This window comes from Saccoglossus kowalevskii, chromosome 7, assembly GCF_978046115.1.
Source record: "Saccoglossus kowalevskii chromosome 7, keSacKowa6.1, whole genome shotgun sequence".
NCBI classification, from domain to species: Eukaryota; Metazoa; Hemichordata; class Enteropneusta; family Harrimaniidae; genus Saccoglossus; species Saccoglossus kowalevskii.
In genome coordinates, this window is record NC_140647.1 from 5,953,984 (window position 1) to 6,026,072 (window position 72,089).

A 72,089-nucleotide genomic window follows, 5' to 3' on the forward strand; every position below is an offset into this window, starting at 1 on the left:
TACAACCATTCATTTCAAGCTAGCTCATGACCGAATCTCTCCATTGTTACATGTTATGTGTTCTTCGTTACCAAACGTTGTCTACTACGAATGCACGATGTCATTCGACGTAATAAATAGGGGTGAAACGTTTATAACAATGTCTAGAAAGTGTTTCATAACAATTATTGAATAAGACGAGTCATTCACTCCGAGGCATTACTTTGCACACTGATCTAAATATTTTTATGTACAAAAACTGACAAAAAAATGTAATTTCCATGTAGCTTTTTTTCATAAAAACATATTGTTGTTATAATATTCATCAAAAATTCGTAAAACCTCAGTACCTTATAACAACATAGGATTCTTAAGTTTCCACTATATGTAACTGAACGAAATATTGAGATACGATGAGATCTTTTTATCATAGAAACCAATGGCAAAACCCACTATTTGCGTTGGTTGTTTGAACCGTGATTTGAGCGAAAATGTGTTCGGTGACCATATATTTTTATCTACGTTTTGTGAATAACAAGCATAAAATGAAAACACCATCTGTTTCAATTGTAGCCAACTACCTTGAGATACATTGATCCGAAACTGGAACAAATGTACAATATCTAGCATATGCAAATTTATAATCCTGTTTAGTGTTATGAAACCTTTATGAAAGTATGAAAATCCCCTAACGGGTTGTTTCATTGTGTCACCCGGAAGTGAGTACAACAGCGCCCCCACAATGCTAATTTCAGTGTACGTATTCAGCCATAGAACTTATATTCAGTTATTGACAGTATTGTTTAAATAACACCATTTTTTTTGTGTTTTTTTTTTGTAAAAGGTGAATTTATGTCACTATTTGTAAATTTGATCACTCGGGGATTTCATAGATACTGCACGAAATACATCACGCTAAATTAAAGTGAAGTATAATGTATACATTTATCGCCTAAAATACGTTTTTTTGTTAAAACACGGGTGTATACCGTATCCGTTTACATTTACTTTTAAATTGACTTGGCCTTGATCGGAGTGTTTATCGTCGACTTTTTGACCTAAATTTGTTCGTTGGCGTTCATGTGTCGCAACTCCAGCAAAAACCCGCCGTGAAATTAAATTAAACCAATATCAATCTTGTTTTGAAAGACTTAGTACATCGTTAATGCAGCCCCAGACCACGTGACAAGTACATCGCATTACCATTTAAATACATACAGCATGTTCGGCGATACATTCTACACACGACGAGACAAGAAGAGATACAATGTGCTCCGCGATACTGAACTCGCCAAGCAACGTAAACACGGGGTATCAGCATGACCCATCCGTTTTACAGACAAGGCGACACCTCTCGTAGAAGTTGTTACAGTAACCGAACCGCGGGAGCACCTGCGAGATCGGAGATAGTCAGTGTCCTATTACACGGTCGGTTACAACAAAGTTTCGTTGCTTAATTATGAGCAAAGATTTTGCCCCTGATAGACGGTAAAATTGATTAACAAGCGGGTGGAATAACGGAGTTCACGCGGGGCGAACAAGCGTTGAATCCACAGGGCCGGTAATTGGCAATACTATGATGAGCGTGCAAGGTTCAACGTCTAACCCGTCGCACTGTGAGAAACGGAATCAACTCGCATCCAGAATTCGAAGAAAGTTTCTGTTATAGGAAATGAGTAAAACTATGTAATATTCACTTTTCTATGAACGATTCGTCGGTATTTACCGAGGCTTTGAAAGCGTTGATCTCAAAGTAGTCACCATTTAATATCCCCCAAATAAACTTTTTTCAGAATAGTTAAAGTTAGTTTTTGGAGAATGCGGTTCGGTGGAGGGACCACTGCAATGCAGAGATATTGTGAATATACACTGCAAACCCGACAACACTTTTACTGCTATCGAGGCATATTGAGGGAAATATTGTGTGTTACTGTACAAAATGGCAAGATTCGTTTCATAGTTCAATTGCACTTCACATATCGTACATACTTTCTCTTAGTTCATCCTGAATTTCTTCGTAAGTTTTTAATTTTACTTTCAAGTTGGACAATCAGTAAATCAGCGAGAATTCACTTTTAGTAGGTCACTGCGATAACGGGAAACACGATTGCTAATTGATCCTCCTCCCCGTTTCGTGAATTTTGTAGTTGTGCCCATTAAATAAATCAACTATGCTTCGTCGTCGTAATTACTTCCATCCAGTCACAATTTGGTGGTTTGTTTCAAATGATACAGTAACTGCAAATAAGTAATTAACATTATTCACCAAGCATTGTCAGAGTACTGATTTAAGAATATTAAAACAAACCAGACTTTGGTTATACATTTCCCATACATTAACGGATATACGAATCTACACTTTATGCTACGAAATTAGTACTAACGATTGTATTTCCCATTTCAAAAAAGACGACATTTTATGGGAGGGATGTCTCGCCGAAAAATCCACATTTAGAATGGTAAACATTGCTTGGGTCATTTCGTCATATTCAACCATCCCAAATCCGTGATGCATGAATTCAAAATATTTAACGATATCATCAAGTAGCAATGATCGATTTACGAGCCCTTGATACTAAACTTATTCCCGTGACAAATTGCCATGGTTATTCTGGTGTTTACAGTACTGCTACACTGTGAATTTAGATAGACTAGTAGTTATTTCAAGAACCACGCGTGCTCCCAAATGATGAGCAGAGGGGCAGAGATGTTCGTTCCTTTACATGCGTGCGTTATCTAGTGAAACCGGTTTTACTCGGGTCAGGTTCCTTGTTAGGAAAGGTTGACATTCTTCAAGACACGGAAAAACATCGCCTCATTTAACATAATAAGTTCTTAATAAAATATGTGTCAGATTGAAATTTAATTTTAGGCGCTGTGATTAAGTCATGCTTGGATGAGCAGAAGTTCTCGGTGCAGCGCCCAGCGAATCGAGTTAAACAAGTCATTGTCAATGACATAGTCCCCGTTTGTATTAAATATGGCTTCGTAGAACTGCATTTGTTTGAACAAGATGACCGCCAGACAGCAACTTGAACGTTGAATTTGATGGTGACAAAAATGCATGCGCGTTATGATGTCTGATGTATGTGTGAAGTTTTAACTTGGTCGGTCCAGGCATATATGTTGAAACAAAATGGCCGTGCATCAAGGTTAAACGTATGTAAAAATCCTGTACCGGAATGGTGAAAATGCATTTTGGCCTTAAAATGACTGCCAATTGGGATTATGGAACTAAAGCATCTGCATATGTCCAACATAATATCTGATATATGTGAAAAGTTTGAACAGGCATGTCAGATATATGGATCCACAACTGCATTCTTTGAAACAAAATAGCCTCCAGCCGGCCATTGGAACCCGATTCAAAAAATAAAATGATATAGACCAAGGTCTAATTGTGTTCACCTATGTACGAAGTTTGAATACAATCTGTCCCGGTTTCGAAATGATGAAAATGTGTGAATTTAATGCATTTTTTGGCTTAAAATGACCGCTGATCGGCCATCTAGAATCAGACCGTAGAAAAAAAGTATGCCAGATATAATGTCTGATGTATCTGCAAAGTTTGAATTTGATCAGTTCAGGCAAGATCTGGTTTCGGAATAATGAATATAATGAAATGTGTGATTTTGATGCATTTTTGGCATTAAAATGGCTGCCATTTGGCCATCTTGAATCGGACCTGATATAATGTTTGATGTATGTATGAAGCTTGAAATTGAGTTATGGCTGGGTACGGACGCACGCACGAACACAGGCACGGACGCGCGGAGGTCAATCCATAAGTCCCCGTTTTCGGACTTCTTCCGAAAGTGGACTAATAAAGCCCATATCTGGGAAAGATCGGGTGAAGGACTGAGAGGGATGTTTTGGTAGCGATTGAAATCCCCCAATTTCAGAATTCTTTCATGGACATATGTATCTTAATAGGTAATTTATCTACGCCTAATTAAAAAAAAAAAACACTGATTTGTTATTTAGTCATGTGCCCAATAATAAGTCGCCTGTCCGGAATCCCTCATATTAGAAGCAGTAATATGGTAGCTATAATGACAATTACATGTGCGTGAGCGAGTGATTTTGTCATCATATTTCAAATACGAAGTCACTTTTAGAAGAATACGGCATTACACCAAACTTTGTAATTCGTGTGCGTGGGACAGTCAATACAAATTGCATTTTAAATGAAGAAGCGCAGCACCGATGTATGCGGTCAACTGACACGTACCCGTTTGTTTTTTTAACGTCAATGGGACCATTCTGAATACTGGCCTCTCTGTCCATCCTTATGAGTTATTGAGTCAGCTATATTTGTATATAGGGTTACGAAAATATCACAGTTTTCCATTAACTCGACCGTGAGAAAAATTGGAAATCTCTTTTAGTCTAATTCGGCAAATTAGACCGTAAATTTGAAAAGTGACGAATCGCTGATTCGGAGAGTTGGACCCTTGGGCTAACTAGAAGAAACTGACATGGAGCGGTGTCATGCGAAGTCGTGTTCAGTTACAGTCTGACGTGTTCATTTCATCTTCACTTTCTAAGTTCAGTTCGTCTATTTATCGCGTACTGTTTCATTGCTTGTTCATAGTTCACGCCTCCCGTGTACTGGAGAGGATGGCGGTTGAGGTGATCAAGTAACTGGTTAGACCACTGACCGAAAGGAAGGGGTATAATTAAATTGACATTGCATAACATCGACATAAGCGACAACAAATTGCGTATGCTGACTGCACAGGAATGTGAACGTAAGAGGCGGCTATTTATTACGCGAACACAATATAAGGTATTCGAGCAATAAAAATACATTAAAATTATATTAAAAACAATTAAAAATGTTTGTATTCGTTGACTTTATCGACTAGTTCAATCTAAACTGGTGGTTAATGACCATTAGCTTGACACTATGAACCATCTTTGTTTTGGGAGTTTTCTCATTATAAAACCTTCATCTACACGAAGTAGCCGGGCATACTGTTGTTTTGTGGAAAAAATATATGTTCCATTTATCCACTGCAAACATATAATGCAGTAGGAAATGATTTGTCAACAGCCAGATCCGCTAAAATAATGTTATATTGCCAGATGTGAAACACGCTTCAGAACTTACACGTCATAAATTTACGGGAATATCTTTTTCGAATAATTCCATCATTTTACACAATCTAAAACTGTTTCTCCAGGATATTATCTTTAACATCATAAATAATATATAGTCATGTCCTTCATAAAATATCCTATGCGACAATTCCCAGAGAGACGACAAGACAGTATATGATATACTCCATGTGCGCCGATATTTACATATAACGAAATACACTGAACGCTATGGTCGTTCATTTTCATAACATCAACGGTACTGACATTGGCGGAGCCTAAATTAACGTCGTGTGTTTACTAAAGAGCCATTAAACACACAGGCATAATATAAACAGTGATCGGTGTCATCTTGCAGAGTTACTCTCATCACCTAGAACTTAAACATACAAATATAGAATGAGATTAACAAAATTTAGAGATTTTGTCCAATCACATTCTTCCAATTAAAAAAGGCTTGTATAATGCATCAATGGAGAATCATTTTTTGTAACCCGTGTAACTGTAATAAGATTGGGATGACATTTATTACATTTTCGCAGTGATCAGCAAGGCATACCTAAGTCTAGGGAAAATGTATTCAATATTTTCTTTATTTTTTGCCTTTGCCCTTCAAGGTTTTACAATTTCGGCAAATATTGATCATTTAGCACAGTTTGTTAGAATTGTTTTTGTTTGTTTGCTTGGATTTTATTATCTTTTATTGGACTGTACGCAACCTGTATCGTTTACTTTCCAAATAAAATATCCTATCTTACCTTATCCATTTCTAAAACTTGTCACATGGAGTTTTAACAAATATCCATTTCATTTTTTGTCACGACTGAAATAGCCTGGATTTACAAAAATTCCTTCTTAGTAGCAAAATAACTTTAATTTGGAAGACCTTTCACTTTCATAAAATGTCAAGAAGTTTTACCTATATATCTGCGTGTGTATGTATGTGCTCGTCATGACCCCACCTTTTTCTGTTAGTGTTTTTTTAGTATATAGCAAACACTACAGTTCATTGATGGGTTGTGGATAATTGCGCATAGCAAACGTGATCTCTTTCGTTAAACATTCACCCAGCCACCTCCCCGTAAACGAAAATTAAGTGACAAATTATGTTGGAAACACATTGCGAAACCGTTGAAACCCCCTTCCGCCCAACCCAAGAACGAGATTACGTTTGCGCGCATGTGCCAGACAATGCCAGTAACAAAAAGCGATAGTGCACAGACGTATCTAGTACCGCATCGAACACTATCAAGCGCTTAACTACGTTTGGCGTATATAGGGACTATATCACCTTGCGGAGTAGTGACACATTATACGTTATTCCGGGAACGTGAAAATGCGAGCCGCGCTAGTGGTGATGTTAGCTGTATGCGCAAATCAGGGGCGGATGCAGGATGTTCAGTAAAAGTGAGCGCACCTTTACATTGCCACATTGCATTGTGGGATATATGTGCACGCCCCTGTACCTCTTCTAAATCCGCACTAGATCAACGATTGGTCCATGCATCCCTGACCGAAAAGTAATATATCATAATGTATTCAAAGGCAGCTGCAATATACATCAATCATAACGTACATGCGTGGACAGTTAACTCTTTGTAAACTTGAATGTCACTAGTAGTACATGCCTTATTAATGAATTATACTAACATGATTGTGTTGTCACTTTCATCGTAGATTTTACTTGATTTACTCTGCATTGGTCATACTAGATGTGTTACGACGTTTATCGCGATAGTAAAATGACGAACACACATTAATCACGTGTTTGTTTCATTGCAATTTCTCATGTACAGTTTTAATCTTCGGACTGGCTGCACATTCATAAAGCTGTTGGGTAGTAATCCATCCTTTGGAATATTACACATTCTCATTACCCAGCAACAGCCGCGGCAACGAGTGTAATTTATCACTATTCAATTCTACCCACAATCCAGCATGATTAATTTGACTTCAATTCCGAAACGTCATATGCGCCCTAAAACATATAAATATTGTATACTCAGATAAGAATTCAATGAGTAAAACGTATGCACTTTAATTTTAGAGTTAGAAATGTACAATTAAAAACTCTTAGGGGAGCATATCCTACAGGGTAAATGATGGAAAAGAAACAAAAGTTACCCCAATCATTCCCCATGGTAATCACAATAATAGTTAGGCGTTAGTTTAGTTTAATAGAAAAACAAATCTACACTCATTTGTTAGTAGAATAATACACAAAACATACCTCAACCTCATCCAGAAAAAAAGAAAAACATCCAGCTAAATACTAAAAGAGAAAACAAAAACATAATTTGATTCGCTTGGTGTGCCATTTAACCATTCAGAGTTCAATAGTTAACCCCCTTTGCATACTTCTTCAATGTCCCTCCCATGCATTTTGTACGCTCGTTTGTATTTAATAAATCCTCTATTTCATCTCCGATCAACAATCTCTCGCACTTTATTGTACAGCGATGCACCCAAATGTAATCATTTGTTTGTGACTAGGAACACTAATTATTGTACAACATTAATTTACTGACTTGATTCAAGATAATCATTGCCGAATTTTGGATACAATTTTTTTTTTTCATTTTTGATGTACGTTACATAACATAACAACTTACAATATGGTGAGTATCCAGTATAACAAGACAGCAAACTTATTAATTACAAGAAGTAATACATAATATTAGTTGTTCCTCTCACTTTCAGAAAAATGATTAAAAAAAGGCATCTCCGTTTAAGCCTAATCTCACAACAAATTTGCTTCCCGGATTAAAATTACAATGGATAACAGAAGATAGATTAACATTGTAAACAACATAAAAAAATCCTTGATGCAATCCCTGGGTTTGGCAGATTCCCCTTTACCAATACTAACAACAACAACAACAACAACAACAACAACCACCACAACAACAACAACAACAATAACAACAACATCAATAGCCACAACAATGACTGTTAGTTTATTATGTCTGCGAGTGGTAAATATGACGACGTCCATGTTTCACCTTCCATGTGTTATTTTCATTTTACTATCTCTTCTATATGTATATACAACCGTATATTATGTCCCACTAAATATATGTTACATCTACAATGACTATGAATCAATCCGATTACAATACTTCTTGAAAACGTGGGTAAAATAACTAGGTAACATACATGAAACTATCAAGCTCGGGGCGACAAAAACTCTCATCGAAACATTAACACGAAAACCAGAATAATCCTTTGAAATACGTAGCACAGAGATATGATAATAAAGACAGGCAACATAAAAATAAATTACGTACATAAAGAAAAACACATAAAACAACAATATCTAAAAATTCCAACCACAGAGTAGCTATGACAAAACTCAGAATAGGTTCTTCAAATCGGAGATATAATAACATTAATGCTGAAAATAGAATCTGCCCAGTCTGTGATCACCAGACTAACCAACACATAGAAAGAATTTTCTATTTATTTTATTTTATTTTATATGATTTTTACTTTTTTTCTTTATCATTTTCTCCACCAATATCCCAAACTGGAGTGCGGTTTCACTCACAGATACTAATATTAATTAATATTGTCTGAACCGGCTATCATTTTATGGCAAAATAAGCCTAAATATATTATATTTCACCAGTTTACATTAATTAATACAAAAAATCGATTTTATATACAATTTACCAGTTTCTTTACTGATAACAATTCCAAGTGTTTACGGATCATATTACAATCTGCAAGAATTTGCTGTGGTGAATTAACAAGATACGAACTGCCTAACGGTAAACACTACGGCTTTATCTCGATCAAGCATGTTCCTCAACATAATAGGGACACGCAAAGCAGGGCTACATGAGGGGAAGCACTGAATGGCAAATGTTCACCGAACTAAGGGGTATAGTGTGTGTACTATATCATGACCTACGTGACGAATCACGGTATACCGATGAAGCCATCACCGGCCTATAGTTGGCAAAACATCACGGATGCTATACCGCAAATAAACAGTCAGGCTGTCAGATTTATTATTGGGGAAAGCACGTCATCAATAATATTAACGAGTGTCCCTGACAGCAGCAGCCCACGTAGATTTGACTGTTTTAGGAAATATCCACACAACCGAATTGATCGAAGTTTAATATAGGGTTCGGGCCATTTGATGAAGGGGGTGGTACGATAATGGCAAATTACGAGGAAAATATCAAAGGTAGATTAAACTCCACAAATTCAAGTATGTGGTCATCTTAGTTTACAGTCAAGTTTACTTCGCTATTCCTGGTCGTATTTTATTCTCTGTGTTTGACCCCGGGTCGATACAACCGATAGCGTACCTTGCCCCCGTAATACGGTTACGGGAGTTGAAAGATTACCAGCGTCATCGCGTTTACGCATGGGAAGGGTGGCTGTGGTTCGAAGCGGGATTTAATTGGGTTATTTGTTGGTTCCTTAGATGTATGCCTGTTTCATACACTGGCATATACAAAGAACACCCCTATGTTTTTAACATTGCCCATAATATGAGCTACATAGCTTGATCGAGTTTTAGAAACTGTTGAAAGCTTTAACCATCGACTATGTTATTTGCTATATTAATCATGTGAATTTGTCTTTTTTGTTTCAAGGGAATGTGTAGCACATAAGCTGTGAAGCAACGAACTCAAACAGCCGGGGGAATTGACGATGTTTACCATCACAGGAGGGAACTCGACACCAGAAGTTCAAGCGGTATGCCTTTCCACAGATGGTATTATTTGCATAATTTGTCGGCAGACAGAGTGGCACCATGCAAATAACACCAGCGAACACATTCCTATGCAAGCTCCATTACACTCACCACGAACACATTAAAAACTCTCTTCTGTACAGCAACAGAGGTTTATTACAGAATTTCACGACCTTTACTCTGATGAATAAATGGGTTATTAGTGATATTGTCAGTATGACTAAGATTTAACTTTAAATAGAAAAACATATTCTTTTATTTTTGTCAAGTTAAAATTAAGACGTCGGAAACATAAAGAATGTACCCAAAACGGTGTATACGGTACATTTGGACTCATAATGACCGTAGCCGGTTGAGTATTATGTATATTTATGGAGTTTGCTATACTTACCTTCATTTACAAACCTTACAAACTTCTTTTTTGCCCAGATACCTAGAGCATTTGTTTCCCAAAATGCCGTCCGATATACAGAAATTAGAATTAATCAGTAATTGGAAGCTTTAAAAACATTATATTACATTTCCTATAAATTTACATTAAATACTTTTCTCAAGACGGAACAATTGGTGGGCGTACAAACTGATGATATTGGAGCATAAGCGGAATTGTTTGGACTATTCAGGCGTTAGGGCAATGGTTCTGAATTGAGCACTTGACACACACATACAAACACACAACCTCTCTCTCGCTCTCTCCATGGCACGCGAGATACTTTGACGTTACTATGACAACTAAGCAACACTCAAGTTCGTTGAATTATTAATGATTATAATCAGTGGTTACCTTTTATTCATAACGCAATGTTGCGTGGTGTCTACCAAGTTCATGTGAGACACGTTCTTCTCGAAGTAAACTTACAGAACTAAAAAAAGTTTAATTCTGGACCGCTCCTCTTAAATAAAAAGAGTCAGCGAACTCTTCGTTAACCGGGCGGTTTTTTACTAAAATAATAAAAAATAGCGGATCAAAGGACAAGTCGACTATAATTTACGACTAAACGGGACATTATATATCCATAACTTATCGTTGGTATGTTGGCAATTCTAAATGGTTTGCGAGTATTGCATAAATACCACACCACTCAGTTGGGGAATGAAATAAGAGCAAAGCGATGAGAAATGGACTAGCAACGTTAACCCCGTGTTCGGTTTCACTGCTTTCAACCAGTTGTTTGTGTTCGTCAGTTTTACTTCCAATGTCTTTTCCCGGGGCATGTAATTAATCAATGTCGATGTCGTCGCTATTTTGGCTTTATGGAAGTGACACTTTCTTTCTTCTTTCAGGAATATTCGACTTTCGTCTCAGGGAATATGACCTCCATCCAAAGAAAATGATTCGATTCGAATACCCTACGTATAGCGCGGTGCATCATGGGACGAATGAGCAAGACTGATTAAGAACTTTCAAGAAAATCAAGACAGATATACATATGAAAATTGAATTTAAACATTCTAATAGACCAATTTTCATTCCCTCCAATGGCGATTACAAAAACGCAATAAACCATAATTGTTTAGTCTTTATAATCACGTGACTTCATAAAGTTTATGAAGATGCATTTTGACGATAATTGAAGGTCGTTTAGCTATTGAATTAAGCCTGGGAATACGTCATTACGTCACTATTGGAGGAAATCGCCCCAACTATTTACTATTCACTTCGAACTAGTAGCATTAACTCTTCATTTCACTTTGCAGAGTTCACTTTTAGACGCTGTGATGATATTGTATGGTCATGTCATTCATTGTCACATAAAGCATGAATATGACAGTAGCGTGGAGAGAGTCACACATAACAGAAAACATATACTATATTATTTTGACCCTATATTGGGGTGATTAACTGCGACTACGTACATACCAACGTGTGCCCGTTCTTTTCCATATTCCCGGAGAAGCGGATATCGATATCGTAGGAATACAAACCGGATACAACGTTCTAGATTTTCCCATTTCCCTGCCACTCCCGTTTTTACCGATCTAATGATAACATCGACTTGGAAAGAAAAACAAGACATCACCATTGGCACGTGGCCAAGGAACAGCACGTCATCGAAGGCAATTGTTTCCGTAATGACACAACCATGGTATATGTCCAGTGTTGCCATGGGGAACGAAGAGTCCAGTGTGTTGTACTTTAATATGATCCACTACATTATTATTTGTATCGATACACCCTTCAAATCGCCATGTACCGCGGCGTTCGATGTGAATGATACAGGAAGGGCATCCAAACACTCAAGATACAATCAGAGTATATTGTTACTACGACCATAAATTTGGTAAACTGCTCAACCTAAATGTTTTCCTTTGTCCAGTGTTTTTTTTTTCAGAACTATAGACACTTTTTCCGTGACTGAAACTACGTAAACGTGAAAATGCTGCAAGTTAGTTTATTGAAAAAAATATGTCACATTAAAGTGTCATGCGTGGTGAATTATTAAGTGAAAGTGAAAACACGAATAGATTTTTTTTTAAATTGAAACGCACATTCATCGTGGCACAGCTATCTTGACTTACTAATCAAACGTAACAGCGGAGCTATCGCTGTGCTTGAGATTTATGTCAACTATCACATAAGTTGAAATAGATACATAATATCATGTTATTGAAGTTATGGAAAATATGCACATGCCTGACGAAACGAGCTGAGTTAAAATGATGTATATTGCCTGACACTTGCAATCATCTTTCACTGCGTGAGAATCAAACCTCAAAATATGTTATAGACGTTCGCTGTTAGAACGCCAGTGGCAATGAACGTGTTTTAAGGCGAGCGTATGTGATGAGAGCGTCCGTGTTCGCTAAGGAAATCGAGTTGTGTTTCCCGTTTACACTCCCGCCGGCGGTAGATCAAAGTTGCGGCGCACATAAGAAGGTTATGCTATAAAAACCAAGTATTTTACAGCTGTATTCTCCGGGGACCTTTGCACGTATTTAGTTGCTGTGTTTTCTTCCCAATATTTTATCCCTGACAAGCCAGTGTGTACGGAAACCGTACCAAAAAGCATCAACGTGGTGGACATCATTAATTTTATTTATTTGATTTCTAAGTTGCTCGTGTTATGATATACTTTTGGCGAATAGTTAAGCATAGGATGAAAACAGGTAGTTGTGAGGGATCGGGCGTATTGGCCGAATAGTTGCAATAGAGTGTTTCCACACAAGCCAAACGTTTAATATCCAAATTGATACATAGACTGGGCGTGAATGGATATAACAAGAATCCTGTCCCACGCAGTTAGAAATTAACCACCACCATTCGAATGCCCTTTCATTTAGATGGTATTAGGTCGAATTACAACTTGGTGAAATCGACACGGTTGTTATGTGAAAATTGTTGAGTTGGTCTATATTGCTTATAAATATCGGCAACTGGTCACTATCCCCTATGTTTGCGATACACGTCTCGACTGTGAGTACATGGTATGTTTAATCTCGGTAAAACAACAATCGGGTTATTTGCGAATATTGATATATTAATGAACGTCGATATTCCCCCTTATTTCGATATTGGTTCTAACTTGTTCAGAGATCCAGACAGAATATTATGTTTCTGGTTATCGTGCGCATCAATTAAAAATGTGCGCGTCGCACCCTTTTTTGTAGTAGGTTTTTTGTTAGAACTTTAAACAAGCAGCCTATCGGCTGAGATAGCTCCGCTGTTAGCAATGCACATTTCAATTAAAGAACTGAAGACATCATTAGAAAATGAACAATATGTATAGTATCAAAGCAATCGGACTTACAGTTTTTAACAAGAAGTCGAAAATATCACTTTCTACCAAAAATGACCAAAATATTCACCAAAATTAGAGAATTGAAGATATCATCACGAAATGAACAAATCTAAGAAAGGTCTACATGTAGTATCTATATATGTAATATCAAAGCAATTGAACTTTTGGTTTTTAACAAGAAGTCGAAAATATCACTTTTTACCAAAAATTACAAAAATATTCACCAAAATTAGAGAATTGAAGATACCATCACAAAATGAACAAATCTGAGAGAGGTCCACATGTAGTACCTATATATGTAATATCAAAGCAATTGGACTTGTAGTTTTTAACAAGAAGTCGAAAATATCGCTTTTTACCAAAAATGATAAAAATATTCACCAAAATTAGAGAATTAAAGATATCATTACAAAATGAACAAATCTGAGAGAGGTCCACGTGTAGTACCTATATATGTAATATCAAAGTAATTGCACTTGCGGTTTTTAACAAGAAGTCGAAAATATCACTTTTTACCAAAAATGACAAAAATATTCACCAAAATTAGAGAATTGAAGATATCAACATGAAATGAACAAACCTAAGAGAGGTCTACCCAAGGTACATATACACCAAGTATCAAAGCATTCAGGCTTGTAGTTTTCAAGAAGAAGTCGAAAAAGTAAAACATTGACACGGACGATGGACGACGACGGACGACGACGACGACGGACGACGACGGACAATCACTCATATGATAAGCTCCGCTCGACAAAGTCGACAGCGGAGCTAAAAAAGGGAAAAAAGAATTACATTTTCATGAAATATCAAAATAAATTAATTTAATAAATTCTGAAAATAACTTCTAAGTTGATGCGGACCTTGTTTTTTTTGGGGGGAGGGGGCAACAAACACATATACTTGTACATTGTTTCATTAAATACAAATTCCAACTTATATTTTATTCCACGAAAAACATGGCATGTATCAGATTATACAAAATATATCTCACTATGTAGTATTTAAAATAACAATACTGGTCACCATGGTTGGAGAGAATGATGCCATCAATAAGTACAATGCATAAAGTATATATGTAATATAAGGGAGTGATTTCAATATACAATGTACTGGACAGTGAATGGAGAAGAACACCTTGTGGAATATCAATAATTGCCATTTTAACTGTAGTGTACAATCTGGAATAAACAAGTGACACTCATGAAGTAACTTTGGTATATATAAACACATGTCCAACGCAGATAACCCTGTTTTTTAACATGTGTACCCTAGTTCGATCATTATCATTGCATTGCACATTCATCCAAGCGCATAACTTTACATATACGTCATAGATGGGGAAACGCGTCATAAAGGACCTACAATCTAATAGTATAGTCTTGATTACATGTCATATTTTAATACAATTTGCGTGGAGTGAACATGGTCGATTAAGTTTCAATTTTGTATGAACTATGACCTAATGTCATTACAGTTTAGAAACATATTACACATAAATACATGAACTGGGCGATAAATATGTTGTACCATGACCATCCAATGAGTGACTATTGTATTACTCCGCCATAACGATACATGAAAGCGAATATATACGAATTATATATTCTTGTGACCTAGGTAGTACGGACGCGAAGTATTCGGGTAGTGTTTTGTTTCTCTTATTAGTTCAGGAAAACACTTGTTCATGGTCGCAAAAAATCGTTTTCTATGGAGGTTGCCGAATAATAAATACCATCAGACAAGAATGTTCCATATCACAGTTTGTTTCCAACTTTAGTGGCCCCGTCGGCATGTGTTCAGTGATCCGAACTAAAACACTCATCAAGCCTGGTACTACAGATTTTCTGCTTATATGTGGCTGGAAACTTTATAACACTTCTTCTTTTAGGACGTTGGATATACGGGAACATGAAGTGTCCACACCATATAATAACCTGACGCGTAGATAGAAGAACATTGAAAGCACTAGAATGAAATAAAACAAAAAAAACATTAGAATTGTAATACTAATAATGTAAAATACGTACGCTTAGACAGATTACAATCATACGCGTTCATATGAAGTAACCACCATGACACCATCGCCACCAACACAAACAACTACAGCAACAACAACAACTACAACAACAACAACAACAACAACAACACGGAAGCAATATACGTTGTTCAATCACAATAACTAAGGCGTCCTGTGCGTATATGTACTCATAGTACTGGATTCTCTTATTGTTATTAATGTGGTAAACACACGTTACGCTGACACGTATTAAACGTTACCAATTTTTAGTCCAAAGCATGAAAGTAACGCGGTAAATAGTGATGTTCTTCTAAAACGCCCAAACATAGACGTGACAACATGTTGTCAGACACGTATTATTTAAAGTGAAAGTTGTTGTCCGACAACAATCCACTGTGGAGAATTCGTTCGCCTTTATTGACCAAATGGATACATACTATTTGATGAATGGGCGTGTCGCACTTAATACCAGTGACCTCTTGTTTAGGGCATGGGGCGATGGTTTCAATACTAGTATGCAATGATTCCTAGTGTATCTATGTTCTGTAAATATATGAAGCTAAACTCGCCTCACACCATTGTATGTTTTCTTTCGCACTTTAAAAAGACACTATTTATTTATTTATTTATTTATTTATTTATTTATTTATTTATTTATTGGAAAATGGCTGAATGGTAACAAAATTAGACGTACAGCTACTCTTACATCACGTGATATCACTTCAGTATATTCTAACCATACTTTTGGCGACGTAGCTCTAAAATTAGGCAGTTCTGACACACAATTTAGTTCTCTGGGCGAGACAGTACCTGTTGCACGATGTACAATATGTATGGCCAGTGACAGGATGGCAGAATATCATCACATCATGTACGACAGATCATGGATGAACCTGGTTACTTGCACCATACGCGAAAATGAACGTACGTTCCATCGGCCTGTACGTCCCGTTAGATTCAAAAGTTTATGACATTTTGGATATATCTCTAGGCCATGGTATATTCCGTGCCGTACAAAGTACAGAGCGCGTCACTGTTAAAATAATAAATGTCATTTTTGAAACGCCGAGAGTACAAATGATAATATACAAAACATGGCAGAACAATATGTTAACCGGGTTGACTTTAACGATTATCTCCTCGGGCCTTCAGAGTAAAAGGGCTGACAACTTTCTTCGACCCTTGGGAAAAGTTCGGTAGAAAAACACAGTGTTTACGTCATTACTAAAACAAAGTCCCATGACAAACGAGCATCTACGGACGACAGTTTATTTCTGAAGCGGTAAGAGGAGTTGGGTTGCAAGACTTGCCTGACACGTTGACAGTATATCAACGATCTACGCAAACGAACGCGGACAGCTGTTACTATCACTCACTCGCTGCGTCTTGAACTGAATTTAATTGCGGACTAAATATTTAAGAACACTCCGTCAAAATGAAATAACGTATCGTGGGTAAGACTAACTCAAATGACGGAAATATAGACAAATTGAAGAAACGAAGGATATATGTTGCCAGTGGCGTCAACCGGTATCGCCAAAATATGCACGTAAATTTAAAATTCCTTAACGTAACAGGAGTTGTTTTAGAACATGAATAGACACACTGCCGACGAAAGGACTTCCGACCGATAGGTTTGAAAGTTTGAGAAGCAGCTTGGCCTCGGTGTTTTTCACGCTTTAATAGAATTATTGGTTATCTGAGGCGGCAATCAAATGAGATGCCAGTTAATGTTACCAAATATCCCCCTTAGCTACACAAGATTGCTTTCCTCATCTCTTGTTTATTGTCGAAATCATTCCACCACGCTTTGTAGGCACAGTCGGAGCGCGGCAAAGGTGACTCGTAGCGGTAGTGACCTGAGTGAACAGAGGGAGGAAATCCCCGATGGCCTGCTGTAAAGCCGACGCCATTTTGTCTAGCCGCCTGACTGGCAAGCCGATACACTCGTAGCCGCTTTACCACGTTTAGCTTAACATTTCTGTGATTTGATAAAAATAAAGTGTATAATGTGTAATATATTTTACGACCAACAAAAAACAGGAGATGTAAACAATGTTAGCAGATGGGGGTAGTAAACGGTATCGAGTTTCTACCAACCACTCAAGGTTTTACTTTTTGGGGATGACACGACACAGGGGTTTCAGGATGTCAACAGTAATAAAAGAATAACCTCAGTGGAAAACCAGGACATTTTCTGGCCATTGTCAAATCAATTTTCCGTTTAACAATCATTCCAGGTCGTTCAACATTTGTTCAAACGAAATATTACTGTTTCGTGCCGAGGACATTACCGCTTTAAACGTCTGATACAATTGCGACAACTGCACCACGCTGATTTAACACCGGGACAGTGCGCAACATAAGCCCAAATAAAGTTGCAGACTGCAAATGTCACGACATCAAGTGAGATTTTGTTTGCCTGAGTAAGAAAATTAGATTAGACAGATCAAGGAGACAAACAACTAATGAAGGCGGCGTGGGCAATACGATGTGGCTACGAGGCGCCGGTTTCCCGGGCAGATTAGGGGAGACAGAGAAAACTGCTACGGTTTTAAGTTACGGTAGTTGTCCTATTCGTTTCAGTCTGATGAGTCACTCGAACTATACTACGAAAGTTCAAATGTTTCAACCGTTTACAAGCATATACGTAACTTACTCTTATAATATTCGCGCTAGTTTCCAACTGTCGCGACTCGAAACTAGTATTTTGCGACATTCCGTTACACGCAGTGCAAATAATATTAATACCAAGCCATCCGAAATACGCGCCTGTTGCTTAGCGACCTCTCTTCTATCCCAACTAATAACTACATTATTACAAAACTACATAGAGATAATATAATGTGTTGCATTTTTTTCGTACCTGTATGTAAAGGGTGGACGACTCGTAGCTATCGGGGCGAGCTGTTACCGGCCATATTCCACGCACCTTCCATCCTCCACACCGAGAAGGCATAACTTAGTCTCTCGTGTGCTACGTAACTACAACTGGTCGGCATGTTTAGCCGTGTGTCGACCTCATCACTTCGAAGCACTTGATACAAAAAGTCTATGTATCTTGTTGCCAATTTCAGAGTCTGTATTTTGCTCAGTTTGTCCGATGGCAAAGTTGGAATGATTTTTCTGAGTGCTGAAAATGCTTCGTTCAGAGACTGAGTCCGTTGCCTCTCCCGCACGTTAGCCATGACTCGCTGGTTCTGAAGATCTTCGTAGGTCTGTGCAGTCACGTGCTTTCGACGCATTTTACCCCCATGTTCGCTATCATCTCCCGACTTCCGATATCGCCTCTTCCGCGTGTAACGCGGCTTCTCTTTGAAATAGTCCGCGTTGTCTTCGCTACCCATATCATGGGGCGGTGGTGATGCGTTCAAACTACTGTTAAAACTACTATCACTGTCCTCAATAGAGCTGCTGTGGTGTAATGTGGACATCACTTCCATGATGGGGAGCAACTGGCCCGGTAAGTACGACGTGGTACACATATGAGAAGAGGCCGAGTACTCCAGACAAGTTGACAGTACAAGAGACAGATAAACGACTGGCGCCTCTCACGCAGTTCCGTCCTATTTGAAGAACCGAAGATAAATGAAACACAAACTTTCTCGGCAATTGTTGAGGGAGTGTCCGTACACAGTGGGACACTCCGCTAGTATAGATCAAAATGCCAATCACTTCTTTATTAGCTATTCCAGATACAAACAGTCCTCCCCACGTAATATTCCGTGACTATGACTGGCCGCCTAATACTTTCAGGAACGAAAACTTCCATATGAGTTGTAGTCGAGTTCGGGTAATATTTGTCTATTTGGGGTTTCTTCTAATGTCCATCTATAATTACCTAAAAATAATAAAATAAACATTGGATGGACATTTTTTTAATTATGGTGACGTCATATTAGTATTGCGGGCATCTGAGAAATACCAAGTACACAACAAACGTTCAACTTTTATTCGAGTTTATTTGTAGAGACGAATTATGGAGAAATTTGAAAACAAAACTTGTTCGTTACCACATTCACGCATTCTAGAGGGGTGGCTTTAGTTTTTCAACAGCCGTTTGTGGGCATGCTCCGTTCTCCAAACTCTGAGATTAAGATCTGCGTGTAAAGCAATATCATAACAAACACAACACCAATCAAAACAGGCAATACAATTAAAACACAAGATAGTGTCAGGTAGGGGTCGCAAGTGAAACGAAGCCGATGAAAACACGTGCAAACAGAGCGAGACCCCTACAGTGTATGTGACGTATAGCGGTAGATTTAGTCGAATTTCCCGCCCAGTCGTTATAAGGGACCCTAACTGTGAGCAAAGGTCCGACATAACTTTTACAAGCAATCGATACCCATCGAATGCGGATGGTAGCAAGTCTGGTGAACGGAAATCGTTTCTTACCATAGCGCGTCCAAACTAAAGTAAACAATCGCAATTGAAGAAATGTTCGGCAACATTTTTAATAAGCAATCAGAAATCTACATTTGAAACCTGCACAACTCGGCGGTTTCCTCCATCACCGTGAATACCACTTTTAAAGGAACATCTGCTGCGTTTTCACATACCATGTTTTTCATATTTTAAATCCATGCAAATACTAAGCCAAAATTAACTGGTGATTTTACATGTTACATGGCATATATTTATGATAATATTATGCAAATAGCTAGGAAATGTGTGTTTTTTTGGGGGGCGACCAGCTGCTCTTTGCATATGTGTATATGTGTATAACATTTTCACTCACGTGTGTTAATTTGGTACCGCCTAAAATATAGTTACATTTCAGTACCTACACGGATTAACAAATATGAAAACGTTTACAAAACTCACATCTCCTGAAACACATTTGCAACTTCAGATTTCTCAAAGAACTTGACAAAAACATACGATAAAATGGTACATAACTCGATGCATGATCATTTCGGCGTTACCCGGCGATAGCGCAGGCGATAAAATAAATCGTTTTAATTTCTACGCACCAATTCATCGTCACAGTTCGCAGAGACGGCTCAGTCGAAATATTTAATCGAAATGTAACATGTTTATTGAAAAAAATCAGACATAATTTTTGGAAAGTCTGAAGGATTTCCTCTGTTTCTCACATGACAATATTTTAACTGCATTTTGCTAAATAAAATGTGGCACGTATACCCTATTAGTGCATTGAATATATATATATATATATTGATTGCTTGTCCTGATGTGCCTTGACTCACGACTCGTAATGCTACCACGACCACATAATGGTCGAGTACTTTGTAAACACTACTACTAACAGACGTTTTACGAACTCAGTTTGCAAATCAATCGCGTACATTTTGATTTCAGTTCGACAACTTTACTCATTGTCTTCGAAGATCAACGGATTTCATTGCATTTCGCCGCTGTCCACATATTGTTCAGGGGAAAACATTACATATATATATGATAAAATGGTAACTGGTGATCTGAGGTTTGAATTCTGAAATCACGTCTAGTACTGTATTTAACAACACCCAGCTGCGGATAAATAATGGCACAATAATATTTTGATTTTAGTTTTACAATAAAAAGAACCATGTTCTCGATAATGCTGAATCAGCCGTTGGGGTGTATTGGACTCTTCACAAACGTTGAATCTCAGCGACTATTTTAATAAAATTCATGTACTAGGTCTCGTACTACAATTAAATTAAACATAGACGACAAATGCAATAGCTTTCATAGCAGGGATATTTTTACACACGAAGACAATGAATCAAATATCCAATATTATTACGAGTTAAAACGAATGGTTTGTGCGGTGTTGAAAGTCCTAAATGACAGTCGATTCAATTACACTCGTGTTGGCAATATCAGAAAAAAATGACCTAGTCGACTGCTTTTGTATCAGTCCGTCATTCCAAAAACCAGTCCCGTTTTCGCTATACTTATATTCACACATCTTATGGCTTGCTATCATATTAAATAACACACTTTGAAATACAGACCATTCTATTCCATGTGTGCACCAGTATTCTGGACCTCACAGTATACAGCGTTGCAAGTGTCTTTCAAAACTCATTTTTTATTGTATGTTGCACACCTACGGGATACGCCCTGTCTATGTGCATTAAAATGTGTGTATACTTATTTTACCAAGATCTGTAAGAATTGTCCGGATGTCCAAAAATAAATTCCCGCCCAAAACGTAGTACTGTCGCTCGTAGTATGTGATTAAAAAGGTAGACGTGTCTGCCGATTTTAACGGCGCCTATTGATAACATACTATCTTGCATCCGGAATAGTACAATCTATAACAAATATATTTTTCAGATAATCATCTCTCGATTTGTTTCCCATAATTTCGAATTATCTTTATAAATGGTTTTAGCGTTTAATCTAAACCTTATGAATGCGACATTGTGACAAGATGCAGATTGCAAATTTGTTATACTGAAGTTTTTTCCGGCATGGGAGAGATACCTGTCGGCGCCCAGCGGTGTGAGGAATTTAAATAAATAACAGAAAAATCGTGTGTGTTTTCTTTTTTAATATTACATGACCATAGGAAATTCGTCATGGAATTGGAACAGTTAAGAACGGCTTATTGTGGTGAATATCTGTCATTTCTCACTATGCACGTTAAGTACAATGCACAAGAATACTTAGCAGAAACTACCTTTTGATGTTCTATGAAAAAAAAACATTTTTCTGTCTGAGTGAAATGTATGTGCGAAGAATTAAGTTCATGCTGTGTGAATTCAAATCGGGTATCGACGTCCGACCAATCCCGGCTGATTCACATATCGTTAAGAATATTTCTTTGCGGGTACTTGTTTTTAGAAACGGCTGAATTGTTACCAATAACTAATTAATTGCAATTTCTAATTTTCTTTCGGAACATACGTACTATACAATTGTTTTTTCTGACAGTATTGTTTGGATGCTACAGAAAGCGATTTATTTTCAGTATTTGAAGGTATGCCGACAGGTGGGCAACTCCGGGCTGTCGAAGCACAGGTAGGTCAAACATTTTTGAAAAACAAACAAAAAACCAGCAATATAAAAATGCTTCGCACAAACATAGCAAGTACATGTTTATGTGTATTTATGTCGTATTCTTGTACAGATGGTGGGCTAAACGTGGGATATTTCGTTTGATTTCTCAATGTCAGAGGTGTACCTTTTGTCCAGTCCAGGTGTACAATCACGGCCGTGCCATGTTCGTTATAAGGATCTGAAAATAAAGATGCGTTGCACTTTGGTGTAATTTTATTTATCTAATGCATGGAAAAACAATCAGTTTATATGCAAGAATTACGATTTTGTAATTTCAACATCAAAACCGACTTCGATTAATTGTATTTATGGTACCTACAGAACACCTGGCGAAATGTATGTACCAAGAGGTGTCGGTCTGAGTTGTATAATCAGTCGTTATTCCTAAAAGCCGCTTAAAGTTTTGTTAATTCAAAATATAAGTTTAAAATGATATAAACATGCTCGATGATTTTATTTCGTTACGATTACATGGCAATAATGTTCCGATCAGAAGTCGTTTTCCCACTCTGGCCATGTTTTGCCCGGTCTTACAATCAATTCTTATCATCCCTATGCCAATAAGAAAGGTCTTCTGGAATTTCATAAATAGTCATGTTCACCGGAATTTCATAAATAAAACTGTGGTCTGAATCCACATAGGCGATGAACGCTTACCACCGACTACGGGGACACGTTGGAAGTACAATAGGACGACGCTCGTTACCACGTCACTTCGCGCCTTCACTACAGCTTTGGCCAATTTACATATATCCAGAACGATATTGACGAAGAATATTCAAGAAATATAATTTTTGATCGTGTTCATATCCTTCGTATCACACACACTGTGACTGTAATGTCAATAACCCATCTAACCACAGAGCTCTTCTCTTGGTCTAGATTTCTATTGTTACATGATACAACTATTATTGTAGTTCAAGCTTTCGCTCAGAATGTTCGTGATGGAATAGACATACAAACCCAACTAACTTCAATATTTTTACTGCATATGGCTATTCCATGTACGGACCAAATCTCAGGTACAAAATCCTCGACAAAATGTCAGCACCTAATAGTACATTTAATATAAATCATGATAAGTGTGTAACCTTGGTTTCACTATAACAGTATTTTCGTGTCAACGTAATGCTTACACGATTCGAATAGTAAACAGGTAATATTCTAGAACTCAACTATAACATAATTGATACTGAAAACGACAAACACAACTATTCATGAAAAATTGACCTAAGCAATATATATATATCGTATTAAGGATTGAAAATGTACTGCACATGCGTATTGTTATACACATCTGTTGCTATTGTTATTTTGTTGTTGCTGCTGCTGTTGCAACTGATAATATCGAAAATCGAATATTGCAAACTTGGTTCCAAGTTTGTATAATTATTGTAGCCCAAGTACTAGTATACCCACGCCTAAGTTAAAATTATGTTGCACCATGTCTCGAATATTTTTGAGGTACGTACACCATTAGACAACATACGTTTGTGTTTAAAACTTTCCATTCGTTATAAATAGACCCCACAAAAATCAACTTGATATATATGGAAGAGTAACAGAGATTTCGCCGACTGAAAAGAATGGTTTATGTTTGCAGCAAATGACGTGGCATGTATAGTTTATTTATATTAATTTGTTTATTGTAGTAAAATTCGCACATACACTAGAATATTATATAGCTTCGTTATAAATCATAGTACTGCATTGTGTTTGTTTGTCGCCACTGTAAACATAAACATCGATGATGTGTTTTATGTTGGGAGAGTAAAACCGTGCCATTTAACCGTGGGCGCATTTTGTCTAATTACCGGACATGTCCATCTGTGTTCAGGTTTTTCATTCCGTTTCTTCATGGGTGTTCGATTCGATCTGAGTGCTGTAGTTTATTGATGGCTTTGAAAAAGAAATTAATAAAACCAGTCTTTAATTTTCAGATTGGGTTAATCAGTGTCTATAGTGGTATGACAATGTTAAAACCAAATTGTAAGACGCAACAGTAAACGCGTCATTAAAAATGCCATTAGAATAATTATTATAAATTCGAAAAAAAACAGAACAAGCATTCACGTGCATACATTGTATGTAGTATGATTTTTGCTGCTGGCATACAAGGACTTAACTTGGCACTAACATTAAGTATTACCCTGTTAGTTTGCGGCCGTTATTTTCTCCTGGCTAAAATCGAAAGAGATCTGACGTGTATTTTGTCAAATTCCTGCGCGAGCAATGATAATTAGAGCATATAGGAGCATATGGCTATACAATCTTGAGAAATATAGTTTGTGACCGATCTCAGCTAAAGACGAAAACACCCCTATAATCTACTGAACAAGAGGAAACGGACAACGCATGTACCCTGTCAGCAACCCCTTTGATTGACGGTTGTTTTATTTCCTTAACACGCACATTGCCAGACATAGTGGCGTCGGTACGTGCCTAAACCCGAGACATCCCACTGTGTTTTCACTCAATGTCCGTTTTGATTCTCGCTCCACTGCAAGCTGTGCTTCATTTGTAAATAAACAAACGGTGTGTGTCCTGCCCCCCGGTAACACAAAATACCATTTTTTTTCTTCTTCTGACCTTTCGCCCCAATACCACAAGAAATAGTTGTTTCTCATTTTTGTGTGTTAAACAACGGTAATTACTTTAACAGAAAGGTTGACACCTTCCGGTTACAGTCGGTTAAACATATTCGTGTTAGAGTCGTTGTCGAAATTAGCAACCCTCGAACTGCGATTATATAAGACATTTGCTGTACGTATATTGGTATATGAGGTGATTTATTTTCAGAAAGACAGAGTCACGGAAGACATCTATATCGGTGAAATGACGTCACATTGATTAAAAGTATCACGCAATTAGAGTAATTGTGTTCAAATTTCAAATCACAAGAAAATTAAAGCTTTACAACCTTACAGTCGATAACGAGCGTGAAAAGTGAAGGTGACATTCCATAGGATCGTTGCCTCAAAGAGGCCGCGGCGCCAGGCCCATGTCCGTCTGCCGGTATTTTGCCCTGTTTATTTATCTTGCAAATGTCTGTAGGCGCTCTATGGAGATCATTACTATCCGTTTTTTTCGACCACCCGTTACATAACTGACATATGTGTGGGTGTGCATGAATTGGTTCAACATTCGTGCGATTAGTGATTTTATGTTTTATTAAGCGTATTAGTTAGGATATGGGATCTGATTCAAATCACACTTAGATCAATACAAGTCTGTTAGACTAGACTGAATTTTGCAGTGTTTACAAGTGGACTGCTGGTAGTTATCGCCGGCAAAACTATAGCTGTATTAAATTGGAATCATACTGGTCGGATTCATAACTTTGAAAAGTTCCCCGGCCCCATATGTATATTTTATACCGGTCTTCCAGTTGCTTGGTTGGACCAGTTTTTGAACCTCATGTTGTTGTTATAGTCTTACGAGGAAACAAAACAAAAATGCCGAACTTTCCGTCTTGTCGACAGCATTTGATTATGGGTAATACTAGTATTCAACTTACAATGCAATGTTATCTAATCCAAGTTCTTTAATCGATACTATAATTACTAATCACCCTCCGTTATCTGACGTCATATGATACGCAAAACAGTATATGCTACGTTCATCATTCATTCCTTCCTTTTATCAAATGTAAATATGGGTTAAGATATATATTACCACTGTTGGATTGTAACACTTATTTATCGATATGATTCTACATTCGGGTCAGAATGACGTAATAAGACACATACACGTCCGTGACAACCGTTGACATAAATTTAATTGAGGGCGCCACTAATACGAAAGATGTTATAATGTTCAGTGAATCGTGCGACTTGTGATTCGTATCCAGTAGAACATTATTATGGTAGGCGCAAAGATGGTCTAGTGCGTGGGACGGTGAAATCACGACTGAATATATACTATTTTACAGATCCGAGTTCTAACCACGCCCAGTTTCCAACTCACTGAAGTTGCTGTACTATTTAGAATCATAATACAATAGCCACATAATTTCACCGCCTAGCAACACAGAGGCGTGATACGAATCACGATAACAGCATAGACAACAGCAATTCGAATCGGTCAAAGTTTACGTTCCAATTCGCACATGTACTTAAAGTCAATGTTCTTGTAATCTATATGACTGTCGATTGCAACTGTAATTTGCAGACACAACATTTGTAAATTTACATCAAACCGATTGCTCAACTTGAATACTGAGGGCATTTCTCCAAACTCAGTGATAAGATATGTACTCTTGTATGAAACGATAAATTACGTGTATTATCCATTGTTTTATAGTCTTCATTTATGATTCCTCCTTTATTGCAAAAGTGACAATAATTATGTAGTTAGATTACACAACAAATGTACACGATTACAATCTAGACGATTTCGTATTTAAATATCAACCAACATATTGTAATTCGGCAGTTTATATATTCTTATTTTTCATGAATTGGCACGGTAACCATATCTTCTTTTAATGGCCGATTTTTAGTAATATTTATTAATAATCAAAATAGTATAATACGGGGACGAGTCATTGACAGCGGTATGAAATTGTGTACAGGACGAAGTTATTCAGTGCCAACGCAATGGGAATCGTTATATCAATAATTGCGTACCAGCTTGAGGTCAGAGGTTAACAAGATTCAAGAAAATCCAATTAATGGACGTATTTGGGCCAGGACGTTGTATATTTTGCATGCATGACGCCACGAGAATGTAGTTGTCCGTTGCAAGATAGACGGCAACATAATGTGACGAATGCGTTGAGTCACGATAACACCCCCAATAATACTATCATGATAGTCTGTTCTTTCCAGTGGCGGATCCAGCAAAATGTATACGGGGGGGGGGGGGGGGGTCCAAGCTACGCTTAAGATATACGGAGCGTAAATAGCAGGAAAGATATGCGTAATCCAGATAATATAAATCTTCATGCGTTTGGGGGGGCATAACCCCCCTGCCCCCTCCCCCTCTGGATCCGCCACTGATTATTTCTCAATGGTGTCGCATTAAATATTTCAAAAGAAATGTGAAATTTCTTGTTTTTGATTCTTTCATTTAAAGTTAAAACATGGCAAACCTTCATCTCTCAAAAATCTACAATGCTCAGATGTCCCCAAACCAATGCACAGCGGAGAAGGCATGTCGAGATACGCCACACACTGGTCATAATCATCGTGACATAAAGCGATAAAGCCGATTTGCTTGTATCGTTCCGCATGATCTTTCTACTTTGATCTTGGGATTACATTTTATCAGTGAATATCTTATATTTTAATAAACGTGGCCTGATTTATCATACTTGAATCTCTTTACGCATTACTGAGGCCGTGTACACTACTAGTATATCTTTTCTACGGCAAATACTGGGCGAATAGTTTATCATTTATAAACAGCCCTTTAAGATACGAAGACAATAATATATACTTCATATACTTATAAAACAATAGCCCTCTCTGTATTCAATGTTCGATCAAAAAGATTGTACCCGAGCTATCAATACCGACGAATTGAAATCTCACTTGAATATTGGAGGTTTGAAAATGTGTATGAAAATTTTGTATTCGGCGAACAAGTCACACCTATAGTCGAGTTTGAAAGGAAACGGATGTGCGAGATTTTGTTTTAAATGTTGTATTTCGATTAAACCAAGTTTCAATTTCAACAAAATAAAATAAAATACAGAACGAGCGAGAAACGGGAGGGAGGTATTCTTGTTTTTTATATGCTATCAATGCAATTACCGCCACAATACCTCTCAAAGACGGCTCAACTCCAATCAGGTACATACCCAACATTTTTCAATTGCCCTAACGATGGGGCTGGTGTCAGCTACCATCATTGGCAAGCCTCAAGAAAATCCGAGTGTGGGAAAATGCTAGAGAGGTCGCTGGCTGAACCGTTGGTCACTGGGTGTTAGATTGAATGAAAACATGACACGGTATTAGTTCCCACTGCGTATAGTGATTGAGCCAACTTGCTAATATAGTTAGTTACCAACCCATCCATTTACCAGTATAAGCAATCAGCGCAGTTCCTATGGTTTACAGCGACCCCGGACACTAAACGTCTAATCCTTGCCCATTTCATATTCATTCCGAGCTGAACTATACACCGATAAGGGCAATTTAGCAGGTGAGAGATATCAACTTGACAGAATCGATTTAAGAAGCAATTAATTTCACATCAGCAGTTTCAGTTGATTCTGTTTTTGTTTTGTTTTTTTGCGACAAGAACTAAATTGGTTCTATTTTTGATTTGCCATGGGAGTGTAGCGCAGTGCCAAACGATTTGAAGAGACTTCGTCATTTATGATTGTGCAGATATCTGGGGTACGCGTGTTTCGTCGCAGGTAGCACAATTCAGAGTGCGTGTCTTTCTCTCTATGCTTTCCTAAGAATATGTTTTTACTTTTGTTTATTTATTCTGAGATTTCAACACAGCTCATAAACTATTCCTCGTGATCATTTAGAAAAAAATACTGGACTGCACGCGTAATGAACTAGTATTAGCCAAAATATATAAATTTAATTGTTCACTTTTCCACCAAATTTATCATGTGAACTAGTGTCACAATGTCTGAATTGTCTGTTGTTCGCGAATATAACTCTATAGACTATATCTTGGAATTGGGTAGATAATTCTTCTCTCGTTGTTACCGTCTTCATCACCCCTCGCGAATAACATACCTCTTTATTTAAACAAATGAAAACACAATAAGTTCTTGAAGTAACTAAAGCGACAGTTCGAAAAGATAAATATCAGCCAGTCTGATACTGCTGTATCTTAGTTAGCGACTCAATATGCCTCCGTCCGTAGAACGTTGAAGAGATATCTAGAAATATTCAACCGATCCCTCAAGATACTCAACTGTTTCTCGTCGATTAATGGTCGGCAGTTTTACATAAGCTAGTGCACATAATTTGCGTTTCATTGAATATAAATTATTTGACCAAATTTGAAATATTTGATATCGTCAACTTGTCAATCTGTGAGTTCCCATGCGATATTATTTTTTCGTCAACAGAAAACATCATATGACAAAAACATTGGGATGACTCAGTGCTATAAACGGACGTATATAAAGATTATCGTGCATATAGTCAAGTTTCATTTCCCTATATCTTTGTTCTCAAACTTTCTCTGGAAATAACCCGGATACAACCCAACCCTCACGTACACAGTTACACACATTGAGTTCTAAAGATTCTCATCGATGGAACCTAGCCATGGCGTCTCTTACACCCCTCTAAAAGCAACGCAAGTGTCAGATCCGTTACTCATCAACGCCAATGACGCTTCCATCTCCAATGGTCAGACAAATTAGTCTGACAGCCAAGTTAAATTTAGCTGTGGCATTTCCATTCTCGTCGCCAGTTCGCTATTTGGCTTTAGGTGGAAGGGGTCCAATGTATTAACATGTCTCAATCAATCGGTGTCTGCAACTGTTGTTACTGTGATGTCACTCGGATGTATGCCCGCTTGCAATCCAAAGTATGGCAATTGTGGGCGATGTTTGTGTATTTTCCGAACGTGAGAGTATTATAATCGCCATGGCAACTTGTTGTAAATTATTATATGAAATAAATAAATGGTGCTGATTATTTATCATATTTTTTACATATGCTAAGGGTTGTTATGTACACTACTAAATCGGTTTAAGGGTATAACCGCAATGTACAGACGAATCACCAGCACCGGGGAAATGTAACATTTTAATATCTGTCTTATGATACTGTATATAAAATTTGTGTTCCCCACTGTTGCCTCGCTATTTAAACAAATTGCAAAATATTTGAGTGATTATATTGTATGTTTTGTTTCGAATGTTATACGTATATACTATATATATATAGAGATATAACAACAACTCACGATTAAAATCATACACTCCGACGCAGAACTCCATGTTCATACCGTCAATGTTCAATTGAATACGACACTCTCTCTAGTTTTATCGTGGTATCTTTCATATAAAGGTTGTAATATTGTGCACCATTCCACTGGCCCATTACCAACGCATGGACTGACTGCCCCGGGCGGTGTTTTCAGCTTCAGTGATTCTCGCTAGGGTCATCGTGTCACATGGAAGTCACCACATCGTGACAGAATGCATCGAGTATCAAGTCCAACTGCCAACATCATCACATCGCTTAGATGTGTGTATATCTTTAGTATTCGGTGTGTAAGAATTTAAAGCACAAATATAAAGAGCTTGTGCCATCCACAAATCTGAGCACAAGTGTGGAATCGAATTCAAGTTTATTCTTTGTACGAAGCACTTCGACATCGACCCTACTTGTTTCACGCATCTCAATTGAACCACCCGTGTCTATAAACCAACGTTTCCCATCGAGAGAATCCAGGAGATGCCGACACGGGTCCATCAAACGAGATGCCCTTTAACCGGCTTTAACGCCACGTTTATTCCATATCAACAGAAATTATTGTGTTAGCGGGTGATGGGGTTTGGCCACGAGTATAACATATCAGACATATTAGGAAGCAGTGCAGTCACCAAGAACAAAGTTGTTAGATGCAAATGTCGGAAAATCAGTTGGGAAAATTAGTCACTTGCAGTTGCCTTTCAAATCCTATGTAATATATCAATGGAACTGACTTCTTCGTTCAAGTTGTTTCACGCACGATTTCGACTTTCACATTGTACTAATATTTGACGAGTCATATGTCATTGTTCAGTTGGCATGGGAAAACTATAATTTTTTAAAATAATAATATATTTGGCAAATAACTAACAAATTTGACGTTTTAATACATGTATGATTTGTTGCTTTCCAAAATGCATGTAAGAATGTAGCAGTTGTCTAAAAATTGATAATGAAAACTTGAGAAGTGTCAATACAATTAATACAGCACAAGCAATTACAGCATAGGTGATTCGAGCAATCACAGAACCCATATCTTCGAATAAAATTACTACAAATGCACGAGTGACGAACGTCCATCGTCCTGACTAAGTCAATGTTGCGATAATCTGGGCATGCACAGTGCGAATTTTCAGACGTTGCCTTTTTTATCTAATTTATCGGATTGCTATTTATCGCAGGAAATGATCGAATTTACACGGCTTTCGATCGTCAAGTGAAAGTCAACCCGTGAATATTTGGATTTACCCAGTATGCATCTGTACAAACTGACGTACATTTATGTCTATACAGCCGGGTATCATCTGCGCATCATTCTAGGTGGCGCTATTACTGTCCGAACTTTGTAGATTCCCCTCCCCATTTTAATATCTGATATCGCGTCAATGTGTTTTATGTGAGAACCCTTAACGCTAAGCGTGTACGTAATAAAAAAAAAGTATCGTCGTTAATAGTGTACGCTGTCGAGGCAACTCCTTTTTCGTTATCTTGTAGACGTGATATAATACACTGATTGTCACGTTGCATAAAACATGGACAGTGTGAGGGTCACATGCAATTGTAGTCGCGTATATATGCTATTGAACTCGCGCGAGAAACAAACACACACTGTTTACTAAAATCACAAATATAAATGACAAATGTGTTTCTATTACCCTACTATAATTACTTTTTCGTATATTTATTCGTTAAATCTAAATTTATAGAGTTTTAAAATATTTTTTTACTATTATAATATACATTTCTAATCTGGGGAAGGTCAACATCTCTTGATAAATATGGAATAATGTGAATGAAAGTTTGTCATGTGTTAGTGGTTGATCCATGATCTGGAATGAGGAATACATACTATTAGTATCGATAATAACAATAACCACGTCTTTGCATGAAATAGCCGCCGTGATTTCTCAAGATTAGTAATACTTGACTGTGTCATATTAAGAGTATGAGGTGATGTATAACAAACGAAGCGCGCTTAACATTATAACTAAAATAAATAATGTAACTGTAACACTATTGCTTGGTAACAGTTAATAATCGATACATCTGACATATGTATAGCTTGTTAGATTATATTTATTGTTAATTATTGTTGATTAGCATATGTCTATATATGCAAACTGTTGATAAAATAATTTGAGCTGCATTGTTTGGAAACATTTCACTTTATTTTTTTATACCTTTGTTGTATCAAATGAGAAAACAAGGAATAATATGTCAGTTCATATGGCTTATACCCAGGTGCTGTTCATCAACATTGCTTCATTTTGACTACGTATTTCTTAGATGACAAAATCACAAACAATCGACAAAAATCAGCGGATGTCAATTGTGATGATGAGATGTCATACATGGAGTAGGAACGAATAATTTAAACTTTTCTAAATTTCGATAACTTGATTGATTGGCCAACGCATAAAACAGACTGGCGTTTCAAGTACCTGTATTATCGTCTACGTAGTGTTTATTAACGTCAGATCAATAGAACTATGATATTGCGAACAAACTTAATTATAAAAGACAATATTATGGAGTAGTCAATATACGTTTGAAAGTATAATTATAACGTCATAGCTGTATAACCATAATTTAACAATTCAAGGACACAAAGTTATCAAAAACACAAGTAATTGGTATGCTGTGTAACATCGCGATAATAATTTAATCGAAGATTCAGAACACATCCATTTGTTTGATTTTTCCAATATGCAATCGCGTAAGAGTAGAGTAATAATTAAAAAAAATGTAAATAATTACAGTAAAACAAACATTCAAGTAACAGCTCGCGACAAGGAAACCGAACTCGCGACGAGGAAACCCAATTTGCGACAAGGAAACCGAACTCGCGACGAGGAAACCTAACTCGCGCCAAGGAAACTGAACTCGCGACAAGGAAACCGAACTCGCGACAAGGAAACCCAACTCGCGACCAGGAAACCCAACTCGCGTACACGGCGTATCGTGACGTCACTACAGACGTCATAATCATTGATCCATAATCACTGATTCAAAAAAAATGACTTGTGATGACGACGCCGCAACAATGAAATGGAAATACAAATCTCGGTCAACACAAACAACGTATAAATATGACATATAAATGATATTATTCATTTAGTATCATATATTACACCAGTAGATATACATTTTGAAAACGTCGTGGTGGTTGTTCAAAATGGTTGGGACAAATGTTAACTGCGCATGTATTTACGACATACGGATATTAAATGACACTTAACCGGTATAATTGGGAAACTGGATAATTGTAGTTTAATTTTTGAGAGAATGTAGATATTGCAGTATTTAAATAATACTAGTAGTAGGTAAAAATAAAAAGTTAGATTTCAGAAGAACGCAAACGACTTTTGTCGATCGACTTTCGTTCACACTTGTTCGCTCGAACGAGCGTTCACAAGGTCAAGAAGTTTACAGTGCCTCTTCAATGTAGTGGGTGGTCAACGTTGTTCGGCAACCGTTTTTATTCTCAAAAAATAGGTCTATTATAGTGGTGTTAAATCTGTATATACCTAGAACAAATGCACAACTCTAAAAATCAAAATTGTGTCTACGAGTAGTATAAATTTTCTCTGACGCTCAGTTTATCTGAAACGATGTAATACAGGTTCCAGGGCCTGTTAAATTATCCAAGGAGGCGTTAGAGTTTTCAAACAATACTAAAACACTAATGTTTTGACATAAAATACAGATGTTTTATAATATAGTAGGCATGTTTTTAAATTAAACAGTATGTTTTCAATTTAAACTGCTTATTTTCAATCAAAACAGTGTGTTTTATTGAAAAAAACATGAAAGTGTTTCAAAGTTTTACAGTGTAATAAAGTAGTTCGCTATCACGGTAACGTACATTTCAGTAGCGTACATTTTTTACACCCACATACATTACGCCCAATATTGATTTTTTTGCAGATTTGTGTCTGTGTTCTCCCTTTAAAAACCCAAATACATGCGGTACGTTTTTTGCTATTTGTAAATATTATATTTATGGGGTAAGTTTCATTTCAGCGCGCCCAATCGGATCACTTTTAAATTAAATAATAATAATTCCTAGAGCAGTATTTCTACCACACATTTGTTGCATGCGATACAATATTGGATAACCAAATTATGACTTTGAACTTTAATCATATTTATAGATATAACGTATTTCATCAGCAGACCACTCAAGTGTTTGGCCACGTACACTTAGCTCAACATTGGAACAGAGACATTTCTTTTAATAAAACAATATCTTGCAATATTGTAGTAAATTGATTATATAGACTAGAAGTTAATGCATTCTTGATGAGAAATGTCATATTTAGCTTTCCTCTGTATTTGAAATAATTGGAACAGTAACGTAATATCAGTTTAGGAGCATTACGTAGTATATGGCTAACTTAATAAAATAAGAGATTGATAAAACTTTCGTTTGTTTATAGTCCACGTATTCGTAGGACACGTCACATGTGAGAATTCTCTCCTCGGACTCCAGAAAACTTTCTGGGACACCATTTGCACTTCCCCGTTGTGTTGTGTTGTGTTGTGTTGTGTTGTGTTGTGTTTAGACATTTCTAACTTACGTTCGCTGGTCTATATTTGTAATATTTCATTCCGCTGCATACTGATAACGTAATACAGTATCCGTATACATCAATGAATATCGTACACTTCGGTTTATGACGGGATAACTTATTGAGGATAATCGTAGGACAAATGTAAAAATATGATTAACAGTGGTCAGACATTGTTTTGATAAATTGTCATTAAAACATACCCAAAACAAAATAAATGTTTTAACAAATCACACTGGATGCCGGATTGAATTGGCAATAAGTATAACGTTGTCACTAGTGCCACAGTAATTATCAAATTGACATGTCTTATTTATGCTCCATTAAAAATATAACGATTGCAACACCACGAAAAACAAAACGAAAAAAAAACGTGTTTTAATGAGTGCAGTTCTCATAGAGTCCTCGGCGATAGTTTTGTTTTTAAATTCAAAAAATCATGATGATAAGTTAAATATATTTCCCAACTCCCAATTTCCCATTCCCTAAAAAAACGGAAATAAATATAACGCCAATTTGAAACTATAAATTCGCATGCCACATTCCTTAGAACCCTCGTTCCGGAACAAAGTCTTTAATATCACATAGGTCAAAGGTCAACGCGTTGATTCCATTCTTTACAATGTTTCCCATTGTACAGAATATTGAAAATTAGTTAGCTAGAATATTGTATGAAGATGCACCTTTATAACCACTCTTTTGAGATAGGCTTTCTATGAAGAAGGTACAATTTAAGGCATGTTATGTCGTGTTATACGTATTCAAACAGTTGGGTATGGCAGCTTATATATTACAGGGATGATTTTTGTTTTGCTAAAAACAGTAAATCATGAAAATTAATCTGTAATTTATTTCATTTAAGTGGTGCCTTTTAGAACGTTTTTTCACTAAAGTAAAACTGAGGACAAGATAAGTTTATATTGGCGTCTGTTTGATACGGAAATATTCGTATGTTTTGCATACATTTTGTTTATGTTTCAAGTTATTTTTTTATTTCCCTGTTTAACATTTAAATGGGTACAAACACCGCTCTGAGTATAAACACAAGGTTTGATAGGTTTTTGGAAATTTCAAAACAATCGACTAGAAATGTTGAGACTACATGAAAAGCCATTTCGTGTTGAATCTTTAAGAAAAAAACATATATTCGCTAATTGGAATAATTTCCAAACGGCTCTTACATTTTTAACCAAAACAGCCAAAACAATTGTGTGTATGGTTAGATACTTAAGTGCAACCCTTATTTAAGTATGAAAAAACTCATTTATGTGAATAATATCCTAAAAATTAACATTGTTCACTAAAAGAAGTAATTTTGAGTGTTCGGTTTTTAAGTGTTCGACTGAAATTAATTGAGTAGGGTTTAATAATAAATGGTCTTTCAATAAATGTAATATCTGTTAATATAATGTTTAATAAGAAAAACATTCACATGTGTAAATCGATCATCTTAAAATAAAATATGATGAGATAGGTGTGTAGAATTATCGGTCTAAATTAAAGGATAATCAATGAGCGTCGTATTATTTGAAGATTCTATTAGAGGACACGATTAGAACTGACAAATCGATTAATTTAAAAACAAATCAATATTTTACATATTTGCTGAATGCCCAAGCCCCGTGGCCATAACATTCGTTATGAACAAGTATAATCGTTTTAAGGTGTTAGTTATGACGTCATTTCCCCCAAAACTGTATTCACTTAAAAAAAATATTAATTATTGTATTCGTATAGTTAATATGTCAGTGACGTCACAATAATCTTAGTTAGGGTTGAGTACATTTTATATGTGTTTATAAGTTTTTTATCACAGAACGATATGTATGGACTGTATGAAACGCTCATTTCCATATCTCTCTAGCAAGACCAGGGACAGCCAGTCTCGATTCAGTCTCTACAAAGTTCAAAACTTGACCTATAAAATGGCCGCTGGAAAAGACTAAAAATATGTTGCTATGGAACGAATCTGAGTTTTTCTATACCTGAAAAATTGGTATAACCTGCAAATTATTCGGCAGCAATTCAAGTTCAGAATATTGATAAATCAATAAATTATGATTTAGCCATGCTTAAATTGCACGTGGTTACGGTGACAAAGATACTCCGACAGCTTCGTTTCGTTTTCTCAGTCTTTACACACGTAATTACGTAATTAAAATGTGGCCTAACAAGTTAAATTTACAACTAATAGAACTTTTTTGCTAGCTATAAATTTACTCACACGAACAAGAACTCATTCAATTGCTGTTGCCCTGCATCCGTAATAGTCGCTCTGATTTTATAGGTATTCCGTCTCTAATAAATCCCAAACAAAGACCACAGTGACTGAAGTTGTCTAGTGAACGATCACGACATGCAACGAGATGATAAAGAAAAACATCGCATTCCAGCGTTTTACGACGATCATGATCAATCATCCTCGTTAGGTGTGAAGAGAAACACATACATCCTACTGTAGTGCTCTCAAAGCAACACCGCCACGCAAACGTCACCCCATCCGCGGCACCCCATCACCGTGACTTGAACAGTGCCCACCGTGATCTCAAACTTCGCCACCGTAACCTGGTTGTTCTGCGCTACACTTCGACTCATTTTAATCATATTTAATATAATATATTGCTTAATGCCAAAAACATGATACAACTTGATCAAATATATTTGAGCGTATTTTGTGGACAACGTAGTATGTGACAATTTTATTAATTGTTCACATATATGTGGTTTTACAATCTTAGAACATACGATGAAACCAAGAGCAACGATATTATACAAGTATTATGTGCAAAATTACTCCATCCTGTCTGTGCTCGAATGCTTATGAAGAAGTCACATAATGCAGACACATTTTCTTCTGTTTGACTAGGAGATAAAACGAATTTAATCCGACATGTCGAGGTCCGACGGTGGCAACTTACTCAGTAGTTCATAATTTCTTCGAAATTTTAACAGTCCATAGCCAAGACTGTTTGGATAAATCCAAAAAGAATCACTCCCAAGTGCCCACGAACCTGCATCTATACCTTAATAATTTAGCGTTTCTAAACAATGAATTAAATTATTCTGTTAAACTTGGTCGATAATATTTGGTATCTTTTATATAGAGGGAAGGACGAAATGGTGTGAGTCTAAATTGACCTGTGACCCGCGAACAAATAACTATATCCCAATTCTCTTGAACTTTTTGATATGACGCATATTGTCCCTATGACTACTCTATAGAGAGAATGTGCCTCGTCACATGCGACGTATTATCTTTGAACCGCCGTGACGGTTTGTTATTGAATTAAACATTTTCTTGAATTAACCATAGATTCTTTTAAAATATTAATGGAAGATCGATTCTATATGTGTCATGAAATTTCATTTTTAACATTGGATTTCGACTCCTTCGTACAAGTTTGTGAAAATACCGCTTATGAAACGAAGTAGACTGTGTGTGTGAGGATCCGACACCAGTAATATCGGCTCAGTACACCGCTCATCGTTTTATATTGAATCAAGCTTGTTTGAAAAACATCTTAGAATTCATGTTTTTTGATGATTAATTATTATGGAAGTCATATTATGTAGAATCATATGTAAGAGTAAATTAGTTTTAAAAGTACATGGTTTGGCAGAATAATAAGTGAATGTAATTTGTGGGCAATGAATTCTATTCCACCAAGTAGTGCGATTTCAAGTTGCAGTGCTAAACGTTTTCACATGAGACTAGTGAAATGTAAATGGGGATATGTATATGTTGTTCATTCATCGCCTATATTCCCCTCATTATACTATATTATATTTAATATAAGTAGAAAATATCCGAATGCAAATGAAATATAAACGACTGGTATCCATCACGCTGAATAAGATGCCCTGTTCCGCCCGTGTTCTCAGAGTCCACCCAACACTGAATGTCCTTCGACCCTATTAACACACATAAACCAGACTTCAGTGGCACCCTAATTCGTGAAGATTTCTGTGAACGATTTAACAATTGTCGATAGTCGGAGTATGTTTGGATATTCCAACGTTCATGTACGCTTCGTAATTTTCATAAATCAAGCAGGATGCAGCATCGGTTTTATCTTGGCACAGCCAGAACACTAACCCCAGAGAATTGCCAGTATTTGTCGGTGAGTGGAAAACGATTTGACCTCAGAATCCCCTGGCCGCCGAGTAAAGCTGTATCGCATCAAGTATTATCATCGATGGCAGTTTTAAGTGTAGATCTCATTTTCATTAGAATATTAACTACCATGACCGGAGGGTGAAAACAAAGCCGACTCAAGATATGTACATTAAAACGCTGTCAAACCAAACCAGCGTGAATCATTGAACGGAGATTGTTCATTCAGATGGTCTGGTCAATGTCAGCTATTTGAAGACTGATAAATATCATTATAATTTTTAAAATTTTATATTGTATGTTGATTTCACCTAGTTGAATATTAGGGATATAATCATATAGTGTGAGAGACAGGTATGAGAAAACCATATAGCAAGTCAAATGATATAATCGCACGCGTGTATACATGTTCTAGTGTGTACAGTGGAACCGCGGAACTATACTATTGTATATTTTCCGAGTAGCCAAAAACGGGCAATCATTATATACCTTGGTCTGACTCGGTGCGAAAAGCATTGGGGTCGCAAATTTCCGTATCCAGTAGGTATCATGCACTGCATCGCAAGTCTGTCCACTATTCTAGACTGAAAGAGGTCGATATACAACCCACCAAACCCAAAGCGCGTTCTTCCATGAGAACTGCAGGCTGCTCACATTATTCGCAGTAGCGTAAGCGATTCGAATTGCAACAATTACCTGTACGAGTCGAGTTAGAAAACTTATAGACATAATAACTCATAATTTAAAAATGTTATCAGACAGTTCAAATGGTAATTACGGTCTGAGAAATCATGAACGCATAATTCACAGTGCACCCATTCTAAGGGGGAGACTCGTCCTGGTCGGAGTGAATGCTACGAAACATACTAGTCTTACATGGCAATATCTCTGAATGAGGATGTATAACTATTCACACAACTCAATAGAAACACGCGTTTTTACTAAAATAACATAAAGTAACGAGACAAATAATCAATGACGTCTCAAAGTAATTATCAAACAGTATTATTCAGTAATAACAAGTTTTGAATTTTTAAATTGAAACTTTTTGTCAAGAAAAGTTATGAAAGTGTCGACAAGGGACTCGGATGAGTTTAACTTCCCGCGATTAAAACTCTCTTTACCTGGCGATTGACAATTTACCCGAGGAGCGATAGTGGGCGTCTTAATCCATTAGCTTTAACAATAAGATAAAACGCACTTGTTTTTGTTACCCGAGGCTCTACTTGGTAAAAATAAAGAAGGGAGAAGACACAAAAAAACTCCCGTTATTATACCCCAGACAATTCTATTCACACAAAAAGTTTAATTCAAGAAGATCTCGACAGCGCACCTTTCACCAACTAGAAATAAACAACAAATGCTCACCTGAAAAATTCCAAGTGTTGTATGTCGATTTCTGAGTGATCAGTGGTCCCGTGGTTTGGTAGCGTCGGTTAGATATCCGACACTAGGTGTCCAATCTGTGAGAGAAAAAACGACGCCGCAATAGTATTGGTCCATGATGAATGGCTGCTGACAAATCGTGACTGAACATGGAATGTATCGAGAGTTTACTTTAAAGGTCGTTTCAGCTCTAGGGTAACCGAGAAAAAATATCGAAAACGTATTATGTTTACGTGTTTGTTCTGTACACAACATAGATTCAGTCACGATATGGTTTCCATCAAACCGGGTCTAATATAACAACGGGTTATTAACCGTATCGTACTAGGAAAATCCTCCGTCCACTCTAGATGTTAATGAAGCAAGATAGTACAAACTTTGGAACTGTTGACTTGAACAAACATGATCTCATTGCGAAGGTTTGTGTAACATTGAGAGCCACCCCTTGTCAAACACATACTGTATTCCCACACTGTCTTGTCATTTTATCTTGGAAAATACCAGTTTTCAACACCCACGTGCCAACGATCACGGTAAAGAAGTTTAACAACCGGCACGCTTCTGAATCAACATACAGCGCAGATAAAGGCGAAATACCAATGCGAGCATCACTGTAGGATTGCTATAGTCTCCAATAGGCCCCTGTGTCGCCAAACTGTACGTTATCGGGCAAGCGCATGTGTTAGCTATTCTACGTTTACAGTTCATGCTTTTAGTGAGTTTTACGGCTTATAAAAAAAAAACATGTGAGAAAAATTCTGCAATATTACGTATTATATTAAACTGATGACAAAACCTTATATTTGTGAATCAAGCGTGGCGGAATCACAGATTCCTACCAACCGTTGGCATACACGAGCTGACTTGTGAAATATACATTTAATAGCTGCGAGCTCATAGGATCCTATGCTACAGGGTACGCACCTGAGCAAATACCACGATACGAATTCAAACACCAAAATATTGACCAACAATTAGTCAAGTGGACGGTGTGTGTACCAGTTGACACCTCCGACAAACTAAACGATTCACCTCAAAATAGCCTGGCGATAGCTGTTGCCCAGAAAATGAGAACATACACATTTTTTTGAATTATTTTTGAGCGATAACCTAGCCCGATATGTTAAGTATGTCAGGCGTCCGACGTTGTGTTTATTAGTATCACAGGTATCAGACGTGTCAATATCACTGTACGGTATCATGAATACTGCTTCAATGGCATTAGCTTACTTCAATAGAAAGGGTCAACGAGAAACCCTTGAAAATCCACCTCAGATAAGGGCCCACGCAGTTGTATTTATTGCGAGGAGCGTCCGTGCTGGGTGCACACACAGGTGCCTTAAATGGTTCCTATCTCTCGTCCCGTCGAATATAGATAACACGATAAGAGTGTAATATGGAGTTATATCCGATCTGTAACTGCCGGCACAGATTAGCATTGTTTGTATATTTTATTTAAATAAACGCATTTTGGCTCAAGAATGATCGTCGTAGGTCGCCTATATGCCTATATGTAGCGATAGTATGGTAATACGTCGTCTTACTGAAAACCTGGAACTCCGTTTCATTGTATCTTATTAATTTTAAAAACATATTTTAACATACGTTAAGAAGTTAAATACATACAAGCATAAAATCCGATACAGGGGAACAAGTCACTGTACATATAAATGTAAAACGACTGCAATAAACTTTGTATATATCATCCACTTTGCCATTATATTGCAATCAATTTGAGCTAATGATAATACGGTAGATGTACCTCGTATATGTAGAATGTAACTAGTTAGTGGACGATTAGACAGAGTAAAAGAGTAAATGGTTGTATCGAAAAATCCATTCATACAACCCTGATAGCATTATAAGTTATAGCATATTTCCCATGTCAAAGGTTGCAAATCACACAGTCAACTAAACGGACAATAAATAATATAATTGGTGAAAACATATTTATAAAAAAATAATACAAATAGCGCGATAGATTTTCAATATCTATGATTAAAATCTGATTCAGATACTAGTATATTTGAAAAAATAGCATTTTAGTTTTCCGATGTCTACTTTTAACGAATGTTGATGTATTTTCTGAATTGTCGATTTATTGATACACGGATCTTATTCAAATGTTGAACGAAGACTGTAAACTGTTCTGGTTTCATACTTGTTATACATTAATATATGACTAATATTGCATTCTCAGCATGATGTGTTAATTTGTTTCACCTTACACGTGCATACCGTGAGGTTCATTCACCTCTGCTATATAATATTTACCAATAGTCTCATCGGACTTTGTAAGGGCGGAAGTTTTGGCTACAGAATGCCATGTTTGGACTTTCAAGAAAACGATAGGATCTTGATATGTTATTTTTTCCCTTAATTACTCGACAGTAACAATTACGTCATTTTGTCTCAAACGTAAATGGCCGCCGGGATCTCGTTTAGAGCGAGAATCACGTGGCATGTATCTGCTCCTCAACTCGTGACTGTGTATTATTTTCTCCCATCGCCTACTTCATTTTTCCCGATTTTGGAACAGCGGACACGATGAATGGTTCGTGGTTCTCTACCTCTCAGTGAGATCCTGTCGGCCATTTTTTTCTATCTCTATTTATTTTACATTGTATTTATTTATTATTGCATATGTGACATTCGATATAAGGACGAATATCATTGGTGGACACCGTAAAAAGTTCTATGGAAATTGATGTACAATTACAATTATGGTATTTTACCGTGGTGGTCTGAAAATATCTCAATATCTCTCAATGTTGCCCGGTGAAGTAGGGATGAATAAATGACATATGCTGTCTTACAAGGTACTTTTTGATGTCAAGAAGGATTACAAATGTTGTTGATAATACGGTGCTTTCACACGTTCACTGATATTGTTTAATTATTAAATATATCAGTCAAAATATACCAAGCAAGTTGACGTACTCGCGGTCATTGCCTTTTGTATTTCATCATCGGTCATTGCTTGATTGCAAACTCGTAGAAGCTTTTTGTAAAATATGAAATTTATGGTATCGATTTATTTATTATCATTATTAGTAAACATTTTAATTTATTATATTTATTATTTTCAGATTCGTCTCTACTTTGTGATACCTATTTGCTTATTTATTCAGTTTTTGTGAAATTCGTTTTATTTTTTGTTTATTGTGAAATACATTCATTCATTCATTCATTTAAAGTTTAAAATATGCACGTTCAATAAATACAACATATTTGACTGAACCTTTTTTTTTGTTACTACACATAAAATACTGCCATCTAAATAACAAATACAGGTTTTTTTTAGCGAAAACCCAACCATGTCGACTTTAAATATATATTTCATGTTGTTTATTGCGTTTTCAACAAATTTATTACTCGCTAAATATGAACAAACAAACATACCATTCATTGAGAAACCCGTCCAAGTCATGTACAAACTATTTCCCCTCAAATTACTCTCGCTGACATAAAGATGAACTGACAAACACCCAGTAATCACGAACATTAATCCCAACGACGTTCGGTAAAATCAGCTTCCAAAACAAAAAACCTCACGTACGGGGCAATATCGTGCAAGACCATAAAACCGGGATCGACAGTAATGAAGATTTATGGCTGAATTCGGTACTAAGAATGCGGCGATTAAGAATGATGGTTTTTTTTTTCCAGTGGGAAATACTGTCGTGTTGTGTAGATAGATTGTAAGATCAGTAACTTCTAATCACGCTTAACACAAATTTGAGAATTACTGTAGCGCATTCTGGTGTGCGATTATAAGTTAATTCGACGGTACAAAGAAATTATGTTTAATGTCAAATAAATATTTGATTTTAATTATACTTCAGAAAATTCAACTTAATTTATTACTGTTCATGTATGTGATGTATGTGATGTGTGAATGCGTACATTTGACTCACATTCATATAAGCACAGTCTTACGAAGACAAAATAAAAACTTGTGGTGATATAGTCACGTATATCTGGAACTGCATTTTACAATTGTAAAATTAGAAATTTGAAATTATCTTTCAATCATTCGTTATTATTCGTGTACTATACTGTTCATCCCCTTCTCTGAAAAAATGTATCGTTATGTTGAAAAATGGGGGTGAATACACTTATAATTACTGGAGGGTAATAAAAATCTTGTTGTTGTGATGTGCAGAAACTTATGCTATGCCTTTATTTCGTGTATGTACTATTGGCTTACAGTGTCTGTGTTGTATTGCGCCCTCATTGGACGCGTGCGAAGGCTAATATATTTGGAACCAGCACTGGCTACAGTGAATACAATACACTATTTGCAGATTAAATAGATTAATTCTGAAGTAATGAATCTACTTTATATCTATTACTTATTGAAGTGTTCATAATAATCGATTTTTAAACGTAGTTCTGAAAGAATGCGAGTAAGATTTTGTGGTCAATTTAAACAAATTCCCGTTACTTTGACCCAGAAACCTCATTCGTACATTATCCCCAAGCTAGTCAAACACTTCCTTCGTTCATCACAACTAACACTCTCTCTGTTTAGATGATAGATGGCGCTACCGTAAAAAAATATAATTATGACAGTCTGTCTAGTACATGTTTATATCTTTGCAAATTCATGAGAATAATCCGATGCGACTAAATTATGTGACTGTGTTTTGAAATGTGCGCTCATTGAATTTTGCTATGATACTAGGCGATGACATCTTCAAGCGAGAAATATTAGTATTCAGGCCAAATGTCAATTGACTAGAGGTTAAGAATAAACATGTGTGCTTGTGAGTTGCTATGGCCGATGATAGGTGACTTTTCTTGTTTTTGGACACGGTATTTATTGTTTGTACGCTTGTAATCGTTGACTCACAGCTAACACTGTTCCTTGACACGAAATACGCAATCGATGTTGAAAGTTATATACTGTTGTTTTTACAGATTGAGTGATGTTTTCGAGTGATTTTAAAGGGCGGCAGTCGTCGCGCTGCGCACGTGCGACATTTGTGTTGGTAAATATTGATTTTTCCACAATCCAGTGCGCTCTTCTAATGGAAATCACGCGTATGAGGTTTGACCTGGGCGGGACTTCACTATACCGTCGATACCTTCCAATCACCTAAAAATACCTAATTAAAGCTTGGTAAACTCTCAGTTTGTACTCCTTGATCTGCGCAACAGTCAAAGTCGCCATCTTTGTTTATATGAGACCCATATGTCTCGCGCATGTGTGGCGCGACGACTACCGCCCTTTAAATCACATAGGCGAGACCCGCTATATTTCACAGAAACATCGATGTTATTTATGATCGTATGTCTCGACAAATTATATGACATTACCTTTTAAAGGGGGAGTCGTCACCTGCGCATGCGGTAGACGGCCATGGTGTGACGCTGTTTACACACAAGCGTCTGCCCATGAACCTCTGCGTTTTTAGCGTGTGTTGTGACTCAATTCCGGCGCCGCTTTAAGTATTTACTGAGACTTCTGTAAGTAATTTTACAGTCGCGACAGTTCTTGTGGAAAATAAATTGAACGCGTGCTGCACGATGAACCTCGCACACAATATTCCGAAGCCAGCAGTGGTTTTGATGTTGTGGCCATGTAACATACAAGCTAACTTTCACGAATACCGTATTTCCAAAATTGATGTGAGCGCCCTCTCAGTTACACATGCTATTATTTTCCCGCGGTTAACAGAGTGGGCGTACTTTGTATAGATGTTTCCTATCAAAATGAAAACAAAAATGTTTAGAGGATTGGTACTCGGGATCGTGGTGACAAGTGGCAGAAAACGGCGGCTGGTTTGGCAGCCATATTTGATTGAAAATAATCAGGATGTGATCAATTTTGAACTCTTTCTGGTAATCGAGAGATTCAGATTTTTACGTAGTAGCATTTAATAAAACGTTTGTGGCAACACAAAAATACTTCAAAATCTTCTTCTTCAGAACCACTGAGCAAATTGATCATATTTTGTTTCAGCATATATGTATAATGTTCATTAACGCCTGCGAACCTCTTTCTGATTGGTCACAGCAACAAAATAATGATGAGTCATGTGATTTTGCCGCCATCTTGGATTTTCGCATAAATTGCCAACACTTTGGGGCATTTGTTTCTCTGGACTCTTTTAATCGATCACCATGGTGACATGGTTTGGCCGTCATCTTTGAATTTCAGCAAAAATGGACACAATTTGGGGCATTTGCGTCTGATGAATGCTTTAACCGATCAACTTGCTATTTTGCGTTTAGCCTGTATCACCGCTGTATGACCAAAGCATCATCTGAGAAATATAACTTGTGTATTAGTGGGTACATATTTAGGCATATTCAGCCTTCGAACTTAGACCCGGCAAAGCTGATCTGCAAATTTTATGTGTTATGTTTATTTTTTACCAATATTATCCTCTCCCTTTCATGACTAGAATATCCGATTTCAGTCGGTATACTGAATTACCACTCTCTGTGGACTACTTATTTCACACAACTGCAGCATTGAGGGCGCAATCCGAGATAGTAAGGTCGTGTATATGCTCGTTTAGGTGACGAAGTGAAAACTTGAAAGTCGCAAGTCGTTTAGACATGACTCGATGTAAATATATTGCTTAAATGATTTAGAATCAAAAACGCTGACTCTGTCAATGCTGGAAACGTTGTCCCGGTTCAGTACCCAGTGAGTATGTATTCTGTATATATTTTTTGTTTGTGTTCTCATGACAGAAAACAAGCTATAACTGTGGTGAAATATATTACGTCAGGGTACTATTGTGTCAATAACAGCACGAAGCATATCAAATCTAATGCAAGTATGAACACGTGTATTTAGTTTACTGTGAATAAATCTTTAAAGTGAGCTAAATACTTGGAATATACACTTAGAATTTTAGTGGCGAGATCTCGAGAACAAATTTGTTTAGAAGAGGGAAGGTCAAATAAGTTATTCACTTAATAACCACCCCTACGCAAAGTAAACTGCAACGACTTCTCCGATCCTGGTATCCTTGAACGCTTCAGTATGTGAGCAGCATTGGAACTTATTATTTAATCAGATGTCGCATTTTCGACAATCATTAAAAGTACTTTTGGAGATTTGTTAATTACAAACTATTTTTCAAACAAGCATTTCGTTGCTAGAGGGCATACTGGTAAATTCCACTGTAAATTTTCATTGACATTTAATTTATTTCACTGTTTTTATGTTAATTCTGCGAAATAAGGAAATTGTAAATCAGTGAACTTGATAATTAATGCAGTTACAGTATTACCCAATCGTGGCCAACGGTTATTATTATTGTTCGGTGAGCAATGAAAACACATTGGCAATCTAAAACCCCGTATTTGTTTTTACCTTTAGATCACGCGACTGAGAAGAAAGCTATCGCCAGGAATGCATTTGTCTATCGAACGACGCTCTTTTTTGCGAGTTTTACGTACTGTTAAGTGACATATGGGTGACTTGCACGTGTATCAAAATGAAAGAACGATTCTAACGCGTATTGTGGTATCCTATTTATGTAAATGATGTCATGTGTTGGGCTTGCAAGTGGATGGCGTTGTATCACGATAAATTACTTTATGCCAGAGTATAAGTTTTGCGATTGGTTTGCAATGACAAGGAAGGCAGCAGTTATAATACTTTTTGCAAATGTACTCGCCGACAATTTCCATTGAGGGTCGCATCATACGATATTTTTATACATCGTTAATAAAAACGATATCATGCATGAGTACATATATCATCATAGTAATTAGTGAGTGGGAACACCAAATATAGAAACAACATGTCTGATATAATTAATGTTGTCATTGACTTATTGGGTAAGATGTTAAATACCAGTAGCTGCCACATCTCCATGTCTCCAGTTGCAATTAACAACAGTCCCTCTGTGATAGAGGGACTGCGAATTAACAGATTGTTTAATGTATCTCATTGAAATGTGAATCAACATTAAGTATTTGTTTTCAATCCAATCCGATTTACTTGGGTCATACAGTCAATGTTTATACTGTTCTAGAATTGTTTAGTTAATTGGTTGCTTTTATATATGTCCTTGTAACGCAACCCTGTATTATTATACAAGCCATAACCACAGTCCCTCAACAGTGTTGAGGGACCGTGCTGTAACTATACATTAACCTTCCTCAAATCTTGTTCCATTCATCAAGTTACTCCACTGATTTATCGGTATAGCGCCGCCACCGGGTGGCATATTGCAAATGACGGAATGATGTATGTTTCCAGGTGTTTGCATTCGTCACTTCAGTAATGATTCACATGTGTCGATTACTTGCAAATAACAGTAATTTAATCACGTTCTCACACTGATGATAAATCTGTAATGGCTTCTTGTCCGTCATCTCAACAAGGCTGGATTATTACCAGATCGGCAATGCTATTACACAGTGACAGATTGGGATACGAGTTTACATTCAACAAAATACAACATATTGTTTATATTGATTATTACTCTACGGAATCTAACATTTCTAATTTCCAGTTTCATAATGTGAATCCATATTAAATATTTTAACACAACAATTTCCGTATATAAATCATGATACTTGCTATGATTAAATCTTTGTAAATTACGATATATCTATTTTCAACACAGGTTGAGATTAAAGTCTGAAGTTTGAAAAAGTTGTTATTTGTGAATTTATTCCAGAAGAAAAAAATGTCAAAAACAATTACATATAAACATTACATTCGCCATGCCATTCACACGTTGTCCTTAAATCGTTTAAAATAAAAATATAATGCTAAGAACTGGTCAGTGATCCTCTAGCATAAAGTATAGGCACATTCTTATCTTGTATAGGAAACTATCTTTTTGCGATTTTTGTATAATAAAGTTCATGATCCATAGAGTATATCCCCCTTATGCGAATATGAAAAGTTTGGGAAAAAATGTGGAAGATAAATTTAAATATTAAGTTTGGCCATGCACATCTCCTGCCATACATTATTGTGTATCTATTACATATTCATGGCTGATTGCTATTAATTCAGTGTTCTGTACGTAATGTGCTTACATGAGAAGCCGAGATATTGGCATGATCGCAGATCCATGGATTGTTTGTATAAATATCCAAATTATTCGGGTGCGAGGAGAAATAAAGTTGTCTTTTGAGTCATTCTATTCATGTTATAACGTAGCTGTATCCCCCGCACTTCAACGCATTCTTGTTAACTGAAACATCCAGGACGCGGCGACCATATGTTAATGAGTCCGTTGAATATATATAACTTGCAACCTTATTCAGTAGGTATATGAAGATACATGAAAACGTGTAGCTAACATATCACGGTTCACGTTCGTCACAATTAAATAATCCTTACGGCTGCATGGGTCGTTACTGACTATAATTTGCAAGGCTTCCATATGCCTGAACTACGGTACGTGACAATGCTTGCTCCATCGCCCGCCACGTGTGTTTCATCGCATCCACACATCCTGGCACGCGAACTGACCGGAGACAACCCGAGGCGCCAAACATTTAGACCACTTTATACAGATAATAAGATCATGTCACACAAAATGACCACGTGACATTTGATTTTAATTTGTTTTTTTTTTTAGTTATTTTCGCGACGGTGCCGTCATTGGTAATCAATCAATCAATCAATTAATTAATCTATAACCCTTCGTCTTTTACGGCATCCACTTCAGTCGCTTCATTGACTCCCAAACACATTATCTTATGACCCCACTGATGTCATTTCTGTCCCTGGATGACGGCGATCTTGTCTTCCCCTGGGATAATTCCTGCCAAAAATAAGAAGGAATGCAGATAAGTATGTTACTATTAGCGTATATTCCATAAATCTGTGTAAAATTGTGCACTTGTAGATAGAATGCAGAGATAATTGACAGCTCGAGGAATTATGAGCGACAACATGTACCTCAATTTTCGACCAGATATTTTATTTTGTCACGTTCGGTCGTTAACTGAGTATGCTGTTTTGACAGTACACAGCCAAATTCGTCTACACTATCATGCACAGGCATTATCGCCGTGTTTACAACCCATTGGTGTCTTGAGGGCTAATGACAGCTGCACATTTCACACTTTTTTTCTCACGGTACCCTTTTCCTAGAGAATGCGCGCGATTCCAGTATTGAATCCCCCCCCCCAGAATTTGACTTTCCCAGGCATATTTCAGGTTTTAAATAATGTCCGGTTTGCATTGAAACTATGAGGCGGAGCCGAACTTCAGTCCCCAAATGACCGTTTGAGAGAACATGGTCGAACGAGCACGAATGTTCCGGGCCGACATAAACTGACAGTGCTGAGTAGACGGTCAAAAACAGTCGCTTGTTTTACAAGACAAGACACTTGAAAATCAAACCTTAATCAATTGTGTTTTTAAAGTGATCGAATAAATTTTTAACGGGATATATGATCAAACCGAAGTTGACAGGAGAATATAGAGCACATTAATTATTATAGTGAAAACAATGAGGCCTTGCCATTAAAGTATATCTCGTTTCTACAATAGTTCATTATCTAAAAAAAACAAAGTACAATGTATAGGTGAACGGAACATAAGAAAAGGATTTTTTTTTGTATGCCTTATATGTTAATGTTTATTTATACTACTTACTTAAATTTGGTAATGTAATGATTGCGCGTGCGCAGTGACTGGTTGCGAAAACCGGTCATTCTGTCATGAATTTGTTTTCGCGTATTTGTTGACCGACTTAATTAGCTGATTATTAGCGAATTGCTGTGTTATGTCTGTCATCGTTTAGGTCTATTTGAAGTTTTGGACGGAACTTGGCTCAGTGTTTTGGAACTAATTACGAGATATCCGTCGCGATTCTGACAGTTGGTATTCATAGTTATTAATGTAGTGAACGATTAATCAAAAGATATGACGTATTCAGTACTTAGTGTGATTGGCTTTATGATTGAAGGTTACGCCCTAGAGTCTTTTTACTGCTTTGTAATTGGTTAGAGTTTTGAAAATGAATAAAGAGAGTTTGAGTTGGTCTTGGGGAGCACAGCACGATAGACGCAGTAGAGAGAGTGCAGTCCTAGAGAGTCGAGTCGAGTCCTGGAGAGACTTGGGGCGAGCCTTGACGCAGTCTTGGGCGAGTCTTGGTTCAGCCTTGTGAGAGTCTTGGGGACTTTTCCCCAGGGCGCCGTGTCTTATAGAGTGCTCGAAAGACCGACTAAGACGAGAGCTGAAACGTATTTCGTTGTGTGTGTCTTATTTGACTGTAAAGCTTAACTGACTTTCCCGATCCCGTACCTCAAGGGGACGAGATAGAGAGACGAGACGAGTTTCGCCCCTGGCAAGTGTGGAGAACCCCGAGAGATTTTACCCCCGTGATAATTCTCACCTGAAGATAAAGTAAAGGCGTTATTCGCTGCTTTTGTTATTAGATATTCATGGGCATGTCCATGTTAAAGCATTATATGAGCAATATTATCAGAACAGATCGAGAACCATTGTTGATCAGTGAGCGACTTTTATTGTAACTCATTCGCTTGCTGGTTGGCAACATATGACGTCACAATGCGACGCCCTCTATTATTATAAACAGGTACACTTCACCAGAATACACGTATGATAATTTAGAGGACTGTCGTGAAAATTGAAAATCATGCACACAGTTGAGGAATTCACAATCATAGATCGAATACTAGTTCTGATGCATTTTGCTGTACAGTGAATTGGTTATATGATTAGAAATAAAAATATATCGAATTTTATATCGCTTCCCAATTGGGATAGAACATTTACTAGCTGCATAGAACCGTTGCAAGAAATGTATCATACCATGGCAGTCATATCATGATCGAGTCCAACTTTCTTCCTAAGTAACTGTAAATTTTAGAGCTTTTTCCTGTCACATTATTTGAACAAAATTTGATTTATTGCCTGATTGATTTTGCGGTTTAATAATTGCCAGGAACAAGTTGTGTATGGAAGGCAGGATGTTGGAGGTGTTTAAATTTTGTTGTAAAACAGCTGGTCCGGGTTCAATGTAAGAGTAACTTGTACACTAGTTACTAATAGGTTCAGACGTTGGCAGTGTTTGACTATTGTAATTAAATTGTTTGAATTTAATGGCTTTCTTTGTATAAGGCTGAGTACCTACAAATTAAAGCGGGGGGTCGTCACCTGCGCACGCGCGGGAATTGAGTCCCGAGCGACGATAATAACACACGCTACAAACGCAAAGGCTCATGGGTAGACGCTTGTTTGTAAACAATGACACTTTATGGCCATCTGACGCATGCGCAGGTGACGCCCCCCCCCCGCTTTAAACTAAAATGCACTCCCATAGCACAGACCTACGTCACAGCTACAATTGACTTATTATTGCTATGACCCCATCTGAAAATGGTGAAAATCCTCCCAAAACGTGTCTTCACTGCAACCGGATCTAGGTCTCTCCCAAAATATAGAGTCGACTGATCCTTGTCTCCAGAGCAACTTCTTAAATATTGTATAAATATTCGTTCGTTATTTATCCCGCCGACAGACAAATAAACAAACAAAACAACTCCGGGGGAAGGGATTAAATGGAGAGCAAAATTCAGTGAGCAATATGTTGCTTACCAGTTTAAATAAAAAATCGTAAGTGGTGTTACCTTTGTAAAAAAGAATGCCCTGGAATTTCAAATGGTCAGGAGAACATTTACGCACCGTTTACGACAAGGTTTCGTTATCTGATTTTGATCGTTGACTCACTTGCAAATTTTTCTCACAAACATTGTTCTCCCAGCTTAACTAAACGAAAGGAAATAACGGAAGAACCAACTGTGACATCCGCATTGTAGGATTCACAATGCATAGATACAATGTCACATGCAAATGAAATTCTCGTTATTATGAAACCACGACTTACAGGGGGTGGCATGTTTGTATTTCAAAATGTTTGTTAAATGAGGTGCTCGTATACTAGTACCAATCCTACATGTTTAAAACTAACCGGACTAACGCGTGAAGTTTTCCATTGTTACCAGTTCTAATTCGGTTAATTGAAGTTAATGGTTTCGACGTTTAATAAATATGCAACGCCATTTAATTTCGGAAATCTCTGGTTACAGACATCAATGCATTTTAAGCGTTTGCATTGTCGTCTACGGGGATTCTATATGTGGTGTGATACCTATAAATAGATACATGCGGTAGTAAAACGCCGCTTATTTATACCGCATTTCCCGAATAATGTTGCGTAGTTCCATGATAAATGGACGTTGCTTATTTTCTTTTTGCAATTAACTGTTACTTTAACCATACTGAAATTACGATGTGTCGCCACGGAGTCAACGTGTAGCAAGTGTAGCGATGTGTTAACATCACTATCCCTTTGAACGCTTTGCCGACCTGTCACCGAGACCACGCACCGAGTAGTTGCACAAAGGAGGCGCTGACAGAGGCGATAAGCACAGTCTGAAGCTCAGCGACATTCGAGAACCATAATGCGGCAGATGGATATGCCGGTTCGTTCACACAGAGAGGCGATTAAATTTAATATTTTGATATTTGAAGAATGTATTTTTTTGTTTTGTTTTATATAGATTTTCTGTTTGCATAAATTGAGTATTCGGTTTCTGGTCTTGGGAATTAGGCAGGAAGACAGTGACGTAATAATTGCGATATTCACAATAGAGAATTGTTTAAATTAAATTTAATATTTTGATATTTGAAGAATGTATTTTTGTTTTGTTTTGTATATAGTTTTGCTGTTTGCATAAATTGAGTATTCGGTATCTGGTCTTAAGAATTAGGCAGGAAGATATTGACATAATAATGGCGATATTGACGATAGAGTATTTTTTAAATTAATATCTTGATATTTGAAAAATGTATTTTTTGTTTTGTTTTGTTTTTATATAGTTTTGCTGTTTGCATAAATTGAGTATTTTTTGACGTTTGTGTAACGCTCACAGTATTCGTTTGTTAAAATATTCATGCACACAGCCAACACTTTATTCACCCAACTTAACATAATTGGCCTCAACTAATCTCGTCCACTTACGTCATATTATTTGACTTTACATGCACGCCGCATGAGTGATTTGTCCACGTGTGTGTTTATACGCGGTGTTTAATTTTTCCACGCATATTGAACCATTACAACTCGAAACCCTGGGATGTACTCTCCAGGGACAGGCAATTAAAACATCTTTCTCAAGGCCGCAACCCAGGACAAGATGTGAACTCGATTTTAGTACTTCTCATTAAGTGTCATCATTTTTATTACATCCCGGTCATACGTCGTGCATAATTCAACGTTCAACACACTCACGTAGATGAAAATATAAAAACACTACTGATTTTAGATCTGCCTAAGTTATTTCTCCATTGTCGAGACGCGGATATGTGCTATATTTTGTAGAATCTTTCTGAAACACACCCTCGGCTAAGACAGCCAAGTTCAACTATTTGGGTAAATGTGTCATATCCACGAGAACATTCACCGTTCAACGTGACCTACAAAACCACACGCCTGGTGTATCGATCATTCTCCAATATACGCCAAACAAAATAATTACGACCACTTTAACAAATATGCATTATAACAACATCACACAGATACCACATGGTGTACAAAACTGTAATTTTGTGTTTAGAAATATTAGTGTGCAGGTCAAGAAATTTCAAACATAAATACTGAAAACAATATTGAAAATTATTATTTTCGATACAAGCTTATAAATGTAGCAACAAACAAAACGTGAATAATAACGTTTTAGAATTCATGGAAATTTAGAAGTTGATAATGGTTGAATTTATCGTGTGAAGCATTATGTCAAAGTCTGTAGTAGAACACTTTTCAACTCACTAAAACCCTTTCACGTTTTGATTACTACCTTATACTAATATTTAGAGTAGTAACAAATTCCCTCTTCCGGTCCGGTTATACTTAAAATACACCACGAATATTCACTTTTGAGATATAATATTTGGTATGTGTTGGTTTTTGGATATTTCAGCTTCGTCTTCCTGTACTTCGTTTAGTAATTGGAACTTCCCAGATTGCGTAAAAACGGACAGTTTCGCGATTTCGACACCGAAATGCCTTGGCTTAACTATTTGCTGAGGGACGACCGCTTAGTTTAATAATAAAATAACATAAGTGACAGTCATCTTGTAATTTTCGGTGGTTTAAGGTAGCGGGACTATTATTTGCATACTTGTTTTCATCTTCTAATTGTGACAAATAGACCCGGGAAAGTATATATTTTTAGAATCGCCAGACTTCAAGCTTTTCACAAGTGTATTTTGCATGCCCGTATCTGCAATCTACGACGCGTTACTCAATCAAAGGTGAAAAATTACTTTTTCTGTAAAAAAAATAATTACGCATTTATGCTGGCGATAAAAAGTATTTTTTTTACTTTTCCTAGTTGTTCAATAGTCTGGTAAATTGAATGTGTCTGGTTAGTTTTATTCAATTACTGTTTTAGTCGCATTGCCCCCAACTCAAACCACAACTCGTTGGTAAATAATCGATGAAATAGTTTGTCTGGACACATTCAAGTTCCTCTCATTGTCACCTTAAAGCTGTGAAAATTTGGTGTTAATCCGACGACAATAAGTATACGTTATTTTTTGTTAAAGACCTTGTATTTTGAAAAACATAAACTCCTAGAAAACGTCCATAAAGTAACAGCAAAGATTTTCAAGCTTGTTTATCGGCACAATCAATTTGTTTTCCCATCAAGGTCTGTTTTACCATGTGTAGGGACATCCAAATGTGTAAGGCTATTGGAAACCAAAAAATAAAGGAATGGGATAGCTATAATTGGATAAATTCGGCATATGAAAACACCAAAATCAATGATTTTTTTTCAGTGGCTGTGTGACCTTGTGTCTGACACATTCATATGCAAATGACTAATCTGTGAAACAAACAGGGGCGGAGACAAACCACTCAAATGTTTGGAAACACTCATTGTGTGTCAGATAGCTACTGATAACACATCCTAACATTGCTTTGTCTTAAGTTTATCTTTGAAACTTATAGGCACACAGATTAAACCTGTGTTGTTGATTTTGGAAAACACTACTGAGGCTGCCTTGCTTCCCTTCAGAAAATCTATATTTTAATCAACTTACATGACATTCTATGTTATATTGACTTTATCATATGAAAGTTTATGGTGCATTTCATCAATTAATAAATAAATGTGAAAATCGTAATTTTCAACACAAATAATAGTCTCGCTACCTTAATTTCGATTATATTTATTTTTTAATTCAGATCAACAGGAAATGTCGTTTAGAAAGAAAAATTGGCTGTTCAGATCAAAGAGCTACTACAGTCGGTTGCGCATGTCCCACGAACCAGACAATAACCGTCGAATAAAGCTGTAGTCGCTACAAGGCCAATGGGATGTTTTTCAATTAATGCGTTGTTAAAATATGTACACACTTTTTACTAGCTGGATTGTGTTACATACGATGACAGTGCCACCGGCAATTATTGCATTCCGTTCACTTTTTTTCCAACATGCATAACATAGTAAGAAAGTGTCGCTACCCGTTCATCATTGACGCAACTAAGCATACGTTTTGAACAGAAACGCGCTTAGAATTTTGCCAGGAAGGATCTCTGCATAAGATGTGCAGCGTCATTAAGACATGGGGGACTTTTAAGATTTTAGATTGGTGAATTAATAAATTAATGGATATATTGTGATAGTTATATTCTTGAGCCATAAGCTTAGATCTAATCATTCGAGTGCGCATCGTTATGGGATGTAACCAAGGCCCTTAATTCACTGGATATGACATAAAAATAGTTATTTTTGTCTCTTTGTCAAAAAAAACACATCCTAGCAACGGTTGTTGCATAGCACTGAGATATAAGCTGAACTGAGTATAGAGTAAATATCTCCTTGACTGTGCTGTGTTACTAATCTACACGATTACAATTTGTCTATTCTATTTAAGTATGTATTTCGTAATATATTTTTATCAGCCGCTTTGACATTGATGACAACAATTGTGTAATAATATACATACTACTAACTTTTAGTATATGATATTTGAGTGAATATTTTATAAAGTGTGTCGATTGAGCCAAACTAAGGTTTGTTGACAAGCGAGAACAATAAATATGCTACGATGTCAAAGTTATTATCGAACTGTTGAAAAGTTCGTGTGCCAAATTTCGTGTATATCTTCACGTTCTACTGTTCTCACGAAAATAACGGGTAAAATGCTTGCGTTATCTCCAAACCACCACTGCCGGGACGAGAAATGGGGCGCCAAGGAAGGAACCGTTTTTACAGTTGTATACAATAATAGCCATATTGATGGCCGCCAATGTTTACAAATTCAATAACCGTGACAAAACAATTTACGTTTCTTTGCAACTTCCAAGGCAATAAAATACGCTAGATATACACTCACCACATTGCTTGCCCTGGCTACTGCCAGACAGAACGTGCAGATCGGTCGGAAAGAAGGGTGCCCCAGTGAGTTGGTGTACGACTGACGATACATGTTGCGATGGAGACACGGCTGCTCAATGGCCTCCTCGCCTACAAGCAGCGTGGTTTCCAAGTGAGATATGTAACTCGCCGCCAGACGCAATGTTTCTATTTTGGACAGTTTTCTGTCCGGCGGCTCTGTAGGGATCAAGTCTCGTAAAGTTGTGAAGGCACTATTGACGCTGTGTGTACGATCGCGCTCACGGGCATTTGCCGCAGTCCGCTGTTTTCCCATCGAGTTCCATTTCATCTTTCGTTTACGTGATTTTCCCTTGCCTTCGCAGTCATCGTCAACGTCGTCATCGTCGATGATAATCTCGTATTTTTCGTCGGTTGCGGAAACACCACCATCCGAAGAAATCGACATTGAGTCTTCAAGAGATTTGTCGCCTTGTTTCCCCTTCGTCATTTTGGTCAACCAATTTTCAGCGAAACGTTAACAGTCGATGTGGTTAAAAACAGTATGGTTGACAGTAACTTAAAGCTGTACTGTTACGATGCACAATTGGAGCAGTTGCTGCTGTTTCATATTTGCGTAAATAACTTGCGATAGTGATGTATTAGCTACTACGCGTGAATGATGATTCAAAATAATACAATTCGGGTCTCAGTTAAAGGATGCGCGCCCTCTCGTGCAATCACGTGTGTTACTCGAGCGCCTCACAAACGTTTCCGCAAAACCGGTAACCCCGTTGATACAAACTGATACTGACAGCAAAGCTTCCTGGCCACAACGTACACTTTGACGACGGGTGATAACGGGCACACAGCGTGATCTCCCGACGCCATATGACACAACTACTCTGCAAGTTGTCAGTTTTGATGGCTGTGAGAATCAACTTCTTCGACGCGTGTGAAAACAGCCATAAATTTTATGTCCGAAAGAGGAACTTGTGCCGTCTCGCTAGATCCGCTGTTGGTTTGTTTCAGTCAGCTCACATATGTTTACGATTATTTACATGTCGTTTCCCCATCTCCCGGTGCAGCATAACTGTCGATGGAAGAAGCGACTGGAGGACCATTAATAAAGAAAGGTCCAGCCCACCTCGACACGTGACCGAGGCCACATCATTAAACACATATGTTTCCTGAATATTTATACTGCAAATTGCAACAATGCACGCTATTAACTACCACTTCTCACATGCTAGTTTAGATACATCTAATTTATCGCGTTAAAAAATGTTTAGAGAACCAACATTGTGCGGTTCGTCACTGTGTTTCGAAGGCATGCTAACGAATTAAAACATAAAAACAATAACACATTTTTAAAATAAGACTCGCAAAATGATAGCGCTATTTAACGAATTCGAAAGAATGAACGTGCGAACTTTGCCGATATTCACGAGTTTGGTGAACTACATAGTACAAATCTTGAAATATCAAAGGCCATTGCGCTGGAGTGAGCAGAGAAGTGGGGACACTGAAATGGACATGTGATTTTAGTTTCAATTCCTATATGTGAAGTGAGTATAATGTAAGCTCATTTTGTCCGTAAATATTATACGAATTAACTACTAGTATGTTTTACTGTATCAATATATATCGTGTTTACTTTGTCATCATTTTACAGTAGCAATTGAAACATAATATTGCTGGGTACACGAGCATTAATGGGGTAGGTGGAATGGAACTTAAAATGGATTACATCCTCAAACATGATGGTACAAAGGCATCGAAGTTATCATCGAGTGTCAACAAATACCGCATTACTCCACGCCTACGATGAGAAAAACTAAATCACGGCCTACAAATATATAAAAAAAAATAACTAAAATATATAATGTTGTAATCTGAGGCGATTCGCATAGCTTTATTGGGGTTATTGAGATTATTATGATCAATATTTGTCTGATTTTGTGTAAAATGCGGTAAGTTAAGATTTACGACCCCCCCCCCCTCATTCAAAATTGCTATGGTATGTTTAATTCGGATAGGAACGGTTCGTGGAAGTCAGCAAATATACACAAAAAACCTGTAGCGACCTCACAGACGTTTAAATTGAACGTTTAGTACACAATTCCCGAAGATATTTACAATTATAACAAATCCAAGCAATCAAAATAAACGCTGTTCACATTCATTTCACTCGATTGACCAAAAAATCATTCCCGAATGTTATATGATTTTGAATATGTTGGGTATAGAAATAGCATTAGACCAATAGCTATATATGTTTAATTGGTGATACTACGCGATACAAAATCCATATATATATATATATATATATATATATATATATATATGTACGTAACAACGACGACCGAATCTAAGCTTAACACCAGTGTAATAAGGGATTCTTATATACACTCACATGAGATCATACAATACATACATACAATCAGAGAATGCTGGCATTTGAGGCAGAAGACCATGGGTTCCATAAATACGAATAATGTACAACTTTTCCGGGCGTGATTTTCCATATATCTGGCAGATCTATATGTACATTAGTAGCGCTGATATTTTTTTAGTTAAGTTACATTCAGATATTTTTTATCTATTAACCGCCAGCAACCAATAAGTATTATTACGTAGCCCAACGCCTCACGCGCTTGGCATTATTTATATACACCATTATATGGCGTTCATTCACCACATTACCAACGCCTGTTCACAGTCCATCATTGATATATTACAGTCCGCCAGGTGCCAAGGTATGACTAAACCGCATAACAGCCCCAGATATCTCCCAAATGCGTAACGTTACGCTGCTTCAAAGTGTGCGTCCTTCCAAGCCAGACCCCATCCAATACCAGACCAGGCGACCTTTCTCTGGACAGTGTTCGCATTTCTCCAGTGGTTAGAACCGTGGGAGAGAGACAGGTCGCGGAGTGATTGATTGCAGCAGGAAGTATTTTGATGGCTATTTTATTTTAACGAGCGCACTTGTGGATATCATTGATTGCGATGGTCTGCCAGGGGAATACCCCCCTCTGGAAACCATCACATCAGAACAGGAACGCGCGAATTTGTGTTTCCCCTCTTTCTCTCATTTACAATAACATTCCTTTTCTCCTTCATCATGACCCTATCAAATTCCGGTGGTTTATTTGGTTGTTTATTCATTGCCTAAGTTGCGGTGAGCAAAGCTATTGCAAACATTTCCCGTGCTAGTCTTGTAGTATGACCCCTCGTGACCTCGGGAAGCTGCTCATCCGATCCAAGAACACTCGCGTACGCACATCCAAATATGACCACGGCATTTCAAAATGCATGTATGACTCACATCATAATTATTTACACAGTACGGCATACAATTACAAAACAGCCCACAACCTGTGGCACTGGCTTTTCAACATCGGTATCACTGTGCCTGAGACAGACGTGTACTAAATGTTGCTGTTTAGCGAATAAAATACGAAGAGCTGCCCATTATATAGCGTGACAACTGACTGGGCGAGAACGGGGGATGTACGAAATAATGGCCGAGACGCAGTCGAGTTCATTATTTAAGTAAACATCTCAGTCCGATCCATGATATCACACTATAATCGGTAGTGCGGAGTCCTTTATTTAAAGTATAATACCACGATTCGAAATGCAATGGAAGCTTGACAAGTTAAAAATCGACAGTGTTACAAGCGCGTCTTGGACACTTTTTATTTCAGATACGCGTAGAAATCACGAGCAAATGACACGAGAAAACGCGCTCATATGTATTTTTTTATACGCAAATAACCAAGTTCCTTAACGTGAAAGATTCGTGGAGGGTTTGTTGTTAAAACGAATGTAGAGAGACATTGAACATGGCTTAATCACACACATTTTGACTGTGTATTCGTGCAATGAACTCAAGAACTACTTTGTTATCGTTTGAGTGACCAATGAGAATGCGGACAGTTTTATTATATAATATATTCACAAGAGAAATAAGCAATAATTTTTGACGAATCATCAAACGATTATATATTGTCAATGATGATATCTATGAAATCAATTCATGATGACTGATATATCTCGAAGTAACACGAGATATCAAATGATTACCTATTGTCAATGATGATGTCTATCTCATCAATTCACTTTGATTGATATATCTCGAAGTGACACAAGATATCAAATGATTACGTATTGTCAATGATGAGGTCTAAAACATCAATTCATATTGACTGACGTATCTAGAAGTGACAATTGATATCAAATGATCGAGTATTGTCAGTGATTAACAGTACAACATCAATTACATGTACTATTGACTGATGAATTTAGAAGTGACACTAGATATCAAATGATTGCATATTGTCAATTCATGTTGACTGATATATCTGGAAGTAACACTATATATCAAATGCTTGCATATTGTCAATGATATTGTCTACAACATCAATTCATGTTGACTGGTGAATCTAGAAGTGACACTAGATATCAAATGATATGAAACTAGAAGTGACACTAGATATCAAATGATTGCATAATTTCAATAATGAAGTCTACGATATCATATCTAGAAGTGACACTAGATATCAAATGATTGCATCTTTTCAGTGATGATTTCTAAAATATGTTGACTGATGAATCTAGAAGTGACACCAGATATCAAATGATCACCTATCTGTCAATGATGTCTACAACATTAATTCATGTTGACTGATACATCTAGATGTGACAATAGATATCAAATGATTATCTATTGTCAATGATGATGTCTATAACATCAATTCATGTTGACTGATATATCCAGAAGTTACTAGTACACTATATATCAAATGATTATCTATTGTCAATGATGATATCTACAACATTAATTCATGTTGACTGATTTATCTAGACGTGACATTAGTTATTAAAGATTGCCTATTGTCGATGATGATGTCTACAGCATCAAATAATGTTGAGTGATATATCTATAAGTGACACTAGATATCAAATGATTGCGTATTGTCAGTGATGATGTCTACAACATCAATTAATGTTGACTGATATATCTAGAAGTGACACTAGATATCAAGTGATTACCTATTGACAATGAGGATGTCTACAACATCAATTCATGTTGACTGATATATCTGGGAGTGACACTAGGTATAAAATGATCACCTATCGTTAATGATGTCTACAACATAAATTAATATTGACTGATATGTCTAGAAGTGACACTATTTATTGAATGACTGCATATTGTCAATGAGGATGTCTACAACATCAATTCATATTGACTGAAATATCTGGAAGTGACGCTATTTATTAAATGACTGCATATTATCAATGATGATGTATACAACATCAATTCATCTTGACTGATATATCTGGAAGTGACACTATTTATTAAATGACTGCATATTGTCAATGATGATGTCTACAACATCAATTCATGTTGACTGATATATCTCGAAGTGACACTAGATATCAAATGATTGCGTATTGTCAGTGTTGGTGTCTACAACATCAATTCATGTTAATTGATATAAATATATTGTGGGAAGAGCACAACTCTGATTGCATCTAATATGTTAATTGTACACGCTCCTACATTTAGAGAGTCGAATTCATTATTGATTCTGAACAATACGAGAACAATAATTGTCTCATCAATTATACAAAAAATAAAGTAAACAGAGCAAATAAAAGCAAAAAGTGATCGGGATCCACTTTTTGGAATTGCAAAAAACAACAACAAAAAACAAAAGAAGAAATTGTCATTATAACCTCTCCAGTTCAGTTTATTTCTGGAGTTATGATGTGTTACCACTTTAGCAACCAAGTAGTGGCAACTATGGTATCGCAACACTGAGTTAAGACACGCCATTCAAATGTGCAATCGCAATCACCTAAAGTAGAGAGAGAGAGGGGTGGAATAAAGGAATGGGATGTAACGCCACATCTACCAGATACGGCGAACTTAACAAATTCTAACTCAACTGGTGTCTATTCGCACATTGTCGACATCTGTGACCAATTGTGACTTTTGATGGTGTGCACTCGCGGGCGCGTGATAACCTTTGAATCATTAAAACACAACTTGATATCCTGCTCTGATGCTCTTTGGAGATATTAACGTTTCTATTTGCTAACATTACATCCGGTTGAAGCCCTCGTTATGAAGCTAACGTGGCCGGACATCTTAATCAAGGGCAGCCTGATGGCTATTATACCAAGTGAGATTTATGCGTTTTCAGAAGTATAATTAGATTTCGACTTACTCTGAAGAGAGGGTGTGGAAGTATTTATGTACCCGAAGATATCTTGTAACAGGGACACGTTTTTCTGCAGCTTTAGCAAGAGCTTAATTCCGTGTGTAAGCTAATCAAGGCTAAGGTCGGAATTATTTGTTTGTTTATTTTTCCCGGAATTGGTTCGGTGATTTGGAAATAATCAATAATCAAATCCGCTATATGTAATCAAATGAAATAAAATTGTGTAAAGAGAAAAAAAAATCCGCTGAAGGATTTTTGCGTAAACACAAATTATTCTTATTAATTTCATTGAACCCTTATTTCCACCTATTGTATTTAAATCACCTCACAGCCGCCAGTTCGGCTAAAGGGGTCGTGTTTTACGTTCGGGCGTTCAGGTGGAGACGTACTTACCAAAGCAAAATTTTGCTGGGAAAAAATACAGAACTTTCAGCGAGAAAAAAAACACTACATAATGAAATCAATATTTCCAGGTACTGCAAAAAGAGTCAATTTTAGTTTCATTATTAGAAATATCTTTGGCAATAAACAATCGAATCATACCATACAATTCAACTTTGACACAAATTCATACTGAATATGACAACCAAGTTTGAAGATGATCAGATATGAAATATTTTAATTGTTGTAATGACAGAAATCAGAGAGACAGTGGAGTGGAGTGGAGACGGTAGCAACAAAATCAACGGTGGCAATAAGACATTTCCCCCCTCATGTACATTTTCATGTCATTAACATTGCGGGCAAAGTAAACATTCATGTATGTATTGGAGGCATGCGTTTTGAAGTAACATTTTTAGGGGTTGACGTTTACAGAAAAAAGAAATATGTGATTTACAGTTTGATGTTTCCATAGCACATATGCACCAAGTTTAAATTCAAACTGATAAGTGGTTATTAAGGTGTCAGAAAATGGAAGATATAATCATGAAGTTAACAAATTTAAAGCTGAATGAAGGGTCCACTCAAAGACGACTATACATTCGGACGATAATTTTTTCACAATATCCTGTGAAAGTAGATAACATGACATCAGTATGTATAAGATTTTCATGCAAGAATTTGGTTGCATTTTGTTAGTTTTATCACAATTTAAAATCAATCAAAATAAACAAAAAATATAAATCGTACCAATGATTTCAAAAATGTAAAATAAAATAAAATAAATTGCTGTAATGAAACTCTCACTCAAAGGACATACCGCCATCTCCCAGACTTGGAATTCTAGCAATGAATGTGAACCAATGCTAACGTAATATATAAGGCAAATTAGGCAATGCGGATTACTTTGTGTGAGGAAGTAGAATGTTGCGATGTCGTTCACAATAACGATAACGATAACAATAGGAATAAGTAATACGACCTGGAACGACGTACATGCATGAATTTAAATGAAAGGTAGCAAAGAATGTTCAGCTACTACGTTTTTGGATTAAGCATTAAACGTGAGGTTCTGTCATGTCTCAATAGTCAAGGTTAAATAGCAAATAGTTTATACATGTACTTTTATATCGTGGATATAAATATAGTAGTGTTTCTGGACCTAAGAATGGCATTTGGTCTGGTTGATCATCGCATCCCTTCTCTTTTAATTGTTTAAATCATACCTCGAAAATCTTTCACAATTGGTTCAGTTTAAGAATACATATTTCCATAATTCAAATATTTCAAATAATGTGCCCTAATTTAGCCATTATTGTTCATTTTATACCTCAATGATTTACCAATTTACATCACTATAACTACCAGTGCGTATCAAAACAGGTGGGGACCCTCAATTCTTAATTAGAAAATGTTTACAATTGTGTAAACAAAATAATCTGGCGATAAATGATGACACGATAAAACATTTACTAAAAAAACATTGGACTGTAAATTAGGAGAAAATTACAAACAGTTAACCGTGAAAAACGTTCATGAAGTACTTGTAGATGAGAGTCGTACATGGGAACCTCATTGATTTGTTTTTTTTAAACATAAACAGAAACAGTAACATTGCTCAGCTACGTAGACTGTATGCTAAACAACTTCTCATAATAGCTATATTTAACCCACTTAGATGATGGTTGCCATTTGTTACGAGAATTACCTTTCATGAAGAAGCTGTATAACATTAAAAAATATACATTTGCCATGCAAGATACAATGCATCAACTGGGGAGTTATTTAAAGTGCCCGTGAACTTCCCACCTACACACTTATGTTTTTAGTTTTTGTTGCCCTGAAATAGGCATTTGTAAAAAATTAATAATAAATCATCTTTGAGTAAATTTTAAAAAACAATTCTTAATTGTAGCCACGCCCCCTTCCTTCCGCAGTCGAGTGTTCCCAGCTTCCCTATGCCCACCAAACGGCAAAGCGGCACACTTATGTCCATTCAATAACCCAATACGCGATCACTAACTTGCGATCGCCGCTAACTACTAGTAAGTGGCGTTGGCAGTTGAAATTGAAAAACTGATTCCAAAAATGAGGCCGAGTAACATCTCGAACAAATCGCTCTGAAGATCAGTCTACCTTGAATGTGGGGTTCGTTGCAACAAATTATAAATCTAATATTAGAAAGAAATTTGCCATCGAATATTACACAGTGTACAGCGAATTACCCAATGAAAAACGTGCATTCATTTAACATTGAATACTAAGTATGTCCGAATATGACCTAAGGTTTCACCTTTCAAAATGGCTCACTGAAGATCATTTTCTCGTGGCAACAGATGCAAGATTACGATTCAATAATAATTATTACCGGCACACATCTGCGATCACCGAGTGATCTTAACCATTTAGCACTATGTTATGTAGTACATGAATTAAACACTAAGTTTTTCTTCTTCTATTTCGTTTGTCATAGCGAATTTTCACGTTGATTGATATGTATCAAACAGACAGTAAACTCAAACTATACCATTGTAAGCCACGATAACAGGTCGAAAAATTAATATACGAGAAATGGGTCGTACGTAAATAAATCAGGTTGTTGAAGTTGGTTACATACCGACGATTGTCGCCTTGGGCCACCGATATAAGTCATTGTAACCGCACTTCATCTTTTGCGATTAACTATATTTGTACACCCGTCATGTGAAATGACAGCGAGAGTAGCCAATCAGCGACGGCGTTGCAGATGATGATTTCCTGCATAATATAAAGCGAACAGGCAATGGTGTTACTGGCCTAATTCCTTGATGCAAACTGTAAAGCAGTTTCAGTGTGTTGCTGAGAGCAGGCGTGAACAAGCTTCTGACTGGTCAGTGTAAACAGATTGTAGAATTTAGACAATACTTTGTGTTGATTTATGTACCCGGTATAAATTAAATTGAGAGATTGGGGAATAGTTTCGGGGTACGCACCCATAATACCCCTGGTGTTTCTTACACTTGCATCCCACATTCGGCGGTGTAAATGCCAACTGTAGGGATGTTTTAGAAAACAACTACAACAAAGAAATACAACTTATCGCAATGGTGCGAAAATCGAACAACACGTCTGGCCCTGGAACGAGTATTTGATATTGTAGATACACTGGATGACTTCGTAAATTATATAGTTTCATTTAGTTTCTCTTTGTTTGATACATCGACATGTAAGTCACCTTCACAACCAGCTCAAAAAACTTGAATAAATTAATCTTTCGCTGAATACATTGTATGACTGTCAGGTTCACACAACAAATATGATTACTATTAAAACAACATTTCTATTTCAATACTAAATCATACTATATTGAGCAATGCGAAAATGTGATTTCAAACAAAATAAATTAAACCTGCTTAAACATACTCGAAATTATCCCTAGAATCTATAAAGATTCAATATAGATGAGAAAAAAATCAACATTGTTGTTTATTACTGTGACGATTTGGCTTCTTTAGCACGGAGTAAGTTTGATGAAAAAACTAAATTTCCAAATACTAGTATGCATTCAATACGTTTTAATAAAACAGTTAACACAGCAGAGACAGGGCTGTTTTCGCTCCAGATTTTAATATTCCACCCAGTGCTCTAAAATGTGAAACTGAACTGAAATATTCAACATGCTGCTTGATTTTAGACGTGTAAAGTAAAAAGGCAACACAAAAAGAAATATCTCTAAGTCGAAATTTCGAGATATATCTTTTTTTGTTACGCTTTGAATTTAGCCCTTCCATAGTAAATCAACATAACAGATTACACATATTATGAAATGACTTTGTCATGAGACAAGGCATACAGAGTTTTTGCCATCAGCAAAGTTTGCAACGAGCCTAAGAATAGAATGGAATGCATGATTAACCAATCACAGAACATTATTTTAAGTTGGTCACACTGCCACAAGATGTCTGGTTATATAGAACGAGTTCATGTCCGTTGGCGGTGTGATTCAAATCGACCTGCATGGACGGAATCTACCTTCCGTGTTTTTGTTTGGAAATTGCGAGAAGTATAACGCAATGGAGAGCAAATGAGATGCAGAATTGTCATTGCCCTTTAACGTTTTACATCACAATGATGGCCGCAGTTTTGAAAATAAAAAAAAAACTATGCACGTAGCAACAACATAAAATCAGAGCAGTACTATTCACTCGGTTTATGGTTGGTGGATTTGATGTTAAAGGGATATTTACTATTTTTAAATTGACTGATTTGTGGAAGAACCAATAAGTTGTATTGTTAACTTAACATATTTACTGTGTTTTAATTTAGCTCATTTTACTATTAGCGAATTGTTTACCCAACGACTCTGAGTAATTTATCCCTACAGTACCATTCAAAGTGCACTGCACCCTCTACCTACACTATACTATACACATCTCACTAATTCGCCACTTGGAGGCATTGTGCTTGTTTACAAACACGTCATCTGGGTACAATTCTCTGGTTAAGGATGGGTCCGAAAATAAAATGTTTGGAACCCCCGTCCATTAAATGTGTAAAACGTTGCGGGTACGCCCTCTAGTGACACAGCCCTTTCGTGACGTAAATATGTGCAAGGCATGTCGTTTATAAAGTCGTTTTTGTCCTATAGACCTTTCTAATTTTCTAAATGACTACACAACCAAACACAGTTGCAATTTTGAACGACAGTACAAACTTAAAATCGTAGACTAAAAACCAGTTATACTGTTACTACAAACGACACAAAATAAAATATAATTCATTTACAATTAACCTTAAAAAGAGATGACGATAAAACATAAGTAGGAAAAGCACATTCCTTACCTTCTTTTGTTAAAAAAAATTAACATTGTAGTTGATGAGGAACTCAAATTTCTGTGACATAATAATTAAAGTAAGTAAGCTTTATAATTATTTCTTAGCTTTTCCTTCCTCAAGTTTTTTGGATTTTGTTTGTCTCCCAGATTAGAAGAGTAATACATACTATTCAGGAAATATTGACTTCATTCCAAACGCTCTTGCATAGGTCATAACGACCGATATCCCGTCAACATCGACATATATCGTCTCTGTTCTATCAGTCTGATTTTGAGATTGAATCGCTCTGAATTAGACCTCCGCTGGATTGTGAAGAAGAATGACGGGAAGGGACAATTACAAGTCAGTACAAGTACTGGGACTACAACTATCGATGTGCTGGTGATCAAAGAAACATTATCTGCGTTTTTGTGTATATTTTATTAATATAAAACTGAACTAAAGTGGCAATTGTGAGTAATGTGGTGACATATGACTTATATGTAAGACGCTTTCATGCAAATAAATGTACATCTCTTTACATCAGATCGGCAATCCATTCTTTTTTGGAATATTATTAATCACCGAAAAGTTTAATACAAATAGAAAACACCCGAAGTCTGGCAGACTTCTCAGTGTATGGGCTCCCCATTCGTTCAAATTAAGAAAGGTGACATTAGGGAAATACAAGAGAATAGACTTACTATTCTGCAACGTATTTTGTTGATATACTGTTTGAATGTATATGGGACAGAGACCTTAAAATTACGTTATATACTATTTGTACCGGTATCAGCTCTGGTCGTTTTGTTTCCTGATATTGAATTTCCTTTTCGGAATCCGTGGATGATGACATACTAGTATTTGAAAATGATGGCCAAAAGTGACGACAAATATACAATTCGACATTGGCGACCGGTGACGGATTTGTTAGGAAGCCCAGACTTGCCAAATTAGGAAAATGTCTGGCATACCAAGAAACTTTGAATAACTGAGTAAATTAATAATTATTTTTTTCTTAGCTTCAGCTGACAATTACTCTAGTTAATGTGCAAATTCACGGTCTAAACTAATTGAAACTCGCTGCATGGCTAGAATACAAGATTCACGGTCTAAAATAATCGAAACTCACTGCATGGCTAGAATCTAAGATTCACAGTCTAAACTAATTGAAACTCATTGCATGGCTAGAATCTAAGATTGGCGGACTAAACTAATCGAAACTCATTGCATGGCTAGAATCTAAGATTGACGGTCTAAACTAATCGAAACTCATTGCATGGCTAGAATCTAAGATCGACGGTCTAAACTAATCGAAACTCACTGCATGGCTAGAATATAAGATTCACGGTCTAAACTAATTGAAACTCATTGCATGGCTAGAATCTAAGATTCAGAGTCTAAACTAATTGAAACTCACTGCATGGCTAGAATACAAGATTCACGGTCTAAACTAATTGAAACTCATTGCATGGCTAGAATCTAAGATTCACGGTCTAAACTAATCGAAACTCACTGCATGGCTAAAATCTAAGATTCACAGTCTAAACTAATTGAAACTCACTGCATGGCTAGAATCTAAGATTCACGGTCTAAACTAATTGAAACTCATTGCATGGCTAGAATCTAAGATTCACGGTCTAAACTAATCGAAACTCACTGCATGGCTAGAATCTAAGATTCACGGTCTAAACTAATTGAAACTCATTGCATGGCTAGAATCTAAGATTCACGGTCTAAACTAATCGAAACTCACTGCATGCCTAGAATATAAGATTCACGGTCTAAACTAACTGAAACTCACTGCATGGCTAGAATCTACGATTCACGGTCTAAACTAACTGAAACTCACTGCATGGCTAGAATCTAAGATTCACGGTCTAAACTAATCGAAACTCACTGCATGGCTAGAACATAAGATTCACGGTCTAAACTAATTGAAACTCACTGCATGGCTAGAATATAAGATTCACGGTCTAAACTAATTGAAACTCATTGCATGGCTAGAATCTAAGATTCACAGTCTAAACTAATTGAAACTCACTGCATGGCTAGAATACAAGATTCACGGTCTAAACTAACTGAAACTCACTGCATGGCTAGAATCTACGATTCACGGTCTAAACTAATTGAAACTCACTGCATGGCTAGAATCTAAGATTCACGGTCTAAACTAATTGAAACTCACTGCATGGCTAGAATCTAAGATTCACGGTCTAAACTAATTGAAACTCATTGCATGGCTAGAATATAAGATTCACGGTCTAAACTAATTGAAACTCACTGCATGGCTAGAATATAAGATTCACGGTCTAAAATAATCGTAACTCATTGCATGGCTAGAATCTAAGATTCACGGTCTAAACTAATTGAAACTCACTGCATGGCTAGAATATAAGATTCACGGTCTAAACTAATTGAAACTCATTGCATGGCTAGAATCTCAGATTCACGGTCTAAACTAATTGAAACTCACTGCATGGCTAGAATTTAAGATTCACGGTCTAAACTAATTGAAACTCATTGCATGGCTAGAATCTAAGATTCACGGTCTAAACTAATTGAAACTCATTGCATGGCTAGAATCTAAGATTCACGGTCAAAACTAATTGAAACTCATTGCATGGCTAGAATCTAAGATTCACGGTCTAAACTAATTGAAACTCATTGCATGGCTAGAATCTAAGATTCACGGTCTAAACTAATTGAAACTCATTGCATGGCTAGAATATCAGATTCACGGTCTAAACTAATTGAAACTCATTGCATGGCTAGAATACAAGATTCACGTTC

The 72,089-nt window shown here is 36.7% G+C and overlaps 2 protein-coding genes and 1 long non-coding RNA gene across 3 annotated transcripts; 1 reads left to right on the top strand and 2 right to left on the bottom strand.

The window, feature by feature from the left end:
• Nucleotides 1-9,177: 9,177 nt before the first annotated feature.
• Nucleotides 9,178-11,267, top strand: LOC144359608 (uncharacterized). Its single transcript, XR_013422051.1, has 3 exons — nt 9,178-9,274; nt 9,690-9,792; nt 11,075-11,267. It is a non-coding gene; the product is annotated as an uncharacterized LOC144359608 (long non-coding RNA).
• Nucleotides 11,268-14,902: 3,635 nt separating this feature from the next.
• Nucleotides 14,903-19,078, bottom strand: twist (protein). The gene is given in 2 exon segments (NM_001165012.1): nt 14,903-15,495; nt 18,414-19,078. A coding segment is annotated over 1 exon segment (591 nt). The 5' UTR covers nt 19,033-19,078; the 3' UTR covers nt 14,903-15,495; nt 18,414-18,441.
• A 30,779-nt stretch (nt 19,079-49,857) lies between these two features.
• Nucleotides 49,858-58,794, bottom strand: paraxis (protein). The gene is made up of 2 exons (NM_001171249.1): nt 57,905-58,794; nt 49,858-50,288 (listed from the first exon to the last, which is right to left on the bottom strand). The coding sequence occupies exons 1-2, from the start codon at nt 58,391-58,393 to the stop codon at nt 50,217-50,219; spliced, it is 561 nt and encodes a 186-aa protein (NP_001164720.1). The 5' UTR covers nt 58,394-58,794; the 3' UTR covers nt 49,858-50,216.
• Nucleotides 58,795-72,089: the final 13,295 nt, after the last annotated feature.

Coding starts and splice junctions, on each gene's coding strand:
- paraxis (NM_001171249.1), bottom strand. CDS start 58,393: ATGACGAAGGGGAAACAAGGCGACAAATCTCTTGAAGACTCAATGTCG. Junction 50,289..57,904: donor TAGCCAGGGCAAGCAATGTG/GTGAGTGTATAT, acceptor TATTTTTGGCAG/GAATTATCCCAGGGGAAGAC.